The sequence below is a fragment of the Danio rerio genome, chromosome 11 (assembly GCF_052040795.2).
Source record: "Danio rerio strain M-AB ecotype USA chromosome 11, GRCz13ab, whole genome shotgun sequence".
Classification (NCBI taxonomy): domain Eukaryota; kingdom Metazoa; phylum Chordata; class Actinopteri; order Cypriniformes; family Danionidae; genus Danio; species Danio rerio.
In genome coordinates this window covers 36,102,474-36,163,421 of record NC_141031.1, presented here as the reverse complement: position 1 = coordinate 36,163,421, position 60,948 = coordinate 36,102,474, and the positions used below count along the sequence as shown (strand labels likewise).

The 60,948-nt window shown below is 34.8% G+C and overlaps 3 protein-coding genes across 3 annotated transcripts; 1 reads left to right on the top strand and 2 right to left on the bottom strand.

The window, feature by feature from the left end:
• Nucleotides 1-10,149: 10,149 nt before the first annotated feature.
• On the bottom strand, nucleotides 10,150-29,460 carry nkpd1 (NTPase, KAP family P-loop domain containing 1). Its single transcript, XM_087272926.1, has 5 exons — nucleotides 29,135-29,460; nucleotides 28,689-28,763; nucleotides 28,020-28,154; nucleotides 12,370-14,183; nucleotides 10,150-10,995 (listed from the first exon to the last, which is right to left on the bottom strand). The coding sequence occupies exons 2-5, from the start codon at nucleotides 28,702-28,704 to the stop codon at nucleotides 10,747-10,749; spliced, it is 2,214 nt and encodes a 737-aa protein (XP_087129052.1). The 5' UTR covers nucleotides 28,705-28,763; nucleotides 29,135-29,460; the 3' UTR covers nucleotides 10,150-10,746.
• LOC147841833 (uncharacterized) lies at nucleotides 15,917-17,696 on the top strand. Its single transcript, XM_087272934.1, has 6 exons — nucleotides 15,917-15,966; nucleotides 16,054-16,110; nucleotides 16,217-16,309; nucleotides 16,390-16,545; nucleotides 16,632-17,178; nucleotides 17,648-17,696. Exons 3-6 carry the CDS (start codon nucleotides 16,222-16,224, stop codon nucleotides 17,694-17,696), a joined length of 840 nt encoding a protein of 279 aa, XP_087129060.1. The 5' UTR covers nucleotides 15,917-15,966; nucleotides 16,054-16,110; nucleotides 16,217-16,221.
• LOC147841832 (uncharacterized) lies at nucleotides 23,326-25,102 on the bottom strand. The gene is made up of 6 exons (XM_087272933.1): nucleotides 25,053-25,102; nucleotides 24,909-24,965; nucleotides 24,712-24,804; nucleotides 24,476-24,631; nucleotides 23,843-24,389; nucleotides 23,326-23,374 (listed from the first exon to the last, which is right to left on the bottom strand). The coding sequence occupies exons 3-6, from the start codon at nucleotides 24,797-24,799 to the stop codon at nucleotides 23,326-23,328; spliced, it is 840 nt and encodes a 279-aa protein (XP_087129059.1). The 5' UTR covers nucleotides 24,800-24,804; nucleotides 24,909-24,965; nucleotides 25,053-25,102.
• Nucleotides 29,461-60,948: the final 31,488 nt, after the last annotated feature.

Here is a 60,948-nt window from a genome sequence, read left to right as displayed (position 1 = left end):
GATCCAGAATACTTTATTAATACGTTATTTGAGTCATTGCAGAGATGTATGGATGCATTTGTCCAAGCTCATGGGAGTACACAATATTAATTATTTTTTCAACTGCACTTTATATTCTATACTGTACATTATTTCTGTTTAGTGACAAGATTTTTGTTTTAGCATAGTCAGATCTTACTGTCTTAATTACATAATTAAAAATCAAGCCATGTTCATATACTGTATATATATATATATATATATATATATATATATATATATATATATATATATATATATATATATATATATATATATATATATTTTTTTTTTTGTAAAATATGCATAATCTAGAGGCATTTGCCTTATATGCCAAGTCTATGCCACACACACACACACACACACACATATATATATATATATATATATAATTTTTTTTTTTATATAATATATAATTCTATTTTTCTTTAATTATATATATATATATTTTTTTTTTCTCTTTTTAATGTAATTTAAAATTTAAAATAGAATTTGTAATTTATTTTACCAGCCAACAACACTGGTTGTAATGTCACATGAAGTCGTTTTATTATGCAGATTTTCGAGAGCAAAAAAGTTCCTTTTATTTTTAATGTTGAATTATTAACATTGTTGTGTTTTCAGTTTTGATTGCGAATGTCTGTGACGCTTGAATTTTTTTTTTTTTCCACCAGATTTATTTTTATTTTTTACAATTAGGTTTATTTATGAATTTAATATTGAGTAACTTGAGTAGTAATTTTTAAGAACCCTATGCAAGAACATTTTACTTCCCCTAAAATTATAAAATTACAACAAAGAACAATTCTTTAAAATACTGAATGTGATTATTAATAATACACGTTTTATTTCTTTTAAAATTGTCAAATTCTGTGCCATTAGGTATTAGTCATTAGTCAGCTTTAGGACTGTATTATGCAATTCTGTTTATGTTTTCCTGATCACAAAAATTCACGAGGCTGATAAAGGATATTAAATCATCTAAAATTGTAGCAAATGAGGTAATTTACAGAAATTGTTGGCTAAAACTTTAATGTGTTCCTCACACTGTATTCACCAGAAGAAATAAATAATTTGACTGATTGAACTTTAGAAAAATGCTGTGGACAATTTCTATAAAGCATTGCAAGGAAAAATGGCACCACATGGCTATGGCTTTTTCTTTTATTCTATGAATTATTATTATTTTTTTACTTACAGCATCACACAAATCAATCAAGCTTGTGAACTTGGGAGCGGATGTTTACGGCTATTTCTGTTTATAGAAGTGACAGACGATCCTCACGCCGTCTCTTGCAGAATAGAGATATTCCCCATATTGAATTTGTGTCATCCACAAGTGGCTTATTAACTGCAAATATCCATCAGTAGAGTCAATACAGCTGTGAATGTTTAATTACATTTCACCCAGAGAGAAATGCGATCTATAATTTCACACTAGCAGAAAATTAAGCCGTTCATTCACGGTCAGTGCGCCACGGTATGTTTCGTGTTGGGGTTTCCTGCATGGCAAAATCCATTTAACTTTAAAAACCTCATTTGAGCTACAGCTATGATCATGTTGAATGGCTTTCCCTCCTCTGTTTCTGCCCCAGTCAGTCTGTTCATGGAGTTTAATGTTCATCTCCAGGTTTAGCTTGGTTTGCTCTGAGAGCGATGTCTCTGTTAGCTGAGCGGCTGCGTTTGTCGACCTTGGCCTTCGGAGAGAAATTGCAAATGCCAAGGAAATACTTCCTCATTAGTTTTACCCTTAGCCTACAGCCTTCACGGCAGGAGACATGATATAATCAGAGGCAGTGCGAGACTTTGCTGTCGAGACGTTCTCTATATAGTCAAAATCCACCGTCAGAAACAGTTCCCTTTATTTATAGAGGTTTCACCAAGTGGTTCACACATACAGTAATCTAGCCTGGAAAAGGGGAGAATCCTGGTTTAATATGTTGACATGGGGGAAGCCTGTTTGATTTTGAGAGAAGGAAAAATTTATAGCTGTAAAGAAACATGAAGGCATTCAAAAAGCTTTAAAGACTTCAGTACTAGGATGAGACTGTGGCTTAGGGGTTAGCTCTGTCGCCTCACAGCAAGAAGGCCACTGGTTCAAGTTTGTAAAAAGCCCATTCCAAGCCACTAGACATTACTGACAGGGTATTCAAGTGTCATGGAGTGTCAGAATGTTGTGGGACTGTTGTACAGTAGTTATTATTAGGGATTATAGATAGGTAAATTTAGCAGTTTTTTTTTTTTTAAAGCATGACCGTAAAACATGAACGCGGTTATGAATATATTAAACATGTGCTTGTTTGTTGTAAAAAGTCATAATAATGACAAAAAATACTAATTTGTGCATCTCCTGACTTGGGTGTTGCGATCCTGCCATTGTGGCTGGTGTATTCAGGGAAATTTTCTTACCTTTGTTCGAAGGGCTATTCTTTTCTTACCTCTGTTCGAAGGGCTATTCACCCCTTGCCCTTAGCCCTACGCATTCAAGCTAAGGAGAATTGGGACACACCTACCCCTTTACGGGAACACACAAAGGCTGAGGGCTAGAATTGGGATTGGACCTAATCTGAAGGAAAATTAATGAATGAATAGTTAAATTTCAAAGTGATAATGACAGTTTCCATCCTAATGTGAAGGTAATCTTTTCAAGGTTTACAAAAAAAAATGTGAATTAGCTTTCAAGTTGGGCTTACAAAAATGCATCATAAGTAATATCCAAGAGCAGAAATTTAATAAAAAAATTCATTAAAAAAATTAAAGGATCGGCCAGCTACAAACATTTAATAAAGACAAAAAGTACAACTTGAATCAAACAATGTTTAAACAGACGTGAACAAACAAGCAAACCAAAACGGTGAATAGACTAGCACCAGATAAGAGCCAGACCGAACAAAACAGAATCATGCAAACAGCGTACACCAGCAATCTGCAAAAATCAAAAGGCAAAATAAATACAACATTATAGCTTATAAAGAAAATACTAATTAGAAAGCTGGAAACAAATACTAAAATGATCACGTGAACAGCTACAAAACTGAAACAAAAACCAAAACATAACTAGTGCCCAAAAGACCACAAGATGGCACTACAGCAGATGTGACATCAATTTTACTAAAAAAAAAAATGTTGGGTTCCACACAATTTCTTCACGTTTTCTCAAATTGTTTTTACAAATTTAAGTGGACTGAACATAAAACAGTTAAGTTGTCCCCTCAAAATAAATAAAAAATAAGAATTGGGCTGTTTCAACTTATTTTAAATGGGAACAGGAAAAAAAAACGGGAGGGTTGACGATCACACACACACACACAGTGAAACTGCCGGACTGCAGTTAAAGTCAGACATCATGCTGATTTGATTCAGAAGGGCTTTTTTGTCAGATGGCTCAACGGCCAGGTATGCATCCGTGCTAAAATGTCAAAGTGAAAGTCATCATAGCTTGTGTATAATAGACCCAGCTCCCAACCCAGCTTTGAGAATAGAATAACGGCGATCTTTTTTTTATCGCACGATAAGAGTCTCGCTTAACGCAGGACGTTAACTCCAATAACGACCCACCACTAATATATATATATATATATATATATATATATATATATATATATATATATATATATATATATATATATATATATATATATATATAAAATGGGAAAACATCAATATCTACAAAATTGCTTTGCAAGCTTCTAATTAAATTTAATATTAGAAATCACAGATAAAATGAAACAACAATAGTGTCTTTAGTTTTTTTTTTTTCTAAACATTCTAATCACATAAAATCTGCAGAAACTAATGGCTGGTCAGAGATCCATCAGTCTATAGCAATTGCTGATTGGCTGCTGTACTAGAAGGGGGGGCTTTATTTGCTATGTTTACCATTACAGTTTCCCCCTATAAACCTATAAAAGTGACACGTATTGTGTATTCTATAGTCTTTGATTTTAAATATGTAGTGAAGGGGGTGTGGTTTGCATAGTTTAATTTTGTAATGCAAAATAATGCACTGTAAAAAGCTAAATAATACACTAGTGATTTGAATATTTAATAAATACATCATCAATATATGGTATAAATTATTTATTTTTTTTCCAAGTCACTAACATTTACAGCACTTTACAAATTTGGTCACGCAACTTCAAACATACTGCCTTGATGTGTGAGGTTCATTTCTGCAGATCGATCCAGCAAGAAACTGTGAGGTTTGTTCTTTCTTGTATATTAAAGCAGGTTTGGTTGAGCTTGTGTAATCATTTCTTTGCAGAAGACTTGGATTAAACCATTCAATTTATATGGATTTTTTTTTTTCATTCATTTGATTATTTGTTTGCTGTCCCTTTAAGCTGCTGTTCTGGGTATTCCAGACTGTAACTCATTACACTTGTGGCATTTACAATCCATCTCTATGTGTCAACGTCCGTATAATCAATGCCACGGCTCGCTGTTTGTCGTGTCGACACAGGCACAATGCGCATCTCATCCATCCTGATATCAAATATTGTTGATGTTATTGTTGGTTACAGACACTGCTACTCAGCTACAAGTTATGTGAGCATTTTTCACAAGCGTTGTTGATGCAAATGTGCATTATGTGTTTAACGGCCCCTGCAGAATGGGACAAAAGCCTGGAAAGGAAAATGCTGCATAATGCAGTATTGTATTTTAAGGCTTTTTCTTTGTGTTCATCTAAACGTTATCCTGTGCCCTCTCAGCAGAACTCCTTGTTTTCATTTTCCATGTAAAGAATCCATCGATACAATTTTATTTTAAAATCACATCGCTGTGTGCCGTGTAGCTATTTCCTCTGCTTACACCAAGGACACTTTCCCGCATTGATTCTGAATGAGAAGGGTAAGAATATCCCCCCCTTTCCTGGCCCATTAAATCCCCTTAATATGTCTGCATGATATCGATTTCATATGAACCCCCACTTTGATGTTCACAACTTCGGAGTCATATTTCAGTCCCGCACACGCCGGCCGACCTCTCTTTGTCGATTGGTTTGTCTTAACTTCACTTGAGGACGGGATTCAATAAAAGCAACAATATTACCTGCCTGCAGTTTCACAGTCACGTCTTGCTAGATTTATTAGGCATAACTCCACAACAAATTCATTCAGCTTGATGTGCTTATACAACAGATTAGCACCATTAATTGTGCTGTTGGACCAGCAAGGATTTTCATATCAACATAAAAAAGTATTATTGATTAATTTAGCCTGTTAGCATATCATATAATTAAACTCAATTATATAATTTAATTTATATGTATGTATGTATGTATGTATGTATGTATGTATGTATGTATAGTACAGTTGAAACCACATTGTATAAAAAGGCACATAACCATTTAAGATGTTAATGTGACTTAAACTTTTCTCTTTTAGGTAAGTTAGGATTATCAAATTTGTTTGTCATGTTTAATTGTTATAACTTTTCTTGAAAGTCAAGTTTACATACAATGAGATTATTATGCCTCTGTAAAAGCTCAGTTGATGATGTCAAGGTTTTATAAGTTTCTGAATGGCTAATTGACAACATTTGAGTTAATGGTAGGCACAACTGTAGAATAGTGTTTAAGGAAAACCTCAAACACACTGCTTCCTTGTATGACAACATGGAAAAATCAGCAAGCCAGAGTCAACAAAAAAGCCAGATTACAATTTGCTAAATTACACTGGGAAAAATATAACTTTTTGGAGACCTGTCCTGTCGTCTGATGGAACTAAGATTGGACTGTTTGGCCATAATGACCAGTGTTACATTTTGGGAACAAAGGGGAAAGCTTAAAAGCCTAGGAACACCATCCCAACTGTGAAGTATGGGGGTGGCAGCATTATTTTGTGTGGCTGTTTTGCTGCAGGAGGGACTGGTCCACTTCACAGCATAGATGGCATCTTAAAGAAAGAACATTATGTAGAAATACTAAAGCAACATCTTAAGACATCAGCCAGGAAATTGAAAATTGGCCACAAATGGGTCTTCCAAACGGACCATGACCCTAAACATACTGCCAAATTAGTTCAAATGTCCATTAAGGACAACAGAGTGAATCTTTTGGAGCGGCCATTACAAAGCCCTGAACTCAAAAAAAGCCCTTGAAAAAGCTTGTGCGAGAAAGACAGCCTACAAATCTGATATGGTAACACCAATTCTGTCAGGAGGAAAGGGACAAAATTCCTGCAAACTATTGTGAGAAGCTTGTGGAAGGATACCCAAAACATTTGATCAAAGTTTTACAGTTTCAAAGCCAAGCAAAAAAATAAAATAAAATAAATAAATAATAATAAAATAATAATAATAATAATATAAACAAGCAAATGTATGTAAACTTTTGATTGTCTAGAAATTAATAAATAATTCTCAAAAAAAAAAAAAAATCTCATTATTTTGCATTTAGGTAATCCTAAAGGACCTAAAATAGTAAACATTTAGTTTGATTTACCATCAGACATAAAAAAAAAAAATGGTTATGTTCCTTTTTTTAGAGTGTATGTAAACTTCTGCTTTCAACTGTTGTATGTAAATGTATTTGTGTGTTGGTGTGATATGATTTGGATCCCCATGAGTAAAATAGCCTATGAAGCACAGGATGAATTATTTCGAAAATGTAGCAGAAAAAAAAAAATCTTGTATAAAAAAATCTTCTAAAAAAAAAGTTGTGTCCTCTAAGGGTTGGTTTTAGGGGTAGGGGAAATTATATTCAGTTTTATAGAGTATACACATCAACACAGCTATGTAAAGTCCCCATAAAGATAGCTATACATGAGTGAGTCTGTCTTACGGTGTATATAAATACAAGCATAAGATGCATGCTATTTTTGATATTTTCTCGGATGTTCTTTCATGTTGCTTGCACAGTTGAACATATTTGACAATCAGAACTTAAAATTCTAACTTCTGCATTAGTGTTATGTTCCGCCATAGATCCGTGGGAGGTCTCCGCTGAGCTGCATGGGAGATATATATTTTCTCTGCTTTCTCAGAAGCCTCATTCCCACAGAGCATAAAGTAAAACTCAGTGACAGGCAGTGCGATTAAAAAAACATCTGCACGCTGTCATTCAGGCCTATATTAAAGTTTTATAGAAAGTAAAACTAAAGTGTCAAAGTAGAGATTCTGAACACTGCCAAAGTTTTTGTATGGAAAAACTCAGAGTGATAAAATGAAACCGGAATCTCCGGAGCTGCCATGGAAATTTCATGAGAAACGGTTCACGTGGAACACGGTCATTCAAGGAATGTTAGGTTGTTTGACTGTTTCACAATGTTCATGTGAATTTTCACTGATGCTATCTAGCAATGTTTTTATATTATTGGAGTGCTTTATGAGCTGGAACTTTGGTGGCCATAAACTTTTTTTTATGTGTATATGAACCTTGATCAATGACCTCTGTGAAATGGTGCCGTTGTATTTTTAGCCTATGACTCCTTTTTATGTGTGTACATTTATACTAACATTGAGCATTAATGTTCAGAAAACATTTAATTCCAAAGAATTGTGTGATTATTTTATAAGTGCAGTAGGTAAGTTTGACACCCAGTGGTTGAACTAGGTAATGCATTCCTGGATCAAAACAAAAACAAGAGCAGGTTAAGGAAAAACTGGAGCGAGTCTGATGATTGAGCCTAAAGGCTGATTTAAATCGAAGGTCCCACTTTATATTAAGTGGCCTTAACTAATACTTACATAGGAGTTAATAGTTTGTTACAATGTACTTATTTTTTAAATACATGTATTTATTGTGTACTTGTGCTTGATTAAATACCTATATGTAATTACGTCTGTAATTAACTTCTCTAATTACATTTGTAAATACACTGCTGACCATTCCCTACACCTTAACCCACCCTTAAACCTACCCATGCCACCAAATCTGTCCATAACCCAACCCCTATCCCAACTCAAGAGCACCACGTGTTCTCAAATACATTATGAACACAGTAAGTACATTGTATTTATTTTTTTGAAGCAAGTACATAGTAGTTAAGGACACTTAATATAAAGTGGGACCAAATTGTGTTATGTAAAAGCAAAGGCACGTGATAGAAGGAATATTCTCCATATTAAAAAGTAATTTTTGTTCTAACCAACACCTCGAATTGATATATTAGAAACGACTTCTATTTCAGCTAAACAGCAGAAATCTATGATCACCTCAGGTACACGTAATGTGCTTCAATGCAAATAATATAAGTTTGAATGCCATTCTACATGGCATTTATTGCCATACTACTGAAAGCAGCAGCAAATAGTTCACCTCAGATCTTAAAAATAAAATAAACCATTTGAAATGGAACTCTGTGACTCAAAACCAACACATATGCGTGATTCAGCATGCACATTCAATAATGTTAATTAGGTTTAATATGTATTAATAGAATATACAATTCTGTCATGTTTCGTCTGTGGTGCAAACAGCTAAACAGCTTTTCACAGCAAATCTTGTCATGTAGCTTGTTGTTAGGACACATCTGCTCACCTAATGTTTTCGTTTGTAATATTTATATTATTTGCTAATTAATAACCTCATGTGTGACTTTGCATGTGCTTTTTATTTTAGAGTCTGCTACTGTCCACCGGAGATCACATTTCAAAGGTCAAAGACACATGCTTTGAGAGCCTTTCTGAATGAATGAATGAAATATACTGGGTATTTCTGATCTAGGTGTTTTTGGTACTGCTTGCTCTTGGTTTTCTTCATATCTCTCAGATAGTCAATTCTTCATCTCTGTTAAGGATTTTCAGTCACCCACTGTCCCCCTGAAGCGAGGTGTTCCCCAGGGATCTGTTCTAAGCCCATTATTATTCCCAATACACCTAATCCCACTTGCTCTGAGTTTACAACGTCATTGGCTAATTTATAACTTTTATGCAGACAATATTCAACTTTACTCTGTCTGTACACCTACTTCATCTGCCCAAATTGATAAAATCTCTGCTTGTGTGAAAAACATTAATGATTGGCTTAACTCAAATTCTTTGAAACTCAACATGGACAAAACGTTTTTTTTTTTTTTTTTTTTTTTTTTTACACCCCAGCACTTACCAGCAATATTTCGACCAGTTCCTCCTGTGATATTGTTGGCTCTCACATTAAAACATCTACTTCTGTCAAAAATGTAGGTGTAATCTTCGACTCACATTAAATCTCACATTAAATCAAGGATGCTGAGACCATGTCCATGACGTCTGTTGACTACTGTAATACCCTTTCCATTGGTCTGCCTGCCAGCCTCATCTTCAGATTACAATATATTTAAAACGATGCGGCTCTCATACCAAACGTTCTGCTCATATAACCCCAATCTTGTACAACCTCCATTGGCTCCCAGTTGCATATCGCATTAAATTCAAAATTCTCCTCCTTGCATTTAGATCTTTAAATGGCCTAGCTCTCTCTTATCTTTGCAACATGCTTGTCCCCTACACCCCTACTCGCTCATTACGTTTCTCTGACTCTGGCCTTCTTGCTGTCCCCCGGTACCACCTCTCATCAATGGGGGGCAGATCATTTAGTGTCATTAACTCTTCACTCCGTTCTGTTAATATCTCAGAATTTAAGTATTCACTGAAAACTCGCTTGTTTTCTGAATACTTCACTTCTGATCTGACTTTATTTGATCCATCTGCACTCTGCTAATTTGTCTCTTAGGTCTTTTGTATTTCCAGTTTGTTATAATTGACTTCCTGTATTATTGTATACCTAATGTTGTCTCTACTTGCTTACTGTTTCTTTCAATGTCTGCTTGTACTATCTCTTTTTGTTACATTCTTTGTAAAGTGTCCTTGAGCTCTGAAAAGGCTCTCTCTCTCTCTATATATATATATATATATATATATATATATATATATATATATATATATATATATATATATATAATTAATATTAATACATGTTTTTCCAACAGCGTAACTCGGGGTGCTGACATATAATTGGCTAATGTGGCAGTGGAGTTAAAATTATCAAAACAAAAACAGCGTTCCTGTACGTACTGCAACTCACATTTACAAAGCAGAATGTCTGCCTTTAGCATTGTTTTTCAGATAAACAAGAATGTTCACTTAGCATGTTTCTTAAATATCTGCAACTATATTGTGGTATTTGTATGCTTTAGATGAGTCAAAAACTTACATACAGCGCCTTTAATAGCCAGACAGTATTGACATTATCAGGTTATCATTTGACCTTCAGTTTCTCAGGTATGTATGTTTGAGGAAAGAGTTTTCCATGTTTTTGATCAACATTTTACATGTTTTGTAAAATCATTCAACGTATAGAATCAATACAACAATTAAAATCCAGCAAGCTTATATATTGTATTACCCTCTATGCTGCACAGTTAAAAAAATAATAAAAAAAGAATAAACTGGTTGCTTTTATTCATGCAGAAATGATGTTCAGTTTCATTAAGAACCATTTGAAAATCTTCCTAATGCTTAAAAGAAATGAAATGTCTTGTTCCCATTATAAATAATGCATCTAACAAATTTGATCTGTTTGAATGCTAAAAGATTTTTCTGAATAACAAAGATGTTTTCAAGTAGCACTTTTGTTGAGCAGTCTGATTCACTGGTGTACATTTACAGTCTTGTTTTTTCACTCTGCCGTAAGGGAATTATATTTATGTAGGGATGCAGTATTGTTTCCTGAAACAATCATAGTCCACTGAAAGCATACACATGAGGAAAATGCAACGATGCAAACCTCAAGGTCAGTTATCCTGCTTACCGGCCATGGCCAGATGGGCATATGACCACTCCAGGGTTTGTGGCGGCTAGATGACTTTGTGGTTGAGCCGGTCGACTAGAAGGTGTGACCCCAAGGAAATGAAATTTAAAAGTCATCCATTCACCCAGAGTCATTTGCAGGACTTGCCTGAGGTCTTTGGGGTCACCGAAGAGGATTGTTCTGCCATCTATGAAATTTGTCCTTACCGTTTCGAGGTATTTCTCTGGGAGGCTTAGTTTTGTCATCTAAAAGGTAAAAATGCACATATTTAAACACTTAGTTTTTAATCGTGAATGTAAAAGCATATATGTGTGCTCAATTAGATTTATTCAAGACATTTAATGGTCACATTTTACAATAAGGTTTATTAGTTAATGTATTTACTAACATGAACTATGAATGAACAACACTTGTACAGCATTTATTAATCATAATGCATTTATTAATCATAATTCAACATTTACCAATTCATTATTAAAATCCAAATTTATGCTAAGATTAGTTAATGCACTAATGGTTAACATGAACTAACAATGAACTGTATTTTCATGAACTAATGTTAACAAACATAAACAAATACTGTAGTAAATGTATTGTTAATTGTTTGTTCATGGTTGTAAATGCATTAACTAATACAACCAAATTGTAGTACCAATTAAATAATACTTTTATTTTTCAAAGATTCATTAAATGTTAAAAATGAAAATGTTATTTCAAAACCCCTGAGACGTTTTAAAATCTTCAGAACATAAAATAATATCATTTCAATGAAATCTGAGACTATATGCCTTCAGTGGTTCAACTGGAATATTAAGAAGGTATAAGAATACTTGTGTGTGCACATCTAGATACCCAGATGTTATATAAAACATCTTAATTTGTGTTCCGGCGATGAACTCTTTGGCTTTTGGTGAAGGCGGTCACTCTTTTTTCCTCTTCCTCCCATATCTCTCCTGGCTGGCTACTCTTGTCTTGTACTATTCTATCTCTGAGGCTCTCCTTGCCCTGCTCTCCAAACAATAAGCAATTATGGATTTGATCAACTGATCTCTGAACGTAATTGACTCCTTCTCGATGACAAGTTCGGGTTTAGGGGAACTGTCCACTCTGTCCCTGGAGAATATCGAAGATATCTATTTATTCAAAACTTTGAGAACAGGGTTTTCGCTGATGTACTTAGGTGGGGCCCTTGGGTATCGACGATTGGTAAAAGCGGTCAGTGTGGCTCGAAACCCCACTAAGCTGGCCGGCTGGGTTTAACGGTGGCGAGCAGGGTTGTTGGTACTCAAACTGTGGCCTTAGACTGCAAATTGGAAAACATTGGAGAGAAACTAGCACCGTTGCCACGTGATTTGGGCAGGGGGCAATTTCACTGCATGTAAATGTGTATGAAACAATTAAAGGCTTTTCAATGAAAAAAAATGAAGGTCCCAGGGTTTTGCAACAACATCATAGTGGGTAATTTATAACGCAACATTTCAGGCTGTTTTACTGTGTTTTAAATTAAATAAATGCAGCCTGTTTGTTTCATCAAACAATTAAAACACCTTACCAATCTCAAACATTTGCAATATGCAGTGTACGTAGTACAGCAGTATGTATAAACTTTTTTTACAAACCTCTTGACAGATATCTTCGGGGTTCATGTTCATTAGAGTTCGTGATGAGATGGATTGGAAAGCATTTCTCCCTGCTCTCCTCAGTCTGCGTCTCCCACGGACCCTGGCCAACTCCTTCTTGATGGAGTAGTTTAGGTTCACTGTGCAGAGCTTAAACATTTCCAGCTCCCCAACAGTGAACTTGAAGTCTTTCCTAAGGAAAATCTCAAAAAGCTCAGGGTCCCCATCTCTTTCCAGAAAGTTCTCCACTGCATGTTCAATCATGCAGAGCTCCAGACTGTTGTAATTGAACACTTCCCATATTGTCTTGGTAGCATCGGCAGCACAGGATGAATCATCTATTTCATAACTCTGTTGGTCATCTTCAACGCATTGAAGAATCCAACTCACTCTGCAAGGCCAGCGATCCAACAAAACAATCCATGCTGCAATTTTCTCAGGATGTGGAGGCTCCAATTTTCGGATCTCCATGATCATGATAGTTACTCTAATGGAGTTAATCACTCGTCTCATGGACATAGTGTCTCCAGACAAATATTTATTAAGTTTGCTTGTATCTCTTGAAAATATGAAGGTAAATGCAGATTCGATAAACCTGTCTACGTCTTCTAGATTAAGTTCTGCTACAGCAAATGTTTCATTGTTTGCTTTTTTTCCAATTAAAGGAATCTCTTGTTCTTCTTTAGTCTCATCGAACCTTACAGAATACTCATCTTCAACAGAAAATGATGTCCCAGGACCTTTAAAAGTAGATGCTCCAGTCTCAAGAGGAATCTCTTCAGGGATCTCTGATTGACCACGAACAATGTTTTCAAAGACACTTGACTTTGATGAATCTGAAAGCGGAGGTACAGTGAAAGGCAATGTGATTATACGGTCTAGAAAGTCGTATGCAGTGTTTCTCTTCCTTAAGCAATCTTCTGCCTGTTGGACCTGCCTAACAAGAACTTCCGGATCAACAGCAAGCACAGAAATGAAGGGGCTCTCGTCATCAGATAGGAGGATGTTAATGGCGTCCAAAACCCCTACAATTTTCTTTGGCGTACAGCGGTCCAAGTTGGTGATCTCCAGCACTACCCTGATCCTCCTTCTTTCAAAGATCTCCATAAAGAAAATGAAGCAGCACAGAAGCCTCATCTCCTTCCGAACTTCATGCATTAGTCCCAGCTGCTCACTTACCTTCTTGTTGTCCAGTCCTTGTCTAATTTTCAGATCCTGGTTGAGAATTAGGTTCTTCAACAGTAATATTATAAATCGTAGAGCTCCTACAGCAGGAACACCAAGTGCAGTGATGGCAAAACCTTCAATCACACCATAACTGCTTGATTCCTCATTTTGTTGGTCGCCCTTCAGATATGAAAATCCAAATATGCTGAGGGGAACCAAAATAAGGAGCGATGCAATGATTATCATTAGTATTAGTGCCCAAATGGGAATGCATCCCAACTTTTTGGATCTCCAGTTCTTTGGAATATCCTCGATCATCTTCTTCTTTGCATCTTCCTCTTCATCATATTGGGCTATCCGGAAAAGAGCCAACTGGAGCTTTCCAAAGCTGTGCTGAAGAGCTTTGCTCAACTGCATTACCAGTCCAGCCCAAAGCAGGTCACTTCCTGCAAAATGCCATGCACTGAACCTGACAAAAATATAGCGAACGTTCTTCATGTTCTGGTTCTGTTCCGTCCACACAGGCCGACAGAAGAGGAGCCGGAAGATCACAGAGATGAGGTTAGAGATGGAGGGTTTAACTGAGCGAGGCTTTGGTTCTTTGGTGTATTTCTCTTCCCTTCTTTTGCCCTCTTGATTCATATGAACTGAAAATGGGAGAGAAAAATAGGAAAACATTAAAATCTCAAGGGTTTTATCAGGACATCTGTGATAGTTTGCAGGGTCAATTATTTCAAATGGATCAGATTATGCGTCAAAAACTTTTCGATTCTCTGTGAGTAGTCTTATAATACACACAGTGTCAAGATGATTTATTGCCTTATGTCAATAATTTATGAGTATGTTTTGGACGGTATGGTAATAATTTATGGCATGGTTTGTCCAATGTGTTTCATGAATGTAAGACTGGTGACCAATGACAGGCTGCTTTCCCCAGTTCACAGGCTTAGGGTCCCTGCTTAGTGGTAGGATTTATGACGGTTTGTCCCAAATTGACAGTTGAACCAAGTGTCGGGCTGATTTTGGCAAAGATTTACAGTATAGTTAGATTTGTGGCAATGTGTATGGTTTGTCATTTTTACAACCTATGCAGCTCTTCTGGCATTCCAGCTCCTACCAATCTGTGAGTGTATGTAGGGGGGTTTCAGGTTGTTGGGGTGTAATCGGGCAATCGATCGTATACCGCTGACTGAGGATCCTTTGATTTTGGTCTTACTTTGAAAACTTTGTTTGATCTTAAAAAGTTCTGGTTTTATCTAACTACCCTGGTCGTCGTGCTATCTGCCGTCCTACAGTTTGGGAATGGTGGCTATGTAGACATCTGTACCCCCAGAAAAAAGCTTCTCTCCTTATCTCGTTTATTCCTGCTGTGACGTAGTCTGTGGTACTTTAATTCACATCGGAGCCATGTGTTGTGGTAAAAAAACAACAACAACAAAATTATTTTTAAAAGGATGTTTTAAAAAGGAAACAATGAAAAGTGCAGAAAAATCCAAATATTTTATATTCACAAAAAAAATAAAAATGTGTATGTATAAATGCGTGAAATAAATAATGTATAATATTCATTGTGTGCTTAATTGTCTTACACATACACAAAAGCAGATCTTCAATCAGATGTTTTAAAAATCGATATACTGGCTAAAAGAAAAGATGTGTATTATTTAATATATCTTAATTTATTTCATTATTTGAGCAATATATACTTTTACTCGTATATTAAAATTGTATTGTTTTTTTACACCAGTACAATGTGTGTTTTACATTGGAGGTGTGGACTATCAACACACGCCCACTTTTTTCACACATCATTTTACAAGACACTAAGCCCTCGTCCCTAAGAGTAAAATCACAGTATTTCGGAAAACCAACGTGGTTGAAAAGACTTCGGCTTTCAATTTTTTGGGGGAAAAAAATAAACTGTTCCGGAAATAAAAATGGCAGGAACCTCTAATGGTAAGTTTATATATAAGAAATATTCAAAATACTGTTGTTTAAAGCAATCGTTTTTTTAATATTATACATGATTATTAAATCAGACATCGCTTAAAAGGCGAACTGCCCCTCTCTCTGCAGACACCAGGACTTCAGGCGATATGGGCTGAGATTTTAGCGCTGAATACCGACGGTATGTTTTTTTGGTTTGTTATATGTATATATATATATATATGACATGTTTTTATTTATACATTACGGTATTGTGTGATGGGATATGTCATAATTTTCTTCTTTTATTGTCACCATTAGAGTTTAAAAATCTTGCTGAAAATCGTAGCTCACAAGGTAAAATTTGCTTTTCACGTTTTATTTATTTTTTTGTCTGTTTTATGTTTCTATAGGCGTACACGCTAAATTAGTCTGTCTCTTTTTTACTAGAGTGTATTAACGAGTCGTCTGCACCTCGGACAGTTCATGAAGATGCACCATCAGGTATTTCTTTAGCAAAACTTTTTTTTTTTGTCTATTTTCATGTTTTCTACATCCACTAAAAAATCTTGTCTTTTTTTTTTTTACTAGCGTGTATAAATGTGTCGTCACCCCTGACGAGTATTCATGAAAACACATTACCACTAGGTAATTTTTAAAAACTTTTTTTTTTCTTGTTTATTTTTCCACATGTGTTAAATAATAATGAAAAAAAAAAAAAAAAAATCTTGTGTTGTGTTTGTTTTAACTATAGCGTCTATGAGTGAAATCGTCAGCCGTGTCGACGACAAACGGTCTACCGGTCTACTAGAGGTCTACACAACAAGTACACGCGCAGGAACGAGCAGTATGTATTGTTAGATCAGTCATTGTTATATTTATTATTACCAAAATAATATTAATAATCATACCCTCCATTTATTTTAGGACGTAAAAGGAATATTGTGCCGAGAGACCGTCGTGTCGGTGGTGTAAAGCAGAAAGTAGTCACCACTACAGCACAGGTTCATGTGGATGCTACATCTGACGAAATAAGCGTTATACCAAATACACCTGAACCAAAACGACCAAGAAAATCACAAGGTATGTTATCTCTATTTAATGATATAGAAAAAAAAAATGTACATCTGGTTGATATGTTTACTCATTAGCATTATTCACACACACAGGCCAGACTGACCCAAATGTTGTTTCGAGTCAGGACAATGTTGAAAAATGGAACGACGATATGGTGAATGTTTGGAATGCTTCTGAGTTCTCAAACGAGATCCCGGTTCACGCTGCCACCACCGTGCAAGATTCGGATTCTGATACACTACCATCCAACCAGGAGGCTTACAAAAACAAGCAAAACACAAAACCGGCGCCAGTTGTGGATCAATCAAACACGTATGCAAAAGTTGCCACAAATGACATTCTGAAGTACAAGGAGCTTCTTTTACAGCTATCGAATGGATTGAACAATATTGCATCGCAGCAACAGAGAGATAAACGGACCATCGAGCTTTTCATCGCAACTGCTACAAAGGATTTAAAGCAGTTAAAAATTGATGCAAAGGAACATGCGGCCTTAGTTCGACGATGTATGGCTAATCATCAGAAAATAATGTACAATCAACAGAAAATAATGAATGATCAACAGATATTAATGAATGATAATAAATTGACTGTTCAATTATTGACATTGCTGGTCAACACACTTAAACAACAATCTCGGTAAGTTTTTTTTTTTCTTTTAAATCGCATGTCTTTTTTCTACAATATGTCTTATGTGTAGTATTATGTTTTAGACGCTCATTTTAGGGTTTCTATATACTTAGATTTTTAGTAATTGATTTGAATGATTAGTTTTTGTAACTGATTTACTTATTGTACAACTATTGGTATTTTTTTTTTTAACTACCATAAATAAATTTGTGTTAAAATGGCCACAAAACGTTGTCTGGATTCAGATGGTAATGAACAATATCGTACAGTGAGATTTAGAGGAGATAGTAATGATGGTCACCACAACCAACAAAACACTACAGAAACATTGCGTCATTTAATTCAAACGGTTGAGGATATGGATAGACCTAGATCTACGACTGATGCGTTAATAGAACTATTAAATTCAGTTCAATCCATGTCCGATAATCACCCAGAACCATCTTTTGATCTGAATGTGTTTTTGAGTTCTCCTCAGAACAGTGATGTATCTGAGGATAATCAACGAGAACTATGTTTTGATCTAGATCAATTTTTAAACATGTCTCAGAACATTGATGCATGTGATGAATGGTCTACTACTGATTTTGATATGGATCACTTTTTAAATACATCTCAGAGCAGTGTGTCTGAACAGAATTCAAAATCAGATCAGGATCAGATTGTATTATCATGTCAGACAGGTGAGGGGTCTGATACACGTCCTTACCAAACATTTAACCCCACCGCAGCAAACATGGGTCTAAGTCAAGATGAAATTGAAACACTAGTGAGACAAGGCGGTAGTGTGCACAAGTACACTGTAATACCTAGAGCGCGGTTTAACGGTCTGGAAATACATAGACGCATAAACCTGCGGGAGATATCATCCACAGATTTAGCAGACTATACAACATTTTTACATGAATTGTTGTCTGAAATAGTTTCATTCTCCAGATTATTAGCCGGTGATTCCGGTGTAATAAACATTACATTGAGAGGGGAGAGTCTGACGTCTGATGTTAATACACTATTGTCGCCTCGCAACAACTATGATTTAGACCTCTTTATCAACCAGCTTGAAAAAATAATGCAAAGCAACTCTGAAGTACAGACGGATCAGGCGTTGGATTTGTGTGTGTCAATAGCGACATGTAAAAATGGCGGCGGTCGTCGGAAGATACAAGATCTAGCACATGACGAAGTGATTAGAAGGAACAAAATGAATTTGTTTTGCCCTACAAATATCACGAATAATCTGTGTTTTACAATTTGCTTAGCACACTTTCTAAACCCTCAGAAGTCGCATTCAGAACTTGAAGCAATAGCAGCAAACATGCAAACAACTGCCGGCCACAAAGTTCAGTACAAAATAGCATTTGATGACATAGCGAGATTTGAACAGATGCTGAATATCAAAATTGTAACCTTTTATCGTTCGAACACTGGGATGTTGGAAAAGTATACTACCACAGACAAGCCACATTCCAAAACGGCATATTTATACCTGCATGACGGTCATTACTTTTTGATTAAAAACTTAACAGCATTCATAGGTACACCATACGTTTGTGAGTATTGTCATGTAGGCTATACATGTAGACGAAATCACAGATGTGAATATGTGTGCGACGTTTGCAACTACCCAGACTGTCATACCCAAACAAAACAAATAATACAGTGTAATGACTGCTTGCGCTTCTGTAGATCAAGGTACTGTTTTGAGATGCATAAACAACCTCCACCAGGACAACAGTTTGCACAATGCGATGTTACAAAATATTGTAAAATGTGTAACAGGCGTTACTACATCAGTGGATCCAAACCCAAGCCACATCGTTGTGAAGCTGAATATTGCGTCCACTGTGGTGAAAGTTTGGCTACTGGTGGAGAACATGAATGCTTTATACAGCCATACAAACCTATGGAGCCGAGCGATCGTTACATTTTCTATGATTTTGAGACACGATTTGAAAATGGTAAACACGTTGCCAATTTTGTGTGTGCGATTACATTTAACGGGGAAGAATTTGTGGCTGAGGGAGTTGATTGTGTGGATCGTCTCATTAAAAAATTTAGACGACCCAAGTATCGTAATTATACATGGGTTGCACACAATGCGTCTGGTTTTGACAATTTCATACTTTTGGAATATTTTGTTAGGATGGGGATACCACCAAAAATCACAATGCGCGGCTGTCGTCTGATCTTCATGTTTGACCGTACATACAAGCAAAGGTTTTTAGATTCATACCTTTTCATGCCAATGCGTCTATCCAAGACCCCTGAGGCATTTCAGCTAGATAATATTGAGAAGGGCTATTTTCCACATGTGTTCAATCGTGCCGAAAACGACTGCTACATAGGCCCATACCCCGAAAAACATTTTTACGGGTATGAGACGATGTCAGACAAAGAGAGATCAGACTTTGATGCATGGTACTGTACAGTCTCAGGCAAAGTCTTTGATTTTAAAAAAGAACTGGCAAAGTATGGTAAAAATGACGTTGTGCTGTTGAGAAAGGCATGCATAAAGTACCGTCATGAGTTCATTTTGTGTACAGATCTCGACCCGTTTACTTTTACAACACTTGCCGGTTGCTGCATGGGTGTGTACAAGTCCAAATTTCTGCCAAAAGATACATTGGCACTGACTCGTAATGACGGCTACACAAATCAAAACAAAACATATTCAAATGCCTCAATTGAATGGCTAGAATATGTTGCAAAATCGCGGTCCATAGAAATTCAACATGCGCTAAATGGCGGCGAGGTGTCATTTGGTAAATATCATGTCGATGGTTTTTATGACGACGGTCGTGTGAAAAAAGCATTTGATTTTTTAGGCTGTTTTTATCATGGATGCGATCGTTGTTATAATCCATACGATATAAACCCCTTATCAAAATTGTCTTATGGGGTTCTCAGAAGACAGGTTAATGACAGGTGTGAAATTTTGCAGCGGATGTATGGCTTACAGGTAGAGTTCATGTGGGAGTGTGATTGGAAAGCGGCTAAAAATTCAGATATCGGTGTGATGGATTTCATGTCCACATACAAACGCCCTGAAAGATTAAAACCGCGTGATGCGTTATTCGGAGGTAGGGTAAACGCATTTAAGCTGTACCACAAAACATCGGACGATGAAAAGGTGTTTTACAGAGACATCACCTCTCTTTACCCTTTTGTACAAAGTACAAAAAGCTATCCGGTAGGGCATCCAAAAATAATTTTCAAAGATTTTGAAAATCTTGAAAATTATTTTGGATTCATCAAAGCAGAGGTCATACCGCCCCGTGGTTTATTTCACCCTGTCTTGCCCTATAGAACAGGGGGTGTCCTGATTTTGTTCTTCAGCACATGATCTGCAGAGTGGAAACATCAGCCTACCCCCTGTTCTATAGGGCAAGACAGAGTGAAATAAACCACGGGGCGGTATGACCTCTGCTTTGATGAATCCAAAATAATTTTCAAGATTTTCAAAATCTTTGAAAATTATTTTTGGATGCCCTACCGGATAGCTTTTTGTACTTTGTACAAAAGGGTAAAGAGAGGTGATGTCTCTGTAAAACACCTTTTCATCGTCCGATGTTTTGTGGTACAGCTTAAATGCGTTTACCCTACCTCCGAATAACGCATCACGCGGTTTTAATCTTTCAGGGCGTTTGTATGTGGACATGAAATCCATCACACCGATATCTGAATTTTTAGCCGCTTTCCAATCACACTCCCACATGAACTCTACCTGTAAGCCATACATCCGCTGCAAAATTTCACACCTGTCATTAACCTGTCTTCTGAGAACCCCATAAGACAATTTTGATAAGGGGTTTATATCGTATGGATTATAACAACGATCGCATCCATGATAAAAACAGCCTAAAAAATCAAATGCTTTTTTCACACGACCGTCGTCATAAAAACCATCGACATGATATTTACCAAATGACACCTCGCCGCCATTTAGCGCATGTTGAATTTCTATGGACCGCGATTTTGCAACATATTCTAGCCATTCAATTGAGGCATTTGAATATGTTTTGTTTTGATTTGTGTAGCCGTCATTACGAGTCAGTGCCAATGTATCTTTTGGCAGAAATTTGGACTTGTACACACCCATGCAGCAACCGGCAAGTGTTGTAAAAGTAAACGGGTCGAGATCTGTACACAAAATGAACTCATGACGGTACTTTATGCATGCCTTTCTCAACAGCACAACGTCATTTTTACCATACTTTGCCAGTTCTTTTTTAAAATCAAAGACTTTGCCTGAGACTGTACAGTACCATGCATCAAAGTCTGATCTCTCTTTGTCTGACATCGTCTCATACCCGTAAAAATGTTTTTCGGGGTATGGGCCTATGTAGCAGTCGTTTTCGGCACGATTGAACACATGTGGAAAATAGCCCTTCTCAATATTATCTAGCTGAAATGCCTCAGGGGTCTTGGATAGACGCATTGGCATGAAAAGGTATGAATCTAAAAACCTTTGCTTGTATGTACGGTCAAACATGAAGATCAGACGACAGCCGCGCATTGTGATTTTTGGTGGTATCCCCATCCTAACAAAATATTCCAAAAGTATGAAATTGTCAAAACCAGACGCATTGTGTGCAACCCATGTATAATTACGATACTTGGGTCGTCTAAATTTTTTAATGAGACGATCCACACAATCAACTCCCTCAGCCACAAATTCTTCCCCGTTAAATGTAATCGCACACACAAAATTGGCAACGTGTTTACCATTTTCAAATCGTGTCTCAAAATCATAGAAAATGTAACGATCGCTCGGCTCCATAGGTTTGTATGGCTGTATAAAGCATTCATGTTCTCCACCAGTAGCCAAACTTTCACCACAGTGGACGCAATATTCAGCTTCACAACGATGTGGCTTGGGTTTGGATCCACTGATGTAGTAACGCCTGTTACACATTTTACAATATTTTGTAACATCGCATTGTGCAAACTGTTGTCCTGGTGGAGGTTGTTTATGCATCTCAAAACAGTACCTTGATCTACAGAAGCGCAAGCAGTCATTACACTGTATTATTTGTTTTGTTTGGGTATGACAGTCTGGGTAGTTGCAAACGTCGCACACATATTCACATCTGTGATTTCGTCTACATGTATAGCCTACATGACAATACTCACAAACGTATGGTGTACCTATGAATGCTGTTAAGTTTTTAATCAAAAAGTAATGACCGTCATGCAGGTATAAATATGCCGTTTTGGAATGTGGCTTGTCTGTGGTAGTATACTTTTCCAACATCCCAGTGTTCGAACGATAAAAGGTTACAATTTTGATATTCAGCATCTGTTCAAATCTCGCTATGTCATCAAATGCTATTTTGTACTGAACTTTGTGGCCGGCAGTTGTTTGCATGTTTGCTGCTATTGCTTCAAGTTCTGAATGCGACTTCTGAGGGTTTAGAAAGTGTGCTAAGCAAATTGTAAAACACAGATTATTCGTGATATTTGTAGGGCAAAACAAATTCATTTTGTTCCTTCTAATCACTTCGTCATGTGCTAGATCTTGTATCTTCCGACGACCGCCGCCATTTTTACATGTCGCTATTGACACACACAAATCCAACGCCTGATCCGTCTGTACTTCAGAGTTGCTTTGCATTATTTTTTCAAGCTGGTTGATAAAGAGGTCTAAATCATAGTTGTTGCGAGGCGACAATAGTGTATTAACATCAGACGTCAGACTCTCCCCTCTCAATGTAATGTTTATTACACCGGAATCACCGGCTAATAATCTGGAGAATGAAACTATTTCAGACAACAATTCATGTAAAAATGTTGTATAGTCTGCTAAATCTGTGGATGATATCTCCCGCAGGTTTATGCGTCTATGTATTTCCAGACCGTTAAACCGCGCTCTAGGTATTACAGTGTACTTGTGCACACTACCGCCTTGTCTCACTAGTGTTTCAATTTCATCTTGACTTAGACCCATGTTTGCTGCGGTGGGGTTAAATGTTTGGTAAGGACGTGTATCAGACCCCTCACCTGTCTGACATGATAATACAATCTGATCCTGATCTGATTTTGAATTCTGTTCAGACACACTGCTCTGAGATGTATTTAAAAAGTGATCCATATCAAAATCAGTAGTAGACCATTCATCACATGCATCAATGTTCTGAGACATGTTTAAAAATTGATCTAGATCAAAACATAGTTCTCGTTGATTATCCTCAGATACATCACTGTTCTGAGGAGAACTCAAAAACACATTCAGATCAAAAGATGGTTCTGGGTGATTATCGGACATGGATTGAACTGAATTTAATAGTTCTATTAACGCATCAGTCGTAGATCTAGGTCTATCCATATCCTCAACCGTTTGAATTAAATGACGCAATGTTTCTGTAGTGTTTTGTTGGTTGTGGTGACCATCATTACTATCTCCTCTAAATCTCACTGTACGATATTGTTCATTACCATCTGAATCCAGACAACGTTTTGTGGCCATTTTAACACAAATTTATTTATGGTAGTTAAAAAAAAAATACCAATAGTTGTACAATAAGTAAATCAGTTACAAAAACTAATCATTCAAATCAATTACTAAAAATCTAAGTATATAGAAACCCTAAAATGAGCGTCTAAAACATAATACTACACATAAGACATATTGTAGAAAAAAGACATGCGATTTAAAAGAAAAAAAAAAACTTACCGAGATTGTTGTTTAAGTGTGTTGACCAGCAATGTCAATAATTGAACAGTCAATTTATTATCATTCATTAATATCTGTTGATCATTCATTATTTTCTGTTGATTGTACATTATTTTCTGATGATTAGCCATACATCGTCGAACTAAGGCCGCATGTTCCTTTGCATCAATTTTTAACTGCTTTAAATCCTTTGTAGCAGTTGCGATGAAAAGCTCGATGGTCCGTTTATCTCTCTGTTGCTGCGATGCAATATTGTTCAATCCATTCGATAGCTGTAAAAGAAGCTCCTTGTACTTCAGAATGTCATTTGTGGCAACTTTTGCATACGTGTTTGATTGATCCACAACTGGCGCCGGTTTTGTGTTTTGCTTGTTTTTGTAAGCCTCCTGGTTGGATGGTAGTGTATCAGAATCCGAATCTTGCACGGTGGTGGCAGCGTGAACCGGGATCTCGTTTGAGAACTCAGAAGCATTCCAAACATTCACCATATCGTCGTTCCATTTTTCAACATTGTCCTGACTCGAAACAACATTTGGGTCAGTCTGGCCTGTGTGTGTGAATAATGCTAATGAGTAAACATATCAACCAGATGTACATTTTTTTTTTCTATATCATTAAATAGAGATAACATACCTTGTGATTTTCTTGGTCGTTTTGGTTCAGGTGTATTTGGTATAACGCTTATTTCGTCAGATGTAGCATCCACATGAACCTGTGCTGTAGTGGTGACTACTTTCTGCTTTACACCACCGACACGACGGTCTCTCGGCACAATATTCCTTTTACGTCCTAAAATAAATGGAGGGTATGATTATTAATATTATTTTGGTAATAATAAATATAACAATGACTGATCTAACAATACATACTGCTCGTTCCTGCGCGTGTACTTGTTGTGTAGACCTCTAGTAGACCGGTAGACCGTTTGTCGTCGACACGGCTGACGATTTCACTCATAGACGCTATAGTTAAAACAAACACAACACAAGATTTTTTTTTTTTTTTTCATTATTATTTAACACATGTGGAAAAATAAACAAGAAAAAAAAAAGTTTTTAAAAATTACCTAGTGGTAATGTGTTTTCATGAATACTCGTCAGGGGTGACGACACATTTATACACGCTAGTAAAAAAAAAAAAGACAAGATTTTTTAGTGGATGTAGAAAACATGAAAATAGACAAAAAAAAAAAGTTTTGCTAAAGAAATACCTGATGGTGCATCTTCATGAACTGTCCGAGGTGCAGACGACTCGTTAATACACTCTAGTAAAAAAGAGACAGACTAATTTAGCGTGTACGCCTATAGAAACATAAAACAGACAAAAAAATAAATAAAACGTGAAAAGCAAATTTTACCTTGTGAGCTACGATTTTCAGCAAGATTTTTAAACTCTAATGGTGACAATAAAAGAAGAAAATTATGACATATCCCATCACACAATACCGTAATGTATAAATAAAAACATGTCATATATATATATATATACATATAACAAACCAAAAAAACATACCGTCGGTATTCAGCGCTAAAATCTCAGCCCATATCGCCTGAAGTCCTGGTGTCTGCAGAGAGAGGGGCAGTTCGCCTTTTAAGCGATGTCTGATTTAATAATCATGTATAATATTAAAAAAACGATTGCTTTAAACAACAGTATTTTGAATATTTCTTATATATAAACTTACCATTAGAGGTTCCTGCCATTTTTATTTCCGGAACAGTTTATTTTTTTCCCCCAAAAAATTGAAAGCCGAAGTCTTTTCAACCACGTTGGTTTTCCGAAATACTGTGATTTTACTCTTAGGGACGAGGGCTTAGTGTCTTGTAAAATGATGTGTGAAAAAAGTGGGCGTGTGTTGATAGTCCACACCTCCAATGTAAAACACACATTGTACTGGTGTAAAAAAACAATACAATTTTAATATACGAGTAAAAGTATATATTGCTCAAATAATGAAATAAATTAAGATATATTAAATAATACACATCTTTTCTTTTAGCCAGTATATCGATTTTTAAAACATCTGATTGAAGATCTGCTTTTGTGTATGTGTAAGACAATTAAGCACACAATGAATATTATACATTATTTATTTCACGCATTTATACATACACATTTTTATTTTTTTTGTGAATATAAAATATTTGGATTTTTCTGCACTTTTCATTGTTTCCTTTTTAAAACATCCTTTTAAAAATAATTTTGTTGTTGTTGTTTTTTTACCACAACACATGGCTCCGATGTGAATTAAAGTACCACAGACTACGTCACAGCAGGAATAAACGAGATAAGGAGAGAAGCTTTTTTCTGGGGGTACAGATGTCTACATAGCCACCATTCCCAAACTGTAGGACGGCAGATAGCACGACGACCAGGGTAGTTAGATAAAACCAGAACTTTTTAAGATCAAACAAAGTTTTCAAAGTAAGACCAAAATCAAAGGATCCTCAGTCAGCGGTATACGATCGATTGCCCGATTACACCCCAACAACCTGAAACCCCCCTACATACACTCACAGATTGGTAGGAGCTGGAATGCCAGAAGAGCTGCATAGGTTGTAAAAATGACAAACCATACACATTGCCACAAATCTAACTATACTGTAAATCTTTGCCAAAATCAGCCCGACACTTGGTTCAACTGTCAATTTGGGACAAACCGTCATAAATCCTACCACTAAGCAGGGACCCTAAGCCTGTGAACTGGGGAAAGCAGCCTGTCATTGGTCACCAGTCTTACATTCATGAAACACATTGGACAAACCATGCCATAAATTATTACCATACCGTCCAAAACATACTCATAAATTATTGACATAAGGCAATAAATCATCTTGACACTGTGTGTATTATAAGACTACTTCTGTGTCTTTAAGTTTTTTTGAACACTCAGACTCCCTCAAATGTCCCAAAAGTAATGCTAGTGTTAAACCCTAGATAAGATTGTTAAATTGACAAGACTTTACAATACTTGCAGACAATTTATTTGTTGTTGGAGCAAAAGATTAAAATGGTTGAAGGAAAAGATGGCAAAGAGCAGCAGATAATTTACATTTAAAGTGACAAACGCATAAACAGCATGTTTTTGCTTAAACTAAAAGGGTGAATTTTAGCATAGAACAACAAATAAACAATCTCATGGCAATTCATAACTTTTCGATTTAGTGGCTAATTAGTAATATTTCGTATGATCTCAGTGGTATATTTTAGTACAATATGCTCATTCCCTAATGAGAGGTGGGGTTTGAGTACAAACCTTTTGAAAATTTTTTATTTTGTTTTGAAATCTTTCTTTCTTTCTCCTTTGACGTATCCCAGCTCATACTGTAAGATATTAGCCACAAATTTTATCATCTGAGACAAAGGAAATCCTAAAATATTCCTGAAATCCTAGGCTAAATCAATAATCTTTGACCGTTGGTTTGACATGTTTACAAACTACTGCTTGTTGCGATCAGATCTTTCCTCCGATGAAGTTATGGTAATGTCAGAAGACTTCAGACACTTTCCTGTAGTGTGATAACAGCTGCGATGAGTGTCAACCTAAGAACCAATAGCTCTAAATTTGATGACGCAAGCCATGCAATAATTAAAACGATCGCAGGGAAATGTCAAAACCATTTTTTTCTTCCTGGCTCAATTATTGAGACACGCCGTGTGCAAAGTTGCTGCTACAGATTGTTTACGTTTTCTCTGAGGAACCATTTCAGAACATGGTTTCGTGAAAATGTCCCAGGTGGTCAAACCCTGAGGGTGTTTTCTGTTGTGTTTGGCGCATCTTGGCGTTCAGTCTGACTTTATGACAGCTAAGATCTTACAGTGTGACATGATTTAAGCACCGGATGCCCTTCCAGCTGCAACCCAGTATTGGGAAACCCCATACAAACTTATTCACATACACTACAGATAATGCAGTTTATTCAATTCACCTGTACTGCTTGTCTTTGGACTGTGGGAAGAAACCAGAGCACCTGGAGGAAACCCACACCACCCAGACGTTTTCCCAAATATCAAGTAATATGAATTTATACATATTTATACAATTATTCGTACATAGATTAGTTATGTTTTCTTGTGAGATTGGGCCTGGATGATCTGTGACCCCTGAGACTTATTACACTTTGCATAATATGAACACATAATATATGTGTATGTTTTTCAAACAGTGTACTCTTACCCTCAATGTTCTTGAGCACCATGTTGATCCTGTTGTGACATTCTGAATACAAACCCACCGTCACCGGAGAAGAGACTTTGGTGAGGGTTTTTGATAATGCATAAGCATATACATTATCAGAGGGAATATCCGTCACTATGATAAAAAAAAAAAAGTAAATAAAGTTGCCAGGTACTGTACGTTTCATGCACATTTGTGTTATCGTTGCTAAAGTACAATGATTTATACCTTTACCACTACACCTACTTCTAACCTTGCCCGTACAGTATTTGTTTTGAGGGTGAAGTCTATTTGTTTTCAATCATGAGTAACACAATGACGTTGACACGTGGGTGAAATGGGTAACAAATGTAGATAAGACCAACATTTGAAATGCAGAGCAATAAATGTGCAGTAGACCATTTTTCATAGGTTTATCTGAAAGGGCAAAGTCCTAGTTTCACTGAGGGGAAGAATAATGTATTAAATGTAAATAATAGGTGAAGGATTCTCAGATAATACAGTAAATGTGAAACATTTAGTTAGTATTTCAGGCATATGTTGTAACTATTGATTCTTAATTTTATCCTCATTCATTGCTTTGTCTTTACAGTTCTTTAATTGAAACATCCCCAAATTTACTTGGATTTTGAGCTTACAATTACTTTTTGTAGTATGTATGTACCATACCCTTTTCGATTGCCATCGGTTCTGTATTTATCAGTCTTTATAAATCACAAAACTGAGTTTCATCCACCAGCCTTCCTGAAAATGAAACCACAATAGTAAGCAGTTACATTGCCATTTTCCCAAAACCTGTTGATATACTTGAACAATAATTCAATGTTCTCTTTATTAGCTCTAATAAATAAAACAAATACTGTAAAGCATTGCGTTTATTTCATCAAATTCAGCAAGTCATGCAATGTCAATTTAGCCAGGAATGAAAAGCATACCAGAGAATATGGCAAATGCATACCAATCTGCATGCTGACTGCAATGTATTAAATTGGAATGTACATAAAATATACTTCTTTAACAGTTTGTGTTGCAGTTGTGAAATGAAGCCACCATGCAAATCTCCTTGAATCCTTACTACAATGAAAAATATGATAATGAGGAAAAGAATGCCTCACCTTTTTTCAGAGTAGAATTAGCTAGCAATCCTCTAGGCACTGTTTACAGCAAAATTGCTCGTGAACTAATATCCATTCTTCGTTTCCAGATATATTTCATGTAGACAAAGAAGAAAAATGCCTTTGGTTTAGCAGATGCGGCTGAGCAGAAAGAAAGTGGAAGAGTGTGTAAACATTAACTGAGGTGGACTGAACTTTAGGCCAGTTATGAGTGAACTTTGAGAAAGATCTTAAAGTGGATTCTGTATGCAATGGCAACTCCAATATACTTTATAACTTATTAATAAAATAGCTGATATTTAGATGCTGATTGCTGCATTTATTAGTGATTGAGTCATGACACCTGACTCATTAACTTGATTAAATATTTAAAGATAAAATGCCACTGTTGTTTAATTTCTGTTGAACTTTGAACAGCTTGTAAATATAACGTAAAAGGAGCATCCACATTAATAATTCTACTTAATTTGAACTGGTACAATGTTATTGATGAATGTATTTTTGTATTGCAGGACTCAAAAATTAAGATTTTGGAAGCAAATGATGGAACTGTTGCATGTATGCTAAATATCAATACAATCTCATGACAACTTGTAACTTTTTGATTAAGTGGCTAATTTGTATGAATTTGTATCTCATTAGTACAATTTACAGTAGTACGATTAGCTTAGGTGGGGTTGAGTGCCACACCTTCTTCTTCTTCTTCTTCTTTTTTTCTTTTTCTTTTTAGAATATGCAAAAGGAACACACAACAACAAAAACAGATGAGAAAAAACACAAACAACAACCAGGTACTAGCAGGTGCGTGTGTTTGCATGTATGTGTGTGTGTGTGTGCATGTAAAGTTAATTAGATGGACAGGTCAGAGTGCTACTACTGATACTACTACAACAATGACTACCACTACTAATATTACTACTACTACAATGTCTGCTTCTAATTGTAGTAGTAGTTTTGGTTGTTGAAATAGTTGAAATAGTAGTTTTAATATATCAGCAGTAGCAGTAGACATTGTTGGTGTAGTAGTATCAAAATTATTAGAAGTTGTTGATGTAGATGTTGTACTAGCAGTAGTTATTGAAGTAGTATCAGTAGTAGTAGTGATAGAGGTTGTTGTAGTAGCACACCTTTTTAAAATTACATTTTCCTACGAATGACGATTTAGCCACTAAATTTGCAAAATGTAAAAATACTTATGTTTCCTTGTGAGATCAGACCGTAAGTATATATTAATCAAAATTTGCTGTTTTAAACATTTATTAGAATAGATTGGCAGATGTTTTTTTTTTTTTTTTTTTTGCAAAAAATCTCAGAAAACCACCTACGAAAATTGTATGAGTCGTTTAAGTAATAAAATGCTAAACTATATAATAATAAGATTTGTTCTGGGATAAATGAGGGACCAGTTTTATTCTGATAGCATTATCTGAAATTGTGGGTTTGAAAAATAATAAGCTAAATAAATATAATTATAACTTTATTTAAATCATATTTTAGTTCCAACCCAATTAAAAACACTTCCTTTTTCTAGGTATACTAGAAACTTACAATGAGATATGTTGAAGGAAGTTTGAGCTAAACTATGCAGGACATCGGCCCTTCAAGACCGAGTTTGGACACCCCTGCTACAGATAAAACCCTGATTTTTTGATGGCGGCACAGTGGAACAGGTTGTCACTGTCGCCTCACAGCAAGAAAGTTAAAAGTTTCCCATGGCTCCAGTTTCCCCCACAATCCAAAAACATGCGCTTTTGGTGAATTAAATTAAGCAAATTGTCTGTAGTATATGCGAGTGTATGGGTGTTTTCCAGTACTGGGTTGCAGTTTGAAGTGCATCCGCTGCATAAAACATACACCAGAGTAGTAGGCGACAGGCATGTAATGATAACCGTTTTCAAGATATACCACGGTTTAGAAAAGTCAAGTTTTTAAAACCATCAACAATTTCTGCAATACCGTTCCGAAGGTATGTGTAGGATTTTTTTATTTCATGTTTTTTTTGTTTGTTTTTTTAGGACAGCGTTATCTTTAGCAGACAAGATATCTAAAGATGCCATTTTAAATTGTGAAAAAAATATGTTGTGAAACAAACGAAAACAGCAGAATTTAAAAATTAATTTATCCTGACATGTTTACTGCTCCAAAATATTTTAAATGTTTCTTGTTTCTTTTATTGTGTTCAAAAGGGGAAAAAAGTTTTTGTTTTCTACCCAGACATTTGAAATAATATTATTTAGAGCAGTAATCACTAATCACAATATCGTGAAACCATGAAATTTTTATCCAAGGTTATCCAACATACCATCAGAATCTTATATCAGCCTATGCCTAGTTGGCGGTTCATTCAGCTGTGGCAAACCCTGATAAAAAAGAGACTAAGCCGAAGGAAAATTTATGAATTTAATTTTATTTATTTTTTATTATTATTATTGATAATATACATTAAATGCAATGATTTTGAAATGCATACAAAACACCTCCAATTATCTAATTTAAATTTTAAATAGGGAAAAGTCAACAGCAATGTTTACATCACTTTTTAACCATAATCCAGCATTTACTACTCCATTAACTGGCTAAATATTATCTTAACTCATCCATTATTTTGCATGCAGTGTTTTGACTTAAATGCTGTACCCCAGAGCTGACAGACCTTACAATGTCTTTATATTATGCTGTTTGGGTGGCATGGTTGCTCAGTGGTTAGCACTATCACCTCACAGCAAGAATGTTGCTTGTTTAACTACCAGCTGGGTAGTTAAGTTTGCATGTTGTCCTCCTGTACGCGTGGGTTTCCTCAGGGTGCTCCAGTTTCCCCACAGTCCAAAGACATGCGCTACAGGTGAATTGGATAAACTAAATTGGTCGTAGTGTATAAGTGTGTGTGAATGTGAGAGTGCATGGATGTTTCCCAGTATTAAGTTGCAGCTGGAAAGGCCTTCGCTTTGTAAAACATGATGGAATAGTTAGAGGTTCATTCTGCTGTGGCAACCATTGATAAATAAGAAACTAAGCCGAAGGAAAAACAAAGAATAATGTCTGTTTTTTTTAAGTCATAAAACATGTTTAGTTTATGCCGTGCAATATTATTTTTTCAGTTCTGTTTGTATCCAGGACAACCATGACAGATGTTCTTTCAAGTAAAAATACATAAAAATGTTCCATCACAGAAACACGGCATATTCTGTTGCATTATGTTCCCCGCTGCTCTATTGCATCATGCAGCAGGAAACACAATACACAAGCAAATGCAATTGTAGACTTAGAACCAAATAACGCTGAAAGTGTTGGAATCATACAGTGATTAACAAACATCAAACTATAATCAAAATGCAATTCTCAACGTCGAATTCCTAATCTCTTTGTTTGGGAGAGTTCCCAGAAAGCCTGTGGTAATCGCGCTGAAATCTGTGCAGCGGCGCTTGTGGTTCAGACTCTCCATGTATACTGGCATGCATTATGAGAGCTAAGTGCAGCCCGTAAATGGCTCCATTATGATTTTTAGATAATGCTGGGCAAATTCATGTTCTCTGGCTTGGCCAGATCAGACTACTTGGTGCAAGTTGTAAGCCAGCTCAATACATTAAAGATAGCATAGGGACTAATTCTAATATTTCTAATGCAATTTCCCTACTAACCCTTTGAGTGATTCATTTCAATTCATTTTAAGTTTATTTGTAAAATGCCTTTCACAATAATTGTTTTAAAGCATCTTTACTTTTTAAAGGAGCATATTATTGCAATAATATGAAATACAGAAAAGTTAAGGTTATTAGTCACTATGACTTTATTCATTACAAATAACGTTAACTAATTAACTAGTAACTAATAGCTTTTAACAGTTAAAGTTATTAAACAGTATATAAACATATTAAACCTGTTATATAGTATATCTAGTTGAAGTCAGATATATTAGCCCAAATCAAATAATTTCAAATATTTCCAAAATGATGTTTAACAGAGCAACGAAATGTTCACAGTATGTCTATAATCAATAAATCAATTTTTATTTATTTATTAAAATCTAAATTAATCAATTTAATCAAAATCATTAGCCTCTTTAAGCAATTTTTCCGATAGTCTACAGAACAAACCATCATTATACAATAACTTGCCTAATTACCCCAATCAGCCTAGTTAACTTAATTGACCTAGTAAAGCCTTTAAAATGACACTTTAAGCTGTATAAGTGTCTTGAAAAAGATCTAGTCAAATATTATTTACTGTCATCATGGCAAAGATAAAAAAAAATCAGTTATTAGAAATGAGTTATTGAAAATATTATGGTTAGAAACGTGTTGAAAAGAATCTTCCCTCTGTTAAACCAATTTTTTTGGGAAAATAAACAAGGGGAGTAATAATTTTGACCTTAACTGTAGGTGATGTCTATTGTCGATATGTTCAATGAAGAGTATTTGACTTCATATCTTCACAGGTCTTTGATCTCATCAATAGCGATGCACAGTCTCTAGAGGGCTCAGTATAGGCATAATTAGCAATAATTAGCATTTCACATTTACAATATTAAATGTCAATGTGATAATTAAGTGCTACAAATTAAAAGAGCAGTTATATAAACAAACATAGAAAGAAACATATAAAACATATAAGTATTAAGACGAGTGTGTCCTATGGGTGGTTTGTCAAGCAAAATCCCCTCCACTCATGCATTCTACAATTATGTGATGCATTGTGTGTGTATTTTACTAAAAAGACCTTTAATCTAGTTTTGAACTGAGAGAGTACCTATGTCTGAGGCTTTATTAGGAAGGCTATTCCAGAGTTTAGGAGCCATATATGAGAACGCTCAACCTCCTTTAGTGGATTTTGCTGTTCTGGGTACAATCAGAAGCCTTGAGTTGTGAGATCTTAAATATCAGGTTGGATTGTAGCAAGACAGAAAGTTTTGTTAGATAAACAGGAACTAGACTATTCATAATTGATTATATAATAGCTTTATTGGTAAAAGGAAATATTTTGAAATCAATATGGAACTTAACAGGCAGCCAGTGTACGGAAAATAAAATTGGGGTGATATGGTTCTAACATGCAAACCTAAACATTAGGCCTGTAGCTAAGCTATTAAAAGTGGTGGTTCTATTAATGAAGTTCAAATACTGCATTTTAATGACATTTAGCTGACGATTAGCTTGTTGGATGGTTATCATCACCACACTCTTTGATGCAACAAAAATATTTCCTTAAATTTTGATAAGGATATTTCCTTAAAAAGATATAAAGACAAAGATATTTCCTTAAAAAAGTGCTTACTATACTATTTCATGTTTACAAAAATTTAAGTTTATTCCCAAATGTGTATTTTGTTATTACAGTTTTATAAGTAACGTAATGAGACTATAATTTTAAATGAAACTTTTTTTTCTTTTTTTTTTACAAAGAAATATGAAAAAATAAATTATTATCATCCATCATTAAAATCAAAACATAGGAATCTATTAAAACTTGTTTTAAATTAAAAACTGTAGCCTATAGGCAAATAAAAAACTGGCCTGCTCTTTTCCTTAGTCAGAATTCATATGAATTTGTTATAAAAATTTGTCTTAAAGCCTTCTTCTATCAGTTTTTTCACAATTTATGATGGTATAATGTCAAAAATGGGACAAATGGGGTCATATAGGGGCCAAATTATGGAGTGTGTGTGGGTGTGGGTGTGTATGCTACAGGCCTGAACATGGTTTAATTTTTAATAGAAACTATTAGTTAGCTATGCATTTAGAGATACAAGTGTAAAAACACATCTGAATATAGATCAGAAAAAAAAAACAAACAAAAAAAAACAGATTAACCCTAACTCTAGCATTGAATGAAGTCAGGTTAAACAAATCATGTTTCTTTTTTTGTTGTCCTTGACATTTTAGAGGCAGAATATAGTTATCGGAATATAGATATGAATAAAACCGAAGTTTGCTTTGTGACAAAATGTGACAAAAGTGTATTTTTTTCTTTACATTAGAATGCAAAAAAAAAAAAAAAAAAAAAAAAAAAATATATATATATATATATATATATATATATATATATATATATATATATATATATATATATATATATATATATATATATTTATAACAAGCCATAAGTGTAAAAATGGTGTTATGTTTTCTTACCCTCAGTGTCACCGTTTCATAAATAACAATAAATGATTTGTACCACACTAAGGTAATACATTTTTTGTAGTGAAAGCCAAAATGTCAAGGTTTTCAGGTGTTGCCATTCTGAAAATCCTCATTGCTTTTCATTGGAAGACCCTGTTTAAAAAACGCCTCGAGCGAATTCATCGCAGCTCTATTCAGCATGAACTTTATATTGAAAAATGCATGAATGACTGGTACTTTGTCGGGAGCTAATAACAGTTAGCTGTGCTTTCATGACTCTTTCAAAGTCATTTTTTTTTTTGCAGTGTAAGTGCTGGAGTTCCCTTTGTGGAGAGTGTGGGAGTCTGTACATCTCTGTAAATAGATTTCCCAAATTAGATTCCCTGGGCTAAATTAAGTGTGATAATTAGAAGTACAGCACCCCCTCCCCCCCAAATGTTTCCCTTAGGATTAATTACAATTGCAGAGACAATCTATCCTGCTCGCTTTCTGCTGCGCAAGATACGGAGGATCTTCCCTGAATGCCTCATTGTGTTTTTCTGTATGCATTATATGAGCAGTGGACTTCAACATGGATGCCTGCTTCTGTGGTGTGATAAAAGGTAATTGCAAATGTTATCTCGTAATTGTGGGATTTTTTAGTCTTGCATTGTCAAACTCTGAATTATTAGTAAAACCTGCACTGTGAAAAAAATCCTAGTTGCCTTAAATTTTTAAGCTAAATCAAATTAGCCTCATGAGTCCATTGAACTTATATTATATTAAACTGACTTTAAACAGCTAGCTTAACTTATGAAATTAAGTTATAACATGATTACCTTAGTTTAATCAGTCACAATGACCTAAACGCATATGTTGTCAGAAATAATTGATCATATAACTTTTTACAGTGTGAAAATTGTGAGAAGAAACAATGCAATTATTGGTTTCGTACTCTTTCTTTGAGTTGTGAACTTATTTCAAAAATTAGTTGGCTTATTAACTTATTCTGACTTGCTGTCTAGCAATTTTATATATTCTCTGTATTGTAACTTTCCTTTGGCATTTTCCTTCAGCTTAGTCCCTTATTTATCAAGGGTGACCACAACGGAATTAACTGGCAACTTTCTCACTGTGGAGAAATTTTAGATTGTGGGTTTTTCTTATAATTCTGCCTTTTATACCCATATTGTTTGAAAAAAAATAAATAAAAAAAAATAAATAAATAAGTCAAACATATGAAACGCTTTTAAAGCAATTTTGAGTTTATATCTTACAATTTTGAATATTTCACAGTTTATTGACTTTCTTGCTATTCTCACTTGATTTCTTTCATTCATTCATTCATTCATTTATTTTCTTAGCTTAGTCCCTTTATCAATCCGGGGCCACCACAGCGGAATGAACCGCCAACTTATCCAGCAAGTTTTTCATGCAGCGGATGCCCCTCCAGCCAAAACCCATCTCTTGAAAACACACACACGTACACACACACACTATGGAAAATTTAGCCTACCCAATTAACCTGAACCACATGTCTTTGGACTGTGGGGGAGACCGGAGCACCCGGAAGAAACCCACACGAACGCAGGGAGAACATGCAAATTCCACAAAACTCAGCCAACTGAGCCGAGGCTCGAACCAGCAACCCAGCGACCTTCTTGATGTGAGGTGACAGCACTTCCTACTGCGCCACTGCATCGCCCTTCTTTCAATTCAAATCTTAAAACTTTGAGTCTCGTAAACCTGACTTTAAATTTTGACTGTCATAATTGTGTTTATACTCTCACAATTCTGATTGTATTTCTCAGAATTCTGAGTTTAGATCTTGAAATTTAAAGTGTATACACTTTCTTTGTAATTATGACTCTTTCTTGCAATATTATTTTTCACCAAACTGCTTGGAAAAAGCGTAACTTACATCTCACAATCTGAGACTAATGTTCGTTTTTTCTTCATGAGTTCAGATTTTACAATTATACTCATTCACCCAGAATTCCAAGTTTATCACAAATACTATTAGATCATTAGTTGTACTATTAGATCATACATATGGTATGGTAGCTCTTCAAAAGGGTCCATATTGGTACCTAAAAAAGTAAATATTAGTACCTAAGCATTTTAAGAGGAACACTTTTTGTACTTTTTTAGGTAATAATATGTACCCTCGAGGTATTAACATGGACCTTTAAGGTACCTTTTTTAAAAAAAAGATACCACCCCAGTGACAGCTCTCGTAACTTTTATTTCTGTGAGTGCATGATTAAAACTGCTTGTCTCCTCCAAATGTTGAAGAATCTTCAAACATCTTAGAATTCTGTTTTGTTTTCTTTTTTTGTGTGTAAAATATGCATAAACATGAACAAAAGAAAACAAAGAATAAAAATAATTAAAAACAGATTAAAATGTGTTAAACATGTTTTAAAAGAATGAAAAATAAAATAAAGACGTAATAGTGTGACAACGTATCACAGTGCTCATTTAGTAAAGGCACAGCTAGACAGAAGTGTTTCACCTGGATTCACCCTGCTTTGAATGAACCGTTGAAATTTCTTAAAGATCTGAGTGATTTGCTAGCATATCTGTAATGTATTGAAGTCCTGTTCAGTGATTTAGACAAGTAGTAATACTTTAAAATCTATTCTGAATGTAACTGGGAGCCAAAGTAAAGACTAGAGGACAGGTGTGATGTGCTCCGGGCAGCAGCATTCTGGATGAGCTGCAACTGTCTGACTGTCTTTTTGAGGCCAGTGAGGAGTCCATTACAGTAATCCACTCTGCTGGTGATAAAAGCATGAACAAGTTGGGAAGTTCTCAGTGGAAAGAAAGAATCTAATTCTTGCATTGTTGTTGAGACAATAATATTCTGATTTAGTTTTAAGACTTTTAATTCTGTCTTCATCTTAATGCCAAACATATCTTGTAAGTACTGACTTGTCAAAATTGTTACTCAGAAATAGTCAGATTAAAGAGAAAGTCTTATTTTTCAGAGCTTAAAGTTGTGTTTCTTAACAACAAATCTGAATTATGAGAAATAAATATATACTTTATTGCTTAGTTAAGTTTCAAATGTATTATGGGATCAAATGTTAGTTATGTTACATATATTAAACTTCATATTTAATTTATGCAAAAACAAGCCTCCACACTTTCTTGCAAGAAAAGCAGACTTAAGTAGTGACGGCAACATTCTTGGATAAAATAAAATATGAATAAAGAATCACATGACTAAATGACTGAAAAAAAGTCCAACATAATGAGAACATTATTATTCATCAAAGTCATATACCAGAATAGGGCTAAAAAAACATCTCTTTACACGCTTTAGGTTTTAATCATAGGTTTACCACAATCTAGATCACTCTGAAATAGGCCCATCCATCATCTAAGACAATCAGATTGCTGTTTCCATCATAGCTTTCCTCAGTAATTGCCACAATATTACAAAATTAAGGCTTTACCACTCTTTATTCTGCGGCGTTCTGCCTCGTGAGTCTCAATTATAGCCCAAAATGGGACGTTATAACTTTAATAATGTTTTTATTCTTTTCTTCAGCTGCTTTCCTCTCTCTCAGCATTGCAGATGCTGCACGTCAGACTACGATAAATGGAAATGTGTGTTCTGAAAAAAAAAAGGCTTGTGACGATGGAGACGTCGTTTATTGGCACACCTGATGTGATGTTTTGTGTGAATGGACAAACAGCTACTGCTCCTAGTGGTCAGGTCTGAATTTGCATCTCTTTTCTGACTATTGAGTAAGCCTGAAGATTCTTGAAGACTTCAAAATTAAAGATTGCACTTGCAGTAGTTTTGTAGGCAATGGAAGTGCAACACAAGGTCATGTTTCTTTAAAATTATGCTTCATTGCCATTGAATATTATACATTACAAACATATTCATCATTCAATAAGCAATTTGCAGTAATTAATTCGTTATTTTGTTTTATTATATTATTATATAATCATTTTATAAGGCATTTTGGATCTTTTATAATTTTTGCTAACCTGTGATTTGGTTCAAATGTTATATTATATTATATTATATTTTTAAATTACATTTTAGTCTTCATTACCATAATTTTTGGTAAATATAGATTTAATTTGCTTTTATTATATTATATTATATTATATTATATTATATTATATTATATTATATTCTTAAATACTTTGTGAGGCAGTTTTGCCATATTTTATTAAAATTTCAGTCAAAATCTATTACTTGTTTCTGCATTTCCCCCCCCCCTCTGTTTTACGTAATAATCTGTGAAATTCTGTGGCATGGCATTTAAGCAAAAAATGTGCTAAACCTATCTTAGACTACCTTCTTATCACTTGCCGAAAGGATTACATATTTAGCTGAAGGCACAATCTTTAAAGTCATCTCAGAGAGAACTCCTGACATTAACATGGATCTGATACCTCTGGAAATGCCTCGACTTGAGAACAGAAGAGCTTGTGTTAATGTCATGCTGCCCCCTGTTATAAAGAGCGAAGAAGTGCTGTGAAATCAAGAGGATAAATCCTTTACACAACACTGCCCTCATCTGTGTGCACTGTGAAATCAGACTAATGCTCACTGGGAGACAGCTTTTAAGGTAGACCTACTGCAGGTGACTAGGGTAAAAAAAAAATAAATAAATAAAAAAAATATAATAAATGAACAGTTATTACTGTACTTCAACAGTTGAATTATTATTTTAAGAAAAACAAGTTTCTTTAACTACAAAAACAGGCTTTTCTGATTAGGGTTTTGTCTTGTTTCTACACTACATATATTAAATAAATAAATAAATAAATAAATAAATAAATAAATCTTAAAACAAGAAGGCTTTTCTAGACAGCTATAAAATATTGTTTTGTTTTTGGAAATAAGTCAAAATAATATCAAGTAAATTCTTACTTATTATATAATTAAATTCTTTGGTTTAAAATGAAGTCTTATTTCAAACCAAAAACAGGATTAAAGAAAACGTTTTTACAAGAGTAAAGTTTTTATTGTTTTAAAGTAAAACTCACTGAATTTGGACATATTTTTAGAGTAAAAAAAACATTTTCTTCTAAATAGAAATCTTCTTGATTTAAGCATTTTAGATTTCTGGAGTTTTCTTAATATGTCACCGTATATTTTAACACACAATGGAGGCATTATTTAATTGAATAAATGCTAATTTGAATATTCAGAAAAAGCATAGCTTTGTTTGCAAACTCAAAGCTCATAGCTCAAAAAATGATTGAATGAAGTCAGATTCAAAATGTATTTATTTATACATTTACATTTATTGCCATACAGAGGAGAATGTTTAAATATCTTTTTTAATCACTCCATAATTCTGAAAACACTATGAACTGCATGCTTAAAAAAAAAAAAAAAATACAAACATTTTGTATAATCAAGCAAATGTTACATTAAAAAAAAAAAAAAAACATTCATATTTTTCAGAATTAAAAATAAGTGCTTAAAGTTGATTAATTGGAGATTTACGTATGGCCCAGTGCAAGAGAAAAAATAAATAAATAAAAACTCAAGAAAATTGCATTCTGTGTATTGTAATTGAGCAAATCAATCCATTTGCAATAAAAGAAACTATTTAAAGTGTATATTGGGTGTTTTTATGATTAGTTATTTTACCTTAAAAAATAAAAGTAAACCCATTCCAACTTATAGCTTTTAAGTTGACAACTTAATTTCTACAGCAATGCAAAATGAATTTATGTAAAGCAATATGTTTACTTTGTAAAATAAAGTCAACCAATCACTTTTAAATCAATTGGTTTACTCACTTTGTAAAGTAAAGGCAACTAATCACTAGGGCTAGACAGAATCTGCGGACAATTTTTGCTATTTCTGCTGAGAATTTTGTAAAGAATCTGTGGATTTATGAGGAATGATTTTAAGAGTGAGAATCATAACTAAAATTTAACATATTAAAAAAAAAAAAAGAATAGTTTTTTTAACATATTCAATGTTTACAATGCAAATCCAACTAGATCGACTTAACTAAACAAAGTCTCTCATATATATATTAAAGTACCATTAAATGTATTGCAAGTAGAGTAAAGGTATCTGTTGTAAAATTTACTCAAAGTATGAGAGAAAAGTAGCCCTTTCTAAAGTACTCAAGAGTATTGAGTATTACGCTGTAAAAAGCTGATGCATTTACATGTAAATTGTGCATATGTGTGTAAATGTAACATTCTGTAGTGCATTTAGTTATTGCTCAGCAGGCATACAACATCATAAGACATTAACATTAGGTTAGATTTAGGTTATGTCAGGTGACCAAAATTCAATGTCTAGCCAGCATCTAAGGACAACGTTATTTTAATCAAATGATGTTAATATTTGGTTGACTTTAGGTTGTGTTAGAAAGTGACCAAAATCCAACGTCGAGCCAACATCTTAAACCAATGTCATGTTTACGTCAAATACTGACATTTATTCATCAGGTATGGCAACCAAAATCCAATGTCTGATAGACGTCACAGTGGTAACGTCCACAAAGCATCAAGCTGTAACATCATTAGATGTTGATATTTGGTTGGTTTTAGGTTGAATTTGGCCTGACCTTGAGTTCCAACGTCAACATGATTTTTGACACTGGGGTACAACATCAATCTAACGCAGGGATAGGCAAACTTGATCCTCGAGGGCCGGTGTCCCTGCAGAGTTTTGTTCCAACACTAGACAAACACACCTGAACAAACTAATCAGTGTCTTCAAGATCACTAGAAATATAAGCAGGTGTGTTTGATTAGAGTTGGAGCTAAACTGTGCAGGACACCAGCCCTCCAGGACCGAGTTTGCTCACCCCTGGTCTAACGTCATGTTGAGGTCTTGTGAATGCAGGGTGTTTAAAGCCATTTCAATTATCTCACAGTAAACTCTGGGTCAATGCATGTAAAGATTTTGGACATCTTCTTGGACACTTTTAATGTTTTCAAACAGTTTGCTGCAATTATAAATCACCTATGTCTTGAGGTGATTCATTATGTGGCGGTTTACTTTCTGTGCGTGATTTGATTGGACAGAATTCACAGGACTGATATTACTAATCCCCATAGAGAGGAAATGTAAAGTAGTGACTTCAGGTTGAAGGAAAGTAGTGGAGCAAAAGTACCGATACAGCACTAAAAATGTACTCAAGGAAGAGTAAAATAACACATTTATAAAACTACTTGGTAAAGTACAATTTCTGAGAAAAACTACTCAATTACAGTCATTTGAGTATTTGTTATTAGTTACTTTACACCACTGCTTAATAAATTATGTTAATCATGTTCTAACTCAATTGTATAAGTTAGGCAAGCTGTTTTAAGTCAGTTTAACATAATATAAGTTCAATGGACTCATAAGGTTAATTTGATTCAGCTTAAATTTAAGGCAACCAGGATTTTTTACAGCGTGAAACCAATTGGTTTACTCACTTTTTAAAGTAAAGTCAACTAATTAAATTTAAAGCAATTGGTTTACTCACTTTAAAATTAAACATTATTTGCTTTAAAAGTGATTGGTGTACTTTTCTTACAGTAGGTAAAGCCAACTAATAACTTCAAAAAAGAAGGGGGGGGGGGGGATTAAAAAAACTGTAGTGCCTTTCTTTATATGGGCCAAAAACACATACTTTACAACAGCACAAGATCTTGCTTTAATAATCCGAACGTCACAAACCTATTAAAATCACAAGTCTGTCACAACACAAACAAATACAGGACAAAGCAGAGATATGAGTTAAAATTCAATCACTTCTAATATGTGTAGACCATGTAATAACCCTGGTTTTGTATTTTTTAAGAGAGAGAGCTAAGGTCTTCTACATCTATAGCTTAACATCTGCTTAATTCACTATGTTAGATTAAATTTGCATAATTAAAAGCTGAAACTGTCAGTCAGTGAGCAGTTTATAATCATGCCTGTGACACGTTGATGAGATTTTTGCTTAGGACGACTGATTTTGAATATTAATTCAATGAGCAGCACTGGGTTTGTGTTGACAGGTATGGGCTTGGAGCAGTGGGATCCCAGTGTGTTGATTGTGAAATGACACTCTCTTGAGCCTGAATGTGAGACTGATGTCCGTTCTGATGCAGTTCTGCTTTCTGACAGCGGGTTGGTGTGGGCATGAACGACACTGTAATTAAATTTCTGAATGTTAAGTGAACATCGGGGCTTGGGGAAAATGCTGAAGTAGCATAAACCGCTGAGATAAACTGATGGCATCAGTACATTTTTTTACGATTTCGCATAAAATTAATTACGATTTATTATATTATTAATAAGTAGTTTGAACAAACAGCAAACATTATTTTGACTATTGTTTGCTGAAGAAAAGCAATCTGCAGATAGATCGGTTGGTGTTTACGGAATGTAGCCAGCTGAACATATGACTAGTGCAGGCCTCGCAGTGCTGCTGGACCTGCTCATCAGTGGGGCAGGAGGCGAGTTTGAAAAGTCCTTCCAAGAGTCATTTGAAGGACTGTTACATTCACTCTTGCTGCTCGGTACGTTCCTCCAGGAAAAACATAAATAAAAATTCAAAACATGCATTTTTCATGCACAGCTGTTAGCAGGTGTGTCTCAGATGTTTTTTCTCACGACTACCCTGGATTTTGGCCAGCTCTTTTTATTTCCCCGCTTGTACTGTACATTGTTTATTTATTTAACTGTACAATTTTTATTTATACATTTTTCTATGCATTTTAACTACCTGATTTTGTCAAAAGCATTATTATTAGTAGTAGTATTAGTAGTAGTAGAAGTAGTAATATTGTTACCAAAATGTATTTATTTATTTATTTATAACTTTACATTTATACATTTTTCTATGCGTTTTCATTGTTTATTTCTATGTCAAAAGCATTATTATTATTATTATTATTATTATTATTAGTAGTAGTAGTAGTAGTAGTAGTATAATTATTATCATTAACATTATTGGTAGTAGTGGTTTTCACAACTTTATTTATTTATTTTGGTTTGTTTATAATTGTGGATTTATTTTTATTTATTATTTTATTTGTTTCCATGTCAATAGCATTATTATTATTATTATTATTATTATTATTATTATTAAGTATAATAATAATAATAATAATAATAATAATAATAATATAATTATAATAAGTATAATAATAATAATAATAATAATACTTATTATTATTATTATTGTTTTTATTATTAGCAACATTATTTATTTATTTATTTATTTATTTATTTATTTATTTGAAATGGTAAAATAGGACTCTATTCAGGCTACACACTGTTCATCACATTGCAGATGCAATAACAGGTAAACTAAAGTAAGTGGACAAATTAATAAATAATGTCATTTAAATGTCACATGTCATTCTATCTATCAAAGCACTGCGTTCCAAGCATTGCTTTCAGAGCATTGCATTCAGTTTTCATTTTAAACATTTTCCAACTTTCATTATTATTCATTAGCATCATCTAAGAACCATTATTAATGATTATTATCTGGTGAATTATGAATAATAGCCTCAAGGTTATTCTCAAAATCTCATTTCAATACAACTCACGCTGGTCATGATCCAAAATGCACTGTTTACATTTAAAATTGCATGCATTAATTAACTAATTAACTAATTAAACAATTTATGCATTCAGCTTGCTGTGTTCATCATCATCATCCCATTTTAAAAATCTTTACCAACATAATAAATGCACTTTTTAATTTTCAACGTTAACACTCTAAAGTTACATACAACACCCTCCATAATGCCTAGTTTTGGGTGCAGAATTTGAATGAGTAACCATCTACTTAAAATATAAAAATAGCGCTTTACCATCTCTCTCCTGAAAGCCAAATCAAAGCTTGTTTGCGTTAGCATGTGTGTCTTTGCACATGCTCAGAGTGACTGTGCATAATATGATAATCTCATACTTGCTATGGTCTCTTCTGCCTGTTAATTCACACACAATACATGAGCAGCATTAGTCCAATTTAACCACCGCGATATGCTCTTATTTGCTGCTGGTATTATAAAGCATTTTCATTTGGTCATTTTATTTACAGCCTGCTATTAAATGTGATTAAATTAACGTATAATTTATTACTAAATGTGTGTTGCTGGCATAGATGGAACTCAAGATTTCAGAGATTGTGTTTGGTACCATTAGCCAATTAGTATTTCATCATGATGTAGTTTTTCTGTGGATCATTAGTTATTAACTGTAAGGCTTTTTTTTATGCTAACCAGCCGAATTTTGACCCCTTGACCTGTACAAGCAGACGTCATCTAATCATTGGCCCTCTGTGGTAACATTCAGTTTTCATGATTTTATTGAAAATTCTGTGAACTTGCTGTGATTTCCTACCTAATATTGACTAGTATTATTACACAGCTCTCTGGAATAATTGATTCTGACTGGTCAATCATGTTATTCCAAGGTATGTTATGTTAGGGATAAAGTACATCCAGGTGGTTGTTATCACTGAATAAAACGACTGGCTTATTGGCAGCCTGATTCAAAACACTGTTGAGTAAAACTGAAGGGATGTATTCTATGAAAGCAACCACATGCATGTACTTATTTATTTATCTGTAGCTACCTGCCACAATGCAATAAAAAAATAGAAAATGAGTAGTAATAGTTTATAAATTATTTTTAATTAAACGCAAAGCTTAAAGTCATGGCTGATAGAGTATACTCTACCCGACAAAAGTCTTGTTGTTGATGCCAGTTGTAAGAGCAACAAATAACTTGACTTCTAGTTGATCATTTGGAAAAGTGGCAGAGGGTGGGTGTTTCTGATGAATAATCTGTTGAACTGCATCCCAATCATCACAAATACTGCAGAAGACCTATTGAAACCCACATGGACCCAAGAGTCTCACAGAAATCAGTTAAGAATGGTGAAGGTGAAATCATGGTTTGGGTTACATTCAGTATGGAGGTGTGGATGTGTGGATGGTAACATCAACAGCCTGAGGTATCAAGACATTTGTGCTGCCCATTAAATTACAAACTACATGAGAGGGCAAATTCTTTAGCAGGATAGTGCTCCTTCTCATACTTCAGCCTCCACATTAAAGTTCTTAAAAAGCAAAGGAGATCAAGGTGCTCCAGGATTAGCCAGCCCAATCACTAGACATGAACATTATTGAGGATGTCTGGGGTAAGATGGAGGCATTAAAGATGAATTCAAAGAATCTTGATAAATGCTGGAAATCCTGCAAGAACGCTTTCTTTACCATTTCAGACGACTTTATTAACTAGTTATTTGAGTACTCATTCGGGTACTTTGAATTATCTTGACCGTCAGTGAATATGTTTGGCCGTCATTGGGGGATGAGGAATCGTACTAAAATGTTCAAATTAGATCGTACGAATTAGCCACTAAATGAAAAAGTTACGAATTGCCTTGAGATTGTGTTGGAACCGTAAGTAGGAAAATGATTAAAAAAATTAGAAAAATGACAGTTGTAGTAGTGGTCAATAGAAGGTAACTATCCAAATTTGGGGTCTTCAAACTTAACTTTATAGCGCCACCAGCAGTCCAAAATTTTAACATTCAAATTGTTATAGCTTTTTAGCCATTTGAGCTAGAAAAATAAAACCTAGCACAAACATTTCACTGACAACACTGATTCAAACCAATACCATACATTAAAATTCCGCCTATTACAGTAGTGACCATTTTGAAAAGTACAGTAATACATTTAAACGATACTCTTCCTTCAAAACTGAACCAATTTTCCCCAAATTTGCCTCAGTAAATCTATGGACTGAGCCGCACAGAAACGACTGAATAGAATTTTAATATTCTTTTTTTTTTCAGTTTTTAATATTCACAAAAGTCAACATGTGACATCAAAAGCATGTGCCAGAAACATACCAGAAGTTTAAAGTGCCACCTAGTGGTTCTGAGATATAGCGTTTTTTGCAAAAAAAAAAAAAAAAAGTTGTCAAATACACTCTCTCACACTAACACATTTTTTTTTTTTTTACGTTGCCTAGAAAACATGCATTACCTGCTAGCTCAAAGTGTTAAGTAAATGCTCTGGCATTACAGAAGTTGTGGGTTCGAAACCAGCATGGGGCAATATTGAACTTTTAGAGGCTAAGGACCAAAGATGACATTAAACAGAAGTTGTTGCAGGCAATGTGATGCATTTGAAACTCATCAGGCTCTCCACTGCATTTGAAGCTCATCAGGCTCTCTGATGCATTTGAAGCTCATCTGGCTCTCCACTGCATTTGAAGCTCATCAGGCTCCCCGATGCATTTAAAGCTCTTTAGGCTCACCAGTGCATTTGAAGCTCTTGGGAGTTTCCAGTCCATTTGAAGCTTATCAGGCTGTCCAATGCATTTGAAGCTCATCAGGCTCTCCAATGCATTTGGAGCTCTTCAGGCTCTCCAGTGCATTTGAAGCTAAAAAGGCTCTGCATTTTGTTTAAAGCTCATTTAATTATTACTTTCATATAATATTTATGCAATTTAATAATTATTTTTAAATTAACAAGTTTTAAATTGTATGAATTATGCAACGTTTACCAAAATTTTCCTAAAAGATCCAAAATAAGCATAATCTGCAATCAGTGCTTGGCCCCGTAATTGCTGCCAGCACCTATATAATATATATATATTATTATTATTATTATAACTACAACTATTACTATTACAATTATTATTATTATTATTATTATTATTATTATTATTATTATTATTATTATTGATAATAATATTAATGATAATAATAATAATAATAATAATAATAATAATAATAATAATATTTATTCATTCATTACTTTTATTTATTCATGTTAATAGTAAAGCTTGCATCATCTTTACAATCTTCATCCAATTTTATTTTCAGCTGTTTGCATAGCATCTGGATCTACACTACCCATACAGAGTGTCACTGCAGTAGTATTTCCACTAATGGCTAAATGAATGAAAGGCTTACAAACAGAGAAAAAGATTATCATCTAAAAGCCAAATGAAGCTGACCATTCAGAGGTCAAGTAAGTTGTGGAGAGCCATGAAAAAATAGTGAAAAGAAATGCAATGAACCTTAGACAAAAGTGATCTTAACTAAATGTACACTCTATGAGCCATGTGCCCTGATGGTAAATCCTTTAAGAAGGTCAGCACATTTCCAAAGACTTGAGTGAAATCAATCCAGAAAATCATTTTACAATTTAGAAGTCTACATTAAGAATTAAACACCTCTAAGGCAGTTATCTATAGCTGATTACAGTATGTTAAATTACTTGTGATAGTAAACATTCACATTGTGTTTGTACAAGGTTAAAGTTTAATTCATTCATTTATGATAATCAGTCAGCATTGTCATTAGTTTGTTTAGCTGAGGGTTTTTTCACTTTAATTAACATGGATCACAATGATGATTTGAGAAAGGAGTGGGAGATGAATAAATGGATATCATTTCAGTGTTATGCTGATGATTACTTTATATATTGCTCAGAAAATTGAAAGTATGATTTGCATAGTGCCCTTAAAGGTAAACTGTGTTTTTTTATTTCAATAAAAAAAAGTTTAAATTATTTATTTTCCTGACTAAATGCAGCCACAATAAATTAGTGAAATTTTTATGAACCGCTGTTTGTTTGAGGATTCTGATCTGCTTAGCTTGGAAATGTTAGCTCAAGTGATGATAATTAAACCTTTACATTTTTAAACATTCATTTTAAAACACATCTTAAGCAATGATGTGTATTTTATGTTTGTTTAATAGGTTTAAGCAGACTTAATTGAGCAAAAAAATATATTTAATTTGCTCTTATTTTTTATTGCCAAAATATGATTTTTGCAACACTCTAGTAAACTACACAAGTGTTTAAGAATATCAGCTTTTACTTTATATTTCCAAATAGTCTTATCATTAGTAGTTAAATTTAACTTCAAAATAACCTTAAATTGCTTTTTCATCAACTATGTATGACAGTATAAAAGTTATTCTTGTTCACTTTTACTGAAATCTGATATACGGCCCTATATAATTATTGTATAATTATATGATGATTTATAGTATGATTTAGTACATTTATGTATACATTATGATATCTATTAAGTTTTAACATATATAAATAGATATTTTGAAGTATTTTTAAAATTTATTTTGCATATTGCGCACACGTAAATCTAAAGTATTTTTTTTTTTTTTTAGAATTATTCTTAGCATTTTAGCAAGCAAAAATCTAAAGTAATAATCAGTCAATAGAATGCACAGAAGAATGCATACAGAGGGTTTTGTGCAAATAAAACAAAACATAAAATAAAAATTTATTAAAATAAAAATTAAAATAAAAAAAAAAAAAGCATGTTGATCATTTAGAGACTTCAGAGCTGAGAGTCTCCCGCAGTGATATTTTTGTCCTGAAGGTGGAAGTGCAGCACTGCGGTTTTCTTTTGATCGGTTTTTAGCTTCTGATTCTGCTTATGTAAAGCTTTCAAATGGTCCAAGATTCACACATCTTAGTTTCAATTTCATGTGAAATGTGATGTGTCTGATGGAATGTTACAATGAAATAGCATCCAATTTTATTTTGTTCTCAGCGGCTGAATGAGTTGAATCAAAAGCGTTAATCAGATATGTTCATTCAAGCATTTCAGAGACCTGTGAGCAGAGATTTGGTATAATAAAACAAAAACTTATACTGGCAACTTTAAGAGATGAGCTTAGGAGAGGGGCCATTTTGATACAATACTAGTCAAAAGAATCCGAAATATCCATTTATTGATTAAATATATTTAAAATAAGAATGTTCTTTTAAAGCAAGACTACATTAATTGCTTGACAAATGCGGTAATATATATATATATATATATATATATATATATATATATATATATATATATATATATATATATATATATATATATTCAGAGGCAGGCAGAATTTGCAAAATCAAATCAAACAACTTTTATTGTGTAATCTGTAGTCATGTAAATATACAAGTACTTAAGGAAATATTTCTTAATTTAATTGAGTAACAAAATAAAATATTCAAGTAGTTTTAAATACCATTTTTATTTTAAGAATGTGTTTAAATGCTTGTGTTTAAATGGTTAATGGTGTAAATTAATAATGTGCTTCTATTTAAGAGCAGTTCCTTTAAAAAAAGGAAAAAAAAACTTCTTATCCAAGTTATTCAAGTAAATGTAAGTTAATGTAATTTGTTACAAACCACGTCTACTAAAATTTTCACAACTGTTTTCTTATTGAATATAGTTTTAATTTTAATTTATCCCTGTAATTTAAAGCTTGATTTTCTGCATGATTACTTCTGTTTCTTCTTCTGTTTCTTCATTTAAATATTACATAGAAAAGTTTTTAACTTTTGCTCAAAGAATCCCAAACAGTTAAGTGCATCACAGTTTGCACAATTATAAAGAGAAGGAAACAGATTTCCAGCATTGATAATTAGAAGAATGATTTTACTGTAAATTATTGAGTACCCTTAATTATTGTTAGGCCCACACGGAATACAGCAGATTTTTAGCCCGTTGTTGATTCTGTTTATTTACTTGCGTAAAGTGTGTGCATTTATATTAATTCAGTTTTTAAATTATTTTCAATAATATTATTAACTAATAAAATATTTATATGATTTACAATACAGTTTGTAAAGTAAAATTCTGTCTTTTAGTAGAGATATTATATGAGAGATTTGCTTTGTTTACCAAACAAAGTGGATGTAGTTGGATTTACATTGTAAACATTAAATTCAAGTTAAAAATGTTTTGTTTTTCATATATTAAGGTTTTAGTTATGATAAATAAATCCATAAATATTTATTTTAGTTATATTTAGTTATGATAAATAATCCCGCATAAATCCACAAATGTTTACCAGAATTCTGCCAGAAATAGCCAAAAATGTTCACAGATTCTGTCTGGCCTTAGTTCTTGATCAAAATATGATCAAATCATATTTAAATTATTTCTGAAAGGACGTGTGACACTGAAAGCTGCAGTAGCTTCAGCTTTGAATAGCATGAATGAGTAAGCAAAAATCAACAAAGTAGTGCATAATAGGATTTTAAAAGCACAATGAGACGACAAAGAACCGTGCAACATGAATGCATTTAAAATCTTTTAACACACAGCAAGCCATTAATTCAACTCTGTCTAATGACAGTTCTTAACTTTTCACACTAGTGGCTAATTTGTATGAGTTTATACAATACCATTTGTACATTTTAATATGATTTGCTCATCACCCAGTGATGGATTGGTTTAGGGGTGGTTTGGTTAATAAAAAAAAAAAGTAAAATTCATACATTTTCATATGACTGAAATCATGCAAGTAAGAGTTGCCGTATTTGTTTTGCAAGAAATGGCATGCACATGATTGTGGGATATCGAATGCAGTTCACAAATTTCAAAGTTATAAAATATAAATGCATATGAGTGCTGACTTAAGGATTTAAAGCAGAATGCTTCCAGTCTGAAGGCATACATTTAAATAACCCAGACTCACTGGGAATATGTGCCCCAACACCCCCCTCATCCCCTTAAAAAAACCCCCCATATTACTAAATATCTTAATTTGGAGCTACTTCATTGTAACTAAACAGTTAAATGGTCAGTAATATACTTTAAAATTACTATTAACAAAAGAAAAAGTAAATATATACATTAGCAGCAAATACATTAGCAAACAGTTCAGCTTATTAAAATTAATAGCTATTATAATGAAATGGAATCAAGCTATCAATCTTATTAGCCGTTTCTCCACTGTATAACTTACACATTCTGATTAAAGAGCAACGAAGGAATCTCTCATTTATTAAGATTTTTTTAATACATTAAATAAGGTGTCACTTTCAAAATGCACACATCTAACATTATAATGAAAGCATTCGACTGCTTTCCTAACTTTTTATGCTCATTTAAGAAAAAATTAGTTGTGTTTGGAATAAAACCCCACCAAGATCGACATACTTAAATGCTGTTATTTTTAATTATGTGTGTATGTCTGTTTAAACACCCACCCAAAAGCCAGACTTTTTCTCCGCTTCAAAATCGCGTGTACTAAATCCGTTTGGGAAACAGCGTCTATTTATCACTATAGAGCACTTCAGCTGACAGTCATGCACCATTATATGACTGTTTTGAGGGTTGTATAGGATGGGCGATGGCACCTGTAGTTAAAAGGAAATGGAATTGCACCGTTTTTAATATTTGTTTGAGTTTTTTCGTTCCTAAAAAAAGCGAAAGCACAGACGATTCACATTTTAGAGCAAGGGGCGACCCCTGGTGGTTCGGCGGTATGGGTTGCGTATAGGGAGGCTCGGCTGTTCAGAAAAAGACTGAAAATACGGGAGAAATACGGGAAAATACCTTTACGTGATGATAACGGGATAGAACAGTAAAATACAGGAGAATCCTGGGAAAAACGGGAGGGTTGACGGGTATGATACTACTTCTTGCAGTGTTTGTTTTCACAAATCCACAAGAGGGTGTAATGCACATTTTTGACAATCTCAAATTCATTACTGGGGCAGGTTTTCTCATATGTGCCATTTCTCATAAATCCACTAAAGGTTGCTTCCCTAAACCCATTTGATAATGTTTTCAAAAGCAAACTACTTTTGGGAAAAGTGACCGCAGACTGCATGTTTCTACCCCAATCTTACACTACTTTTATGGGTTTTGATTTACCTGGTTTCTGGAACCTTCCTTTACCTGACTTAAACCCTGATCCCCTCTGTTGTATCTCAAGATCAACATCATGTTATGAGCTACCAAGCAAACCAGTCACATTAGAAAAGTCATGGAGACAAGCAGTTAGCGGTACCACACTTTATTGTACATTTTACACACACAATGCAGCCATAGGTTCCATGGACTATATATTTATCGTCTCTCAAAAATGTCACCCTGGGCACATTTTCCCAATGAGCCTGTGTTGACTTAAGATTTTGAACGCAGCCCAAATTTAACCCCCTTTCAGCTAATTAGAACCAAATATTTCAACAGACAACACAAATGAAACCTGAAAACAGGGGTCCGTTCTTCGTACGTGGATTACTCAGTTAGCTGGATTTGGATATTGACGATTTGACACGATCCAGGATCGTTTCGTTCTTCAAAGCTGATCCGAGAGTTGTTGTCATGGCAACAGATCTGCTAGGTCAAACCTGATCGGGAGCAGGTTCAAATCATATAAACAGGATTAGATCGGCTTAGTTCAAGCAAAGATAATACAGAAAGTATGTACCGAGTTCTGATATTTTCTTACAGTAGTAGTTATATACACTTGGGAAAATAGTAAATATTTTTTAACTATATATATAAAAGTTATAGTAATAAATAAAATAAATAAAGTTATACATATTAATAAAACGTATGCAATCTGCACCCTCGAAATGAAATACAAAGACTGCCACCTGGTGGTGCAAAGAGAAAACTTATTGATATGAACTTTTTAGATCGCTTTAGTACAAATTGTGTATAATAGACATGCACTATATGTGACTTTTTTTAAAAGCAATAATACATTTATGCAGTCATAAACATGTTTTGACAGTTAATATGCCAGTGATGCTTCACAAAAGTTGCAGACGCCTTTACCAATATCAAAATGCTTTTGGAAACAACCAGTTATTCTTTACACCGATTTAAAAAACGGCTACTATAATAAAGAAAATCTTTTCTAAATTAAGAAATAAATACATTGATTTGCATTGAAATACATGATGAATACTCTTGTCTTGACACATGAGTGTAAAGCCTGCAGCTCACAACAAATGTGAAGTTACTGCGTGTCATATTTAACAAGCCGTTTACTGCTAATTTGATGTAATTTTGCTCACATGGATAATTGAATATTAATCAGATGATGTCATTACGCTGCTGTGCCGTCAGCCAATCGTTGCATTGCTGATCATGATTTCGAGGATCGATAGATCTGTCCTTAACAACAAACGCAGCGATCTCAGATCAGTTCATCCAGACATTCTAATCTGATTCGCGAACTTGTTTGAAGAACCAAATTAGCGAGAGATCAGTTATCAAGATTAAAAGATCCAGGATCTGACAAATCATCTTAGATCATTTAAGCGAGGTACGAAGAACGGACCCCAGGCATTTTAAAAATGTAAATAACGCACAAAATTGTTTTTTAATTTAAATTTTATTAAATGATTATAACTTTGAGAAAATTTCATCATAATAATAAGTGATCCCTTCCTTTTGACCAGTAGTGTAGATCTAAATCAATTGGAATGCTAAGAGATACTTTCAATTTGGTCACTTTTTGTTTTGAAGTTGGCCTTATATTGGCATTGCTATTTTTCCCCTCCTTACTTGCCTGACATTACTGATTTCTGAAGACGCCTCCAAATGAAGGCCTACGCTGGCAGACTTATATGATTACCTTGTCTGTCTTGCAAATTGGGCATGTTTGTTAATGACAGTGCAATGAGGTCTGTATTCCTCTGTTCATGTTTGTGTGTGTGGTTTTAGCCTAGCCTCCCTCCACCTGTCCAAAGGATGAACATATTTCAACTCAACTTGATCCATGTGGCTCAGCGAACAAGATGTGAGGTGATTATTAAACACCAGTGAAATCTCCATCGCCCCATAAAGCTGGATAAAATGAACAGGTATGTGGTAAAATCCTGCTTCCTTCTGTATCTCATCCTCCACTTCCTCATTATGGATTGCGGTACCTACTTTAAAGTCCATGTGCATCTCCCGCTCTCCTGTACAACCAGGAATACCTTTATTAAATCAGAAAAGGAAGAAATCTAATTTGGGCTTGATATCATGAACAGAAATGTCCCTCGTCCGGCATGATGTCTAGTGAGAACATTTTTTGGTAACAGCTGCCATTTGTTGCGGGTCACTCGAAAAAATTAAGCTTTCATTTTTGCTCGATATAGCAAACCTGTTCTCTATAAAAGGGTTAGGGCTCACAGATGCAAGGTTTCTTGGGGTGCTTTCAAACCTGTAGATTGATTGTTTTGTTCTGAAACAGGGATTAAAATTGCTACAATGTTGCAGTTCGCTTTCACACGGCAAAGTTTCTAAACAGACTAAAATATCTTAAGTCACGTGGCAGTAAACTACTCGCATTGATCAGAGATCAACTGATTATTGTCCCGCTCAGCTGTCATGGGTTGTTATTTTAATTTATGACGATGAGCTATAATTTTGAATGGTGACCCACAGACATCATACATAAGACTCTCATACATTGTATTTGGCTAGAATTACGCATTATAGGCTTTACATTATAAAGAGAAATAACAGATAATCCGAGACTGTAGGTTTGGTTAATTTTCCTAATAAATAACAGCCATCGTTAATAGCTCATGCTTTCGTATTCGACATGAAAATGTACATTTACCGGTAGGAATGACATCCTGCCATACTCATAAGTCGCTCTTCATGTATACAGTATATGGCTATAACATAACCATAATACACTGTGATATAGCCTGACTCGTTAGTTTGTTGAATCGTATTGCTTTCTCACAACAATCGATCCGCCTCAACCGTTTCAACTGAGCCAAGACCACCTCATTTTAGGTGATTGTTTTGGTGCTGATCGCAGAGAGAATGCAGTGTTCACATTTGCCCAAATGAACTGAGCTAATGGTCAAGCGCACCAGGTTACAGAACAAACATCTTGGTGTGAAAGCACCCTTACTTTCTATGTCTATTCTATTAAATGTAGTTAAAGGTGATATACAACTATTTTTAGTGTTGAAATGCTTTTAAAGACTTTAGAAGACCTACCTACGTAGTTGCATTGCTTTTCTCATTTCCTTAAATGGCCTCATTTGATGGTAAAGTGGATGCACACTTTAGAATCTCACCCATTGTTTTTTTTTTTTTTTGAATGCCATAAATTCTGACCTACTCACTTTTCAAACATTAAGTTTGATTTTGAATGCACCCCAATAAAAACTATATGAAAAACTATATATATGGGGGGGGGGGGGGGGGGTCGTTGGTTGCTAGGTGACCATCAACAGTTTTTTTTTTTTTTTTCCAGAGGATACAAATTTTTTATTTATGGAGAAAATTACTAAGCTTTGCAGTGTTTGGGCGTTCTGTGTTTGACTTTGATAATTAGTCTACCGAAATATGTTGAATATATTTTATACAAACTATGAAGTTGTTCTTTCAGTTCTTGTCATGTGACCCGTGGTGAGTCCATGGCAGTCAATTAAGTGGTTGCATCTAGAAGGCGTGAGCATGTCACACCACTTGCGCATGCAAGCCACACACCTCCATTGGAAACGACAAACTTGCACAAATTTTAGCAATGAAATATGCAAACAAACCCACAAGGCTGCTGTCTTTGGCAATCTCCTGCAGTTAATCTTCTTCAAAGACATGGTGGATTCACCTGATTTGTTAACATGGGTTGTGGATGCATTTCTTGGCAGTTTGCAGGTCCTTCATTGCCTTTTTCCCTTAGCAAATAATCTTTCCAAAGATGTCTGTTTTTCACTCATTTTGCTGCTTGTCTGTTAAACCCAGTTGCATGATACCAATTGATCCACTGACCAGTATTGGTCAGCTCGGTTGTTGAGAACCACTGATTTAGAGCAGGGGTTTCCAAACTTGTAAGACCACAACCCCCAAAATTACAGTGACTCGTAATCTTCTGAGGTAGTTACAAATATCTAAACATTGCGCAGTCAAAAAAACAATATAGTTTTTATAATTAATTTAATATTAACCTCATGATGAAACTGGTTGACGCAATGTTTTCAGAACATTCTAGGTCTTAATTTGGTGACCGCCACTTTGAGATCATCCTCATTGTTCAGTTGTGACCTGCATTTATTTTTTAATGTTTTTGATTGCCATAAAGGTGTCCGAAAATTTAACCTGTTGCTATACATTAAATCTGCTACATCTGTCATCCCTGCTGTGTCTGTGTAATCTAGTGTAATGCACTAATTCAAGAAAGATTTAAAGGCTGATGGCTTCTTATTTGCATGTTTTTTATGTAACTTAACTACTCTTTTTACCTTCTGTGGGATATGGATTAAATATTTTAATAGTTTAATCAGATTTATTTGACTTTTGCAAATCACCAAGCAGCACTGTAATTCTCCCGCAACCCAACAGGGGGTTCTGAGTTGGGGAACCACAGGTTTAGAAAGACTAAATGAGATATGTAAATGTGGACAGTCAGATCTTGAAGGGAAATTTCACTAAACAATTGGTTTTCATTCATTCATTCATTCATTTTCTGTTCGGCTTAGTCCCTTTATTAATCCGGAGTTGCCACAGCGGAATGAACCGTCAGCTTATCCAGCACGTTTTTACACAGTGGATGCCCTTCCAGCCGCAACCCATCTCCAGGAAACATTCACACACACTTACACACTACGGACAATTTAGCCTACCCAGTTCACCTGTATCGCATGTCTTTGGACTGTGGGGGAAACCATAGCACCCGGAGGAAACCCACGCGAACATAGGGAGAACATGCAAACTCCACACAGAAACGCCAACTGACCCAGCCGATGCTCAAACCAGCGACCTTCTTGCTGTAAAGGTGACAGCACTACCTACTGCGCCACTCTGTTGCCAACAATCGGTTTACAAACTTTTAATGTTGTCTTAACTGAATCACTTTCTAACACAAGAACAGATTGCCTTTTCTGTCTAAAAAGGTCCAATGTTCTTTAAAGCAGTGTTACTCAACCACATTCCTTGAGGACCACCAATACTGCATGTGTTGGATGTCTCCTTAGTCTGTCACACCTATTACAGGTTTTTCAGTCTCTTTTAATGATCTGATGATCTGGATCAGGTTTGTTTGGTTAAGGAGACATAAAACATGCAGCGCTGGTGGTCTTCCAGGAATGTGGTTAAGAAAGACTGCTTTAATGCCTTGTTTTGGATTATATAGCATTAGAACATGAGGCATTAAGAGATTGCATGATAAAAATGTAGGAAACCTTTTACTATTGATTGTGACAATGATTGTATGAAAACATTATTATGCATTGTTTTCATAAATGGATATGCAATAAGGAAAACAGCAAGAAAGATGGATTTTTGTCCATATAAACAAAGGTTATAAATGCTGAAGCCCACTGAGGAAAATTCTCAAGATCCCTGCTTGAATGCACTTCCACACAACATAAATAAATAAATAAAAATTAACAAAAAAAGACAGGGACTATGAACTACAAAGCTACTACAAAGCTCCTAGAGAAATCCTGAGAGATGACTTCAAACACACTACTATGTGTTGCCTTATTCATTGTATGAAGGTCAATACAATATCTGAAAGCAGGAGCAAGTAAGCAGGCGTCAATGTCAAGAAATTGTGCTTCGTGGCATCATAAACGTATGCAACATTTCACCTCTATGACCACTAGGGGTCAGAAAGAGGTCTTGTTTCGGTTCCTCAAAGGGTGATGGGGTTTCATCCTGTAACGCTGCTCTAATCTCTCCATCCCCTGCAATGTTTTCATTTGCTCATCTGGGTCGTGTGTAAAGATTTGTTTCCACAACAGTTGCATAATGCTGAATTATTAAGTTAGAAAATGACGAGATGGCAAGAACGGTTGACGAAGAGCTGCTGGGATTCGGTTTCAGACAAAGTGGGAGAGAGAGTGAATGAATTATGTCGGATGACTCATTATGCTGGGATTTAAAATGTTCCCTATCAGAAAAGACAGAAAGCCGGAGAAAATGTGAGGGAGCGATTCTTCATAATGCATTGTCATAGGTGGGATTAATTTGCATAATTCCCTCATTTTCTAGGATAGTCTTATTCAGAGTGGAGGACCACAACCTGTTGTAGAGAGAAAAGAAAGAGGGAGTTTAGCGGAGGAGACTGCTCTGAATAGAGTACTGGATCAATAAGTTGTTAAGGGAAGATCAGACATGGCTGAGAATGCTCATCGCTTACTGACGTCTAAAATGAAATCTGCATATGTTTGTTCATGCAATCAGACGTCTAGGCACTGAGCAATCAATGTCTCATTGCTTGCTTGCTTGCTTTGAAGATGGGACTACGTTCCAAATGGCATACTCTATCAAATACTATTCTGACGATTAAAGTGTTTAGAATGTGCAATGTATGCGCATTTACTGCAGTGTTATCAGTTTGTGAAAATGTAGGCTACATTGGAAGCGTTCAAAGATAAATGTCTTTAAAGTTCAGAGGTTAGTCAATATCATACAGATCTGTTCATGTCATGTTTACATTGTTTAAAAACTATAGTGATTGATAGCAGAATGTTGGCGACATGGTAGCTTAGTGATTAGCACTGTTCCTCACAGCAAGGTCACTGGATCAATACCGACTGGGTTAGTTGGTGTTTCTGTGTGGAGTTTGCTTGTTCTCCCTCTGTTGGGCATCCTCCAGGTGCTCCGGTTTCCCCCACAGTCCAAAGACATGTGGTATAGTTGAATTGAATAAACTAAATTGGCCATAGTGTATGAAAATGAATGATAACAGTATGTGGTGGGAAAACTACCTTACCCATGATGATGTATAGAAGCTCCACCAAAGGCTGCATTTACACTGCACTGTTCAAATGACTCAACTACCATGAGGCACAGATCGGATATGGCCCATGTACATGCAAGCAGAAACAAAATCACATGGATTCGGATATACTCAAATCAGATTCAGGCCTTGTTCATATCTGGAAATGTATCCGATGTGAACTGGATCAGTGTTTTCTTGTCTGCAGTGTAAGCAGGTAGATCGGATTTTCGCCTGTCAATGTAAGTTGCACATCATTAAAAACCATGGGGAATGACATCAAGTCTGACACTTTCATTTCAGAACAGACTTCAGCAGTGTTGCAAACCTTAAATCTCATACACGATTACTTAAATACCTTTAATATTGTCAAAGCACAGGTATATAAGCATGTTAACGAGAGCGAGAAAGCGCAATGTCCGCCACGTAACCAATTTAAAACCAGTGCATACATCATGTGCATACGTATATCACACTGTGGACATCACATTAAGATGCCTAAAGGTTTAAAAAGCCTATATTAAAAGATGGACAAATGAGAACCTTTCTGTCATAAACTTAAGTAAAACAGCTTGTCAAAAGCTGCGAACAGATTACATACAGGAATAGAGAAGAAAAAAATAAATAAATAAAGAGTAGTCTTTAAAGAGCCCATATTATGGGTTTTTGAAAATTCCCCTCCATGTAGTGTGTAACACAGCTCTAAGTGAAGTGAAGTATCCAGCTAAGGCTTAAATCTGTAAGAATACAGTGTTTAAAACGGTTGATTCATCTATAAAAGAGTCGACTCATAGTGCTTCAAACGAGTCACCTTGATACCGACTCATTAGGTGTTTCGCCATGACGTACGAACGAAACCAAGTTATTCACGTGCACGCGCAAACCCGGGAGATTTCAAACCTGAGGCCCCTCCCTCTGACGCAGAAACCCAGACACACACACACACACCCACAAACACATGCACACCCACAAACACACGCACACAAACATGCCGGTCGATTGAAGTCACACTGCAGATGGATATATTGAGTCTCTACCCAAAGATGAAACCTCAGCATTATAACCAAGCAGTTGGAAACTTCTGGAAGCTACATGCTACAAAGAATACTTCATCTGAGTTTGTTAAAGGAAGGATCAGTAAAGAGTAACTGATGGACGTCAGGATGGATTTCTTCCATTTCTCAAGTGTAAGTACGTGCGGTTAAAGTTGTTGCCTCGTTTACTCTAGCTTGCAAATGTATGTAGTTGTGAT

What these genes read in the sequence shown, in the direction of transcription:
- LOC147841833 (XM_087272934.1), top strand. Translation starts at nt 16,222, where the DNA reads ATGAGTGAAATCGTCAGCCGTGTCGACGACAAACGGTCTACCGGTCTA. An exon ending in TACACGCGCAGGAACGAGCA is followed by an intron (nt 16,310 to 16,389) that starts GTATGTATTGTT and finishes CATTTATTTTAG; the next exon opens with GACGTAAAAGGAATATTGTG. An exon ending in ACGACCAAGAAAATCACAAG is followed by an intron (nt 16,546 to 16,631) that starts GTATGTTATCTC and finishes TCACACACACAG; the next exon opens with GCCAGACTGACCCAAATGTT.
- LOC147841832 (XM_087272933.1), bottom strand. Translation starts at nt 24,799, where the DNA reads ATGAGTGAAATCGTCAGCCGTGTCGACGACAAACGGTCTACCGGTCTA. An exon ending in TACACGCGCAGGAACGAGCA is followed by an intron (nt 24,632 to 24,711) that starts GTATGTATTGTT and finishes CATTTATTTTAG; the next exon opens with GACGTAAAAGGAATATTGTG. An exon ending in ACGACCAAGAAAATCACAAG is followed by an intron (nt 24,390 to 24,475) that starts GTATGTTATCTC and finishes TCACACACACAG; the next exon opens with GCCAGACTGACCCAAATGTT.
- nkpd1 (XM_087272926.1), bottom strand. An exon ending in GGTGCTCAAGAACATTGAGG is followed by an intron (nt 14,184 to 28,019) that starts GTAAGAGTACAC and finishes TCCCATTTTCAG; the next exon opens with TTCATATGAATCAAGAGGGC. An exon ending in CCGAAGATATCTGTCAAGAG is followed by an intron (nt 10,996 to 12,369) that starts GTTTGTAAAAAA and finishes TTTACCTTTTAG; the next exon opens with ATGACAAAACTAAGCCTCCC.